At 36.7% G+C, this 72,089-nt stretch overlaps 3 protein-coding genes across 8 annotated transcripts; all 3 read right to left on the reverse strand.

The window, feature by feature from the left end:
• Positions 1 to 1,171: 1,171 nt before the first annotated feature.
• On the reverse strand, positions 1,172 to 42,508 carry LOC130429576 (arf-GAP with coiled-coil, ANK repeat and PH domain-containing protein 2-like). Of its 6 annotated transcripts, none has more exons than XR_008907636.1 (26): positions 42,134 to 42,508; positions 33,196 to 33,253; positions 29,633 to 29,752; positions 29,203 to 29,256; positions 26,948 to 27,006; positions 26,359 to 26,542; positions 24,508 to 24,552; positions 23,898 to 23,993; positions 21,365 to 21,439; positions 18,349 to 18,402; positions 13,057 to 13,169; positions 12,699 to 12,719; positions 12,400 to 12,451; positions 12,178 to 12,278; positions 11,990 to 12,095; positions 11,704 to 11,912; positions 11,527 to 11,596; positions 9,110 to 9,204; positions 8,127 to 8,317; positions 7,529 to 7,609; positions 6,860 to 6,940; positions 6,455 to 6,663; positions 5,803 to 5,912; positions 4,830 to 4,940; positions 2,073 to 4,496; positions 1,172 to 1,922 (listed from the first exon to the last, which is right to left on the reverse strand). XR_008907636.1 is itself a non-coding variant. In XM_056758221.1 (26 exons), exons 1-26 carry the CDS (start codon positions 42,184 to 42,186, stop codon positions 1,840 to 1,842), a joined length of 2,493 nt encoding a protein of 830 aa, XP_056614199.1. In that variant the 5' UTR covers positions 42,187 to 42,502; the 3' UTR covers positions 1,172 to 1,839. The 6 variants fall into 6 exon arrangements, 1 of the variants encoding a protein (XP_056614199.1); XM_056758221.1 differs by having other exon boundaries at positions 4,435 to 4,496; positions 42,134 to 42,502; XR_008907637.1 differs by lacking the exon at positions 18,349 to 18,402 and having other exon boundaries at positions 42,134 to 42,505.
• Positions 42,509 to 45,056: 2,548 nt separating this feature from the next.
• ppp1r2 (protein phosphatase 1, regulatory (inhibitor) subunit 2) lies at positions 45,057 to 55,465 on the reverse strand. The gene is made up of 6 exons (XM_056758228.1): positions 55,111 to 55,465; positions 50,153 to 50,260; positions 49,327 to 49,410; positions 47,595 to 47,695; positions 46,929 to 47,099; positions 45,057 to 46,722 (listed from the first exon to the last, which is right to left on the reverse strand). Exons 1-6 carry the CDS (start codon positions 55,236 to 55,238, stop codon positions 46,703 to 46,705), a joined length of 612 nt encoding a protein of 203 aa, XP_056614206.1. The 5' UTR covers positions 55,239 to 55,465; the 3' UTR covers positions 45,057 to 46,702.
• A 1,837-nt stretch (positions 55,466 to 57,302) lies between these two features.
• Positions 57,303 to 62,549, reverse strand: alpi.2 (alkaline phosphatase, intestinal, tandem duplicate 2). Its single transcript, XM_056758223.1, has 11 exons — positions 62,471 to 62,549; positions 62,263 to 62,379; positions 61,814 to 61,929; positions 61,464 to 61,638; positions 60,777 to 60,949; positions 60,194 to 60,319; positions 59,383 to 59,452; positions 58,976 to 59,114; positions 58,712 to 58,902; positions 58,071 to 58,191; positions 57,303 to 57,564 (listed from the first exon to the last, which is right to left on the reverse strand). Exons 1-11 carry the CDS (start codon positions 62,547 to 62,549, stop codon positions 57,303 to 57,305), a joined length of 1,569 nt encoding a protein of 522 aa, XP_056614201.1.
• Positions 62,550 to 72,089: the final 9,540 nt, after the last annotated feature.

Consider the following 72,089-nt stretch of genomic DNA (forward strand, 5'->3'; position numbering starts at 1 on the left):
GATTTGGACGCGCCGCAATATCCAAGAACCGCGAGAGCGATTCGAAAGTAACTCTCGCGGTACTTTGATGTCATCCGCCTGTCAGATCTTGCGGCGCCGCAGGATGTGTCGATGTGCGAGATGTTCATCAACAGAGCACGTCACGATCACGTGCAGTGATCATCCTTACGTTATTCCTCTCAGTACATTTGCGTTTGCGATAGACATTTGTAACTATATATATATATATATATATATATATATTAAAAAAGGAGATAAATCTGATAAATCAAAAATCATGTTTTAGAATTGTGCATTCCAATTAATTTCAATCAAACTGCCGTTAATTTGTTTTGAGTTAAGCCATATCTCAAAAATACAGTTAGCTAACCCAATAAGTTATGTAACTTTGGGAACAAACTCTTTGAAGAGTTTGATTGGAATTAATTGGAATGCACAATTCAAAAACATGATTTTTGATTTATATATATATATATATCTTTTGTGGCCACTTACACATTGACTATTGATGTAATAATAGTTCTCAGAGTCTGAGTTCTGGGAAGTAATTTCCTATGTGTTCAAAGCAAACTAAGCCATAACCATAATGCATGCACCTAGCATCTGTTATTTGACATGCTTTATAAATGAAGCTCCTGAACTGGTATGATGGTTGAAGCTTGAAGTCTACAAAACATCATGATGTGAAGATTTAGCGTATGGCACAGCTGGCAAGGCCGTGAGATCATCCGTCATGAGCGAATGAACGGCTGCATCGTCTCACAGACTCAACGCCAATGTTTATGTAATACCAACATCTTCATCATAAACAGAAATGCCACTGCATGGAAGATTTCTTTACATAATACAATAAGTCGTTTGATTTGGCATGTTATCCATAGCATGTCTATCAAGTTACAATACTTTATAAAACAAAACAAATGGAACTGATCATATATCTTGCGATCATTTCAATCAGTGGATAAAATTATCTTTAAAAACGCATGGATCATAAAACAGGATGATTACAACATGAAATGTTGAATACTTCAAAAGTACCACAAAATAAACTACACCGCCCAAGATGTACTGTATGTACAGTACAGAATTGACACGTTATACATTGTGCTATGATTATGTTTCACTGTACACTCTTTGTACATTAAAACAAGGTCTGATGCAAATGCAAATGTAAAAACATTAGGCAAGATTTTTATTCTCTTTCAAAAATGTCTTGAAACCTCAAATTAAACAACGATTATTGAAAAATAAAAACATGCACGAAACAACGAAATAAATGCATTGTTTTTTTGAAAATATTTTTATGTACACTGTTATGTCAACTACAGTCAGGCTAACAGCTAATTGTATTCCATATTTGACCCATATTTGCTCAATAAAAATCAGTTTCCGTTCACAATCACACCAGAGATTTGTGCAAGTTAACAGTAAATGATTTTACAAACATAAAAATGTGTCATTGTGTTTCATGAATGGTGCCCATAAACTCCCACAACAAATACTCCCATTATTCACTGTTCACGTATAGAGAAACCCAGTTATAAACTCTACATGGAACATTTGATCAGCATTTACAATCTTAGACAAAAACACAGCCTGCTACAATGAGACTGTGAGTGCAATATAATTTGGGCAAATAAGATTGATTTCATGACAAAAAGACGTCTCATATATTTAATTATACCAGGAAGGGTATTTGACATTAAAAACAACACTTTGCATAATAGAAAGATTACCTTCAGATGAATACATTTTATACTTGATATAATGGCCAATATTCTGTAAGTAATCCAATAAAACAATGGAATTTCGGCATTAATCATGTTACCTAAACTGAATTTATGTGAAGCGGTTGAGTTTATCTGGATCATTTGATGCCATTTGCGAGAAGTCTTGGAAAATGTCCTGATAGGTTTCATCACCTGTATATAAAAAAAAAACAGATATAACAGATCAGTTGGAGATGTCAGGACAGCCCACCACCATGCAAACATGCTAAACACAAAACTGATGCACACTACAAGCCAAACACACACGGACGCGCACTCGCACACACACTCACAATTGTGTACCTGAAGAACTTCATTAGAGAAACTCAGAAGACAGCAGGAAAATGCAGCAGAAAAGAAAGAAATGCAGATGTTTGCAGAGTTGAAAAGAATGTGACATCAAATAAATAAAATATATAATAAAAACAATATATTATATTTGATCTCTCTGGCTACATTTTACATTCAAACACCTTAAAACATTCAAGAGAGTGACAAGTGTTGTGAAGATTTTAGAGAACTTTTCATCAGTTATATGCTACCGACACAGTACAGCTTAACTTCTATCAAGGCTCTTTTAAAACATGATTTTTGCCTGTTTCTTACAGGCTGTGAGATTGGAAATAGAAAAAAAAGGTGCTCAGAAATATACAACATATACTGTACAACAGTGCATTGCAGAATTACATACGGTGAATAACTATTATACGTCCATTTCAATACAATGTGCATCAATACAATGAATAATTCTGCCAGCTTTACAAAGGGCTTTTTAATGTTGATATTCATGAAACCTGAGACTAGCTTTTGTATGTTTATACACATGTCTGGTGAGCGGCTGACATGAGTCCTGCTTTATTGTGCCCCTCTGTGTCTACAACTAGTATTCCAACTCTAAAATAATAATACAAATGTATCTGTAGTATAAAGCAAACATTTTAAACAGACCTCACCCAATATGGCACCTTTATTAAATAACCAAAAATGTATTACATAGATACACATATGTATACTTAATATTCTGACATTTCTTTTTTTATTATTGTTTTGCTTTTGAAATATTTATATCTAAATAAACTCCGATTAACGTAAAAATTCTAACAAGTTCATTGCACATTTCATTAAAAATATATACTACATATAATTCTACAAATATAATTCATGCAGACGTCTTCATCAATGTTTTTTTGTTAAATAAAATTCTTGACTTAAAATCATTAAAATCTCCATATGTCTGCTACATAAAATAGTCTATACAATTATCACCGCTTTAAATTGGTTAACCCTGTTATGCATTCATAATTTTTATTCTCGGGTAAATGCAATGATCTCTGGTCTGATGTTAACAAATCTAATGAAATTATATATCAGGAATGTGCTGGAAAGACTTCTGTGCCACTCAGAATTGAATTGTGATTGCTTTTTAAATTCTAATTCAATTCCTAAATTAGTATTACATTGATATGAGGTAGCAAATCAAGTAGAATTAAAACAAATTTTAAATGGCAATTTTACACAAATTACATATTAACTAGAAATCATCAAAACAGTAACTAAAACAGTTTGTCAAGACAAAACTCGAATAGTGTTGTTTGAAAGTTTACAAAACATGTTGTAACGTATTTAAATGTAAACTTAATGACTTATGACCATAAAAATTCTGTATATAATTTATATATATATGTGGACAACAAAACCTTATCGGTTAATTATTTGAAATTGAGAAAAAGATGAATAAATAAGATTTCTATTGATGTACGAGTTGTTTGAATAGGACAATGTCTGGCTGAGATACAACCGTTTAAAACAGAGAGTGCAAAAAAAATCGAGATATTAAGAAAATTGCCTTCGAAGTTGTTAATCGGGGCACTGTGGCAGGCCACCCACTCACAAAAATAAAGTTTTTATATATTTAAGGTAGGAAATTTACAAAATATCTTCATGGAACTTGATCTTTACTTCATTTCCGAATGATTTTTGGCATAAAATAACTACTTTAATTTACTAAAAATGTTCACGAGCTACGCAAGACTGGTTTTGTGATCCAGCATATTTCACTATATTTCATATTTTTTGGATTTCCAGACTGTTATTATCTGTAAAATTATTTGAATGTTAATTCAATAAATTTCCCTTTTTGTCATTAAATTATGTTTTAACTTATTGTGGCATGTGGCCAGTTCAAATACATTCGTGAAAAAGACACAAATCTTAAACTGAGATTTTTGCCCAATGGCAGAATGATCATAAATATGCTTAAACTGTACACTCATTCAACTTGACTTCCAATACACCACCATTATAAGCAGAAAACATATGATCAATAAGGCATATGTGTTGAACACGATCTCACATCAAATAAAAAAAAACTACTGTATTTATTGCACATGTCCCTGTGCTAACAGATTTTGACCCACTGTTTGTTAATAAGACGTTTTAGATTAAAATAGGAGGTTAGATGAACCCATCCTGGGGTTATATGAAGCTCAGCTCCACTGGCTGTGTATGCACATTCACAGATCTTGTTCATATGCTACAGCCTTTCATGGTGTTGATGTGTGTGTGTGTGTGTGTGTGTGTTAGGAGTCTCCGAGCTGTAAGCTAATAAACTCCTCCATACACTTTCTGTACTGCATTTCAGTAGGGCTGTTAGAGTTGTATTGACCTGTCTGACTGTACGGACCCTCCGACTCACGCATCTCCTCGTTCATCTTGGCCAGTCGAAGCCTACCGGGAGAAACAGAGATGGTTGACATACAACACAACATTTCCTGTCACACCAAAAATGATTTGTGTTTTGTGTAATATTATCTCTATCATCTTCTGATTTTCTTCTTCTGATTTTACTCCCTTTGGAAGTTATGAGGGTAAGCAACTGCTTGCATTTATAAAAAAATGTATTCATTGATCTTTTAGTATTTTAATTAAAATTACACTTATAATACAGACACCTTAAAACAATATCTGCAAGTGAGTACATGACAGAAATGTATTTTTATAACACTATCAAATGGAACAAACCGAAACAAACAGCGTGTGAATATTTGTGAAGAGACTCACAGTGTGACAATATCAGCATTTGCCGCCTCCACTGCGATCGTCAATGGTGTTTTATTCTCTATATCCGCTGCGCTCTGATTGGCTCCCCGTTTCAGGAATAAACACACCTGCCTGTAGCGTGAAAACACATTCAACGAAAGTCAATAATCCCAGATCAACAACATTCACCATATTACCGCACATATAAATCATTATTTCCGATGGGCAGGGGTTTTCCTCTACTAAAATGTATTAAATATTTGCATGCTTATATTCTGTAATTACTACAAAGATTACAGTGAATCGATTATACATAACGGAGTTTTAAAGATATTTCTGAATTTTAATTGGATTTCGTGTATGTAAATGTTATTGAAGGGTGCATGATAAAGGTCATTCTTTCCAAATAATCATTTTCAATTTTGCTAAATTTCAGACGATTTCAAATATTGGACAAACCCTTTTAAACTCATTCTAAATACATCACATAGCAATACATTTAATTATATAATAAAAAGGCAAGAGTTTGTATAAATTCTACATCTCATCTGCCATTAAACAACATATTTTTGAAAGAGAAGTGGACCTAGAGTCGACATTTGGTGCCCTCTTGTGATAATTACAGTGTACTGGAATATAATAAACTTTCAAATGTTATATATTGTTATTTTTCTGTTTGAATAAGCTTTTTATTACAGTACTAGGTGCAGGAGGTAACAACAGTAATGAAAACACACGCATTTATGTAAATACATTTATGCTTTTGCAGACGGTTGTTTCCATTTAGCTACACATTTTATCTGTTTTCCCTGGGAACACACACATAGGATCGAAACCAAAATTTTCATGCATCTTTGAATTCTTTGAAATTCAACAGGAACTGTTCTTGAATGGACAGGATACATGCAGAAATGCTGATTAAAGCCAAAACTGGAGTGATTTCTTAATTTCTTCCACGGTTGTATATGATACAGTGTAGTTGAGGAGAACTTACCCAGTATGTCCCAATATGGTGGCATGATGTAAAGGACCTCTACCGAGACTGTCCTGTAGGTTCACACTGGCTGTATTCTGGAGCAGGAATTCACATGCAACCAGTGATCCCTGAATCAAACACATGTTATAAAGTCACACACTGTAAAGCCAGTCTTTGAAGCTTTTCGATTTTCATTTAAAAGATTCTGAATATAAGATTTTTGATTGTTAAATGGCATTTTAGTATTATTGTATTAAGGGAATAGTTCACACGAAATAGAAAATTCTGTAATAATTTACTCACCCCTTAATTTATTTGTTCTGCTAAACACAACAGAAGATTTTTGGAAGAATGTCAGTATCCAAACAGATCTCGTCCCCCATTGACTCCTATAGTGTTTATTTTCCCTACTATGGCAGTTAATACAGGATGAGATCTGTTTGGTTACTAACATTCTTCTAAATATCTTCCTTTGTGTTCAGCAGAACAAAGAACTTTATACAGGTTTGGAACACCCCAGGTTGGGTAAACGATGACAGAGTTTTCATTTATGGGTGAACTGCAATCAATTTGTTTTAATAAAAAAGCGATTTCTGGCAAAATGTTTTGTTCTTATATGGGGCCAAACTTATAAACCTCAGCAACTAGATGCTGTATCGGGACCACTCACCCCATGAACGGCCATGATGAGCGGCGTCTGGTTCCCATCATCCACGTTGATCCAGTTCACCTCGGCTCCGTGAGCGAGAGCTTCGGCCATATCAGGTAGACTGCGAGACAGAGACGCCCAGTAGAGCTGAAGGCCCGGCGTCAACTGCTTCGGCTCAAAGAACACCAGGACATCTTTACCCGAACATTCGCCCTGAGGCTCACTTTCTTCTATAAACAGATAATGATCAAGTCAATCACAGTACATCACATTAAAGGGATAGTTCACACCCTTGTTATATATTTAATGCTAATAACTGTAATAAAAGTCAAGCGCAAGAGGGTGTTTGTGATGACAGATTAATATTCTGTTGACAATTTTCTCTGAAACACAGCCCATGTGTTCAACAATGGACATCAGACTGACCCCTGTCATGTGCGTTGGTCAAGTTCCGTGTTTGTCTTCCTCCATCGGCGAGATTCTGTGTCTCACTGTCTGAACTTTTCACTGTAAAAAAATCATGTTTATCATAGACTGACTCAAAAGCTATACTTGCGGCATTCAACACCATTACCAAACTTTGTATCAATACAAAGTCGAACATGAACAAAGGGAAAAAGACAAGAACATCTGATGGATAATGGACATGAGAATTGTAAAAGTAACAAAATAAAGCTGACATACAAGCTCTGTCCAAAATCTAGTGCGCAAAACAGCATTCTTAAGCATCGAGTGCTTCACGAGCCTTTAAAGATTTGAAGTACCATTGCATTTATCTTTTACAATGTAGAAGACATAAGACAATTTTGAGAAATGTCTCCATACAATGAGGTTTAGTGTTGTGTGGTTAACTACAGTCTTCAAAATACCTTCTAATGTGTTCTGCAGAAGAAAGAAAGTCGTAGATGTTTGGACTGGCATTTCATGTCTCTTTAGGATTAAATAATAGCAAGACAGCTCAATTGATTTTGGAACAGAGCTCTAACTGACATCTAATAAGTTCACTTCTGAAAAGCCAGCTAGGTGTGGATGGGTAGATGGTGCAAAAGAAACCCAATAAGGATTGTGCAGGGTGACCTAAACTGCTGTACTTACAACTACGCAGCTTGGCGGAGGTGTTAAAGTAGGAGAAGAGAGAATCAAGCTCATCTACACAGAAGAGAGACTCGTAGTGCGCTTCGGCAACACAAAAGCCAAGAGGAAGGTTAGCATCATACACACAGAAAGAGAGAAAGAGCAGAATGTTTTCAGTCTTAGCCTCAATATCTAAAGCTATCATGCTAAATAAACAAACAAAGAAATGAATACAATCCAAAATCCAACAGCATCTGTCTTGAAATTAATGGATGAAAATGGAGGATATGTTAGATGTCTCCAAACAGTTTTTCTAAAATCATCCTCTTTATACAACCAGGTTTAACACAGATACATATGCGGCGATTCACATCTAAAACTGCACGGGAAAAATAGCAAGCTCGCAATCTAAAAAGTTGTACTATTTCCATCTCGATCCGGCGTCTACATACCTAGAAAAAACAAACTTGAGTGACCAAATGACTCAAAATGTGAACCGCCCCTACAGCTACATTACATGCAGAATAATGACTGTAGACGGGTCGCAAACATGACAAAACTTTTTACTGAACCTTCAGCCAACCGAGTGTACATCTATAGGAAAAAATGGACGACTTACCTGAGGAGCCAGAGGCTGGACGGGTTTTCGATGATGCTGGTCCTTTTGAAGGCTGAACATCTGAGCAGCCACTGAGAGGTTTGTCCTGATTACTCAGTGCTAAAACTTTCTGTCTGATCTCATCTTCCGACCGCCTTTGGACGAACCTTCGCTCCACATACTTGGCTTTGATGTAAGCCTCCATTTCATGCCTGGGAGTCAAAACACAAGCAACAAATGTATTTAATGTAAACAAACTACAATTGGTTTGGATGCCAATAACAAATTAAGTTTACCTACAGTCGTGTACTGGCATTGTTCAGAACCACAAAAAATGTATTTGCAGATTGGATTTTAAAGAAACAATAACCGATTAAAGCCGCAAACCGTACGTTTTTAGTTAACAAAAGTCAGTAATCAAGCAAGTGCATATAAGATTAGAAAACGTTGAAAAGCCCAACGATAGGTTTTAAATTAAGACAGGAATTATGAAATAAATCTGTCGGGTATGACTTTGTGGGAAATGTCAGTGATTGGTTGCTTTACATGTCATTCAGATGGCCTCTTGGATTGTCTTTGGCGAATAAAGGCCGTTATGGAAGATCTGGCTATGCTAAACTAGACATCATTTGACTTTGTACACACATGTAAACATAAGCACGCAATAACCTGCAAGTTTATGTTTTTTTTACAGAGATGGTGATAGAGAGGTAAAAGTTACGGATGCAATCTTAAAGAACAAAGATGTAAATTATTTAAAAACATCATGCAAACAGATTATTCATCCCTCACTCTATTTGCAAACGGTTCATCAATGTCAATTACTAAAACAAAATATCTAGACTCTAATATCTTCAAAAGATTTTTTCGGCAAAGGCCTAAATCATTATTTGCAAGAAACTTTTTGTAAAACACGTAATCATGAAAATTAAATAAAAATATGAAAATTATATTGACATCAATTTAATGTACAGAATGTGTGAATCCTGCTCGTGTTGTTTTACCGGGGATCTCCTGGCTGTGGTTTTCTGGCTCCAAGCTCTTCCCAACGTGCCTCGTATATCTGATTAATGACACCATTTCCCAGCTCACACATCAGCTACACAAAAAAACAAAGATATTATTAGTGCTTTAGATATATTTTCCATCCCCACAAAGAAAGACAAAGCTGCAAGGTTGTGTTATTTAAAAGCTGCTGCCATGAGAGTTCTTTTAAAGGTGCAGTACATTATGTTTATTTACATTTTACTGGTGGATATAACTGTTGTTTTTTTGCTAACTTTTCTGTCAAGATCACTATTACTGTCAGAATTGCTATAGTTGAAAATGACTAACAATTAGCATTCACTTTGGATAGGCAGTACGGTTCGGTTCTGGGCAAAACTCCCTGCCCACTTATGCAGCCAGTATAAAGGAAGGCACAGAGAGCAGTGATAACCCCCTTGGGTAAACAGAATAGAACAAACATGTGTTATTTGTTCTTAAGGACACTTAACTCTTTCCCCGCCATTGAGGAGTTATCTCGTTATTTAAAAAAAACGGTTCCCTGCCAAAGACGTGTTATTACGGAAATCAGTGTTTGTACTGTTGTACAGCAGGTGGTGCTATTACACACCTTTGGGAAAAAGTACAAAATCCCAGAACCTAGAACGTATATGTTTTAGTGAGTGTAATCAGGGCGGAATCTTTGACAAAAAACGTTAATTATCTCAGCTGTTTAATCAAAGTGATGCATTTTTGAAGAAACCTACCCACATCTACGGTGTGATAAAAAACGTCTATATATTCTTTACGGAAAAATGTACTGTGAGCCATTAAAGTTGGGTGAAAATGAAAGTTGTTATAACATAATAATTCTATTGTAGATCAGCTGATGCGAGCTTGACTCATGTGACCTGCCAGAATTAACGCTTGATTGTGCCAAGCAATAGACTCTGTGTTCCAAATGAAAATAGTATTTGTAACCCATTTTACTTTTGTAACGGTCACATACAATCAGGTCCATAAATATTGGGACATCGACACAATTCTAACATTTTTGGCTCTATACACCACCACAATAGATTTTTTTGGACTGTCAGCTTTAATTTGAGGGTATTTACATCCAAATCAGGTGAACGGTGTAGGAATTACAACAGTTTGCATATGTTCCTCCCACTTGGTAAGGGACCAAAACTAATGGGACAGAATAATAATCATAACTCAAACTTTCACTTTTTAATACTTGGTTGCAAATCCTTTGCAGTTAATTACAGTCTGAAGTCTGGAACGCATAGACATCACCAGACGCTGGGTTTCATCCCTGGTGATGCTCTACCAGGCCTCTACTGCAACCGTCTTCAGTTCCTGCTTGTTCTTGGGGAATTTTCCCTTCAGTTTTCTTCAGCAAGTGAAATGCATGCTCAATCGGATTCAGGTCAGGTGATTGACTTGGCCATTGCATAACACTCCACTTTCTTTCCCTTCAAAAAAATCTTTGGATGCTTTTGCAGTATGCTTTGGGTCATTGTCCATCTGCACTTTGAAGCGCCATCCAATGAGTTCTGGGGCATTTGGCTGAATATGAGCAGATAATATTGCCCGAAACAATTCAGAATTCATCCTGCTGCTTTTGTCAGCAATCACATCATCAATAAATACAAGATAACCAGTTCCACTGGCAGCCACACATGCCCACGCCATGACTCTACCACCACCATGCTTCACTGATGAGGTGGTATGCTTAGGATCATGAGCAGTTCCTTTCCTTCTCCATACTCTTCTCTTCCCATCACTCTGGTACAAGTTGATCTTGGTCTCATCTGTCCATAGGATGTTGTTCCAGAACTGTGAAGGCTTTTTTAGATGTCGTTTGGCAAACTCTAATCTGGCCTTCCTGTTTTTAAGGCTAACCAATGGTTTACATCTTGTGGTGAACCCTCTGTATTCACTCTGGTGAAGATTTCTCTTGATTGTTTACTTTGACACACATACACCTACCTCCAGGAGAGTGTTCTTGATTTGGCAAACTGTTGTGAAGGGTGTTTTCTTCAGCAGGGAAAGAATTCATCGGTCATCCACCACAGTTGTTTTCCGTGGTCTTCCGGGTCTATTGGTGTTGCTGAGCTCACCGGTGCGTTCCTTCTTTTTAAGAATATTCCAAACAGTTGTTTTGGCCATGCCTAATGTTTTTGCTATCTCTCTGATGGGTTTGATTTGTTTTTTCAGCCTAATGATGGCTTGCGTCACTGATAGTGACAGCTCTTTGGATCTCATCTTGACACTTGACAGCAACAGATTCCAAATGCAACACACTTGAAATGAACTCTGGACCTTTTATCTGCTAATTGTAATTGGGATAGTGAGGGAATAACACACAACTGCTCTAACAACCATCAGTCAATCCTCCCTGTTTATTGCGACATTCGTCTTAAACTCTCACCTTAAGCAGCTCAGGCTCCCATGTGTCCAGCGTGAGTGACCGGACCTTAGAGAAGTGAACTCCAAGACTCCTGAAGAGCCAAACACATGCAAATTAATTTAAATCTGTGACAGGTGCATTTTCATATTTAATATTCATGGATTGCATTGTTGTAAACCCCTTGTTTAGAAAACACACCTGTGTATCCCGGAGCACTGGATGCATAGAGTGATGCCCAGGTTAATGCTGGCCCAGCGCGGGTCGGGCTGCCCACAATCACAGCAGGTGTTATTACCCGCGATGGCCATAACCTTCTGCAGCGCGCTGTCCCCTTTAAGAGTCTTCTCTCGCGTATCACCGCTCGACTCCAGACTGCCTGTAGATGCAGATGACTTTCTGTCCATTTTCTGCCAAACACATCCCACCGCTGGTTATCATCACATCTTTCTTGGCAAGAGTGACACGAACATATTCTCAAAGCTACCTCGTCATCCTCTGCTATGTCCCTAAAAGCTGTTGCAATGCTGTTTTGGACGGCTTTGATCCAGGCCAGCCTGAGCTTCTCGGAGTCTGCCTGCATCATGCAACTCCTGCATTGGACAAAGAACATCACTCATTCAGACATCAACACATTTGGATGAAGGATCGGTGTTGGGATGTGTCAAGACTTACTTTGTCGGGGAAACAACTTCGAAACAGAATCGTCGTTCAATGTCTTCGCAGTGTTTGACGGTGCATAATCGCAAGTCTTCCACCACGACAGTGGGATTATCCTAAAAAAAATATATTACAATTAACGACATTGTGCTACAATTGACAAAACAAGAAACGACTGTAGTTTAGATAATCATTTTGTAAATATTTCTTGTTTATATGAAGAGGCTTAAGCTTTACCTTAAATTTCTTCTGGTACACTAGCTGATTGTTTTGAATCGAAAACCATCGCCTGCAAACAACATTTGAGATTAACTCATGTATATAAATATAACTATATCAACGTCCACACCAATGTAACGTGACTTTTGCGTTGCAGTTTCACAAATTCAATGCACGTGTCCATTAAATCCAAATGGATTGTGATTGGCTGAGAAAAACGCTTGTGTTCTCAACTATTTGATTTATCTGTAATGTTTTCGTTAGAAGTAATATACTTTGTTATTGTCTTAAATTTAGAACAATTGTTTGAACTTTACCTAGTTATCGTCCGTGGTGTCCTTTATGGAAAATAAAATGCATTTACAGCTGAAACTTACAAAGAAATATCTAGGTTGTAAAATAATGCATTGCATTCATTATTTGTTTGCACATCATTTTACAGAATGTGCACTTACAGTTTCCATACAAAGCAAAATACTACATGTACCCTACTTAATTTAGGTTACATTTAGGTTCCTAGCTGGTAATTTTTACAGCTACATAGTAAGAAAATATTAGGTAGATGTAGCAGAGAACTTTAAAATAAAGTATTTTGAGGATGGTTTTCAGATTTGAGCACCAGTATGCACAATACAAACATTTTGGCAATGTACTCCTGGAGCTGGACACACAGACCTGTTCCATGTTTTGAAGGCGTTACTGGCCCTCTTGAAGAGATATCCCTCCATGACAATCCCATTTTCTGCGTCAACATTATACTCCAGTTTGGTATCGTCATTCGAAAAGTCCTGAGAAGAAATATTTGGTTAAACTTTATTACAACAAGATAGAGAAACACAAAATCAACTGAATTGTTGAAATTCCTTAACCAATATCAAAGTTAGTAATACTCCTAATAAACATATACATGTTGGGTGATGAATTACATTTGATATATATCAAGATCTGTTTGTCAATGTAACGTTCAAGTCATATTTGGACTAGGGCTGTCAAACGAATAATTACATTTACATAATCACAGAATATAAATTTGTGTGTAGATAATACATGTCTGTGTACTGTGCATATTAATTTTGTTTTATAAACAAATACACACACACGTTTATTAAGATGAATTACATGTATTTATTAATATTTAACAGTAATTGAAATTATATTGTAACAAGGATAAATTTGTTGACAGCTGTTCTGTCCTTCAGAAACCTTGTATGTCCAAAGTTGCTGTTTTTCAGGAATGGAAAGACACTGTACTTTCTACATGATCATACCGTGTTGTCGAGTTGATAAGCACTTTTTAATACTTTTTATGTGTTATATATTTGCAAAACCCAGTGACAAACAAATTATGACTAATGATAATTATTTACGACGAAAAATGAAAATCATGAAATATGGAGATAAGAGGTTTCAGAAGGACAGCTGAGTTATGACAGATCTCTCTAGACACTGGCTCTTGATCACTTTGAAAGCAATGTTGTAGAATAATCTAGCACTGTTGTTTCCCGTAAATGTCAGTTGATCGTAGCTGAGCTCAGACTAGTTAAACGGACTGATCTAAGACTAGCAGAGTCCCTGTAACACCTGAGCCGTCACTGGATGCTGTGTTTTGGTCTGCTTGTTTCATTCTGGAGTGAAACCTCAGGCATGTGACAGCAGATAAGAGTGAAACACTAGTAGGGGAGGTTAGTTTACATCCTGACCTGTGTGAGACCAGTTTGAACCAGTAGCTTCTCGCATGTGACAAACTCTTATGCTACATGTGTATCTAGCATGAACGTATCTGCAAATCCTTTACGTAAATACATTAATGTATCTAGCATCTCAATACTCAATAGGCTTATGGAGCTAAAAGGATGATGACAACAAAAAAAGTGACCAAAACCAAAGTCTCAATTGAAAGCGCACTCAACAGACATTTGTGCGATGCCGCCAGACAACAATATTTATTAGAATTAGCCAACTGATAATTTAGTTACATATTCTTGTGAGATCAGTCTGGACTGTTTTTCCTCCCTTTACGTTTACAGCAAATTGACTTTAGATGGTTATATGACAGCATCGGCTGTTACTAAAAAGCAGGTTAGGTTTCCATCTCTGTAACCTGATCACCCGCCATGAGCTAATAAGTCAGCTGGACCTCTTTCGCTTGAGTCTTTCCACTGTGACGCACATCTCATATGTGACTGTATTTAGGGTACTGGAACAGAGACTGAAGCCACTGCCAGACTTCACAGAATGAAGCTACAACTGCTAACAACACCAAAAAGCAACCTTCCTCTCTTTGGTTAATAGTGTAATTGTTTAAATCATGTGTTTCTGTAGATCAATCGGTAGAGCAGTAATGGTTTTATTTCGAGGGGACGCCCATACTGGAAAATGTCTGCACTGCATTAACTTTAAGTCGGATAGAAGTGTCTGCCAAATGCATATATGTAAATGAAGTGGCACAAGTTATTGTTTTAGGGTCAACAGCATGCCCTGGATATTGGATCTATTATTGTGATATTACAACAGCCCCAGTTGGAACCAAACAGCTGCAGTTCAAAACAAAGCCAACACACCCCTCCCTACATGTAGACCCTCATAACAAAATGTTTCTTTTATTGTGCATTCCAATAAAAATCAATCAAACTGCGGTTGGTTTGTTTTGATTTAAGCCGTAATTACAAAAATATAGCCAACACAATAAAAATATCAAAGCATAATAAAAAACATGATTTTTGAAAAAGTTTAAAAACTGACCTCTCATTTTGGAAACAAACCCCTTTATATCCATATATATTAGTGGTGGGCCGTTAACGGCGTTAACGTGCTGCGTTAACGTGAGACTCTTATCGCGCGATAAAAAAAAAATGCCGCCGTTAATCTATTCTCAAAGTTGGGTTGGGAGCTGGGTCTATACTACGCAAGCTATGATGAATTTCACCTTGATATTTTAGCGCGGATGTATACCTAGCTGAATTGCACCGTACCAGGCGAGAACGAGATTATTCAACTCGCGTGATTCACGCAATTCGCGTTTTGTCTGAACACTACATAACGTTACTGTGAAATTACCACATCAAACGTGACGTGCTAACATGGATGCAGCTTTGAAGCCGCCGGGTTGCTTCAGGGACAATTTATTTTTAAGAAGTTTCCCAATGGAAACATCGACAAGACTAAGGTTGTTTGCACCTTGTGCAATGTGGAATTGGTTTAAAAAAAAAACTTTCTCTCAACAGGTAGTGGTCTAGCTTTAGTTGAAGCCTGTAAATTTGTATTGGCACCTAATGTATTATGGCTCCTGTATGACATATCGCTTGTTGCTCCCTAACTCTTTGTAAATTGCTTTGGATAAAAGCGTATGCTAAATGACTAAATGTAAATGTACTGTAGGAGCTCTTGCAGTCTCAAGTACCACCTAAATGCAAAGCATCCCTTAGCTAATGCGGAAGTAAACACAAGTACATGTTATTGAACATAATTTATTTTCATCACAATTATCATAGTAGAACAGCTTTCTCAAGCAGTTTGTGATGCATTTTGGAAACAGGAGATGGGCCCCTGGTCTAATGCGCCACCTGGCTTGAGAAACCCGTTCTCAAAGACTTACTTTTTGTCATTATTTGGATTGCACACATATTCTGAATGCCTTCGGCAGAATTCAAATGAGCCATTTTAATCTAGATTAATCTAAATTAATTCCAAGATTAAAAAAAATTAATCTATGCCCACCACTATATATATATATATATATATATTATTTATTAGACCGGTCAATCGATTAAAAACATGTGATTAATCACACATTTTTTCTGTGGTTAATCACGATTAATCGCACATAACATTAATGTTTTAAATATACTTTTACATTCTAATAATTTCACATTTAAACTCCAAATTAATGTAGAAATAACTTTCACAGCATTATTTTAGGAATGAAAGCCCACATTCTGATATTAGTACTGCAACGGATGTCTCCATTAAATTTAATATTTTTTCTTTATTTTAACACTAATTATAACCGTTCAACATTAAAGAACAGTATAATTGAGAGCTATCATGTCTAAGGCCTTAACATGAATGAGAGTGTGATTATATAATATAACGCTATACAAAGGATGTCAAAATAAACAGAAAATGAAACATATGCATTAACATGTTGACAGCCCTAATATATCAATATGTATACATACGAAGAGTTTGTTTTGAAAATGAGATACCTGCTTTTAAAAAAATTCTCAAAAATCATGTTTTTTATTATGTCATCATGTTTTTATTGTGTTTTCTTCTGTTAGTTAGCTGTATTTTTTTAGTTATTATAGTTTAAATTATAGTTAATTTTTAAAAACAGAGTTATCTCGTTTTGCAAACCAACTCATATATGTATATGTTTGTATATATATAGTTTGTCAAGTTAAGTTCTGGTTGTCAAAACGTTCAAATAAGTTTTTTTTACATTTAACATAGTGGTTTTGACATTGAACTTGAAATCTAGTCATTAAATAAAAACTTGAAAATTATATTAACTAGTTTTGTTCTTCACTGACACTTGACCAAAACTGACTGACCATGCCCGATGGTTCCAATTCAAATACAAAGGTCTTAGCCATCAAAATGATCGGTTACAACCCTAAATCCTTTCCTCACACTTACATGAAATGCCAACATAAACAAAATCATAAACCATAATGAAAACACCCTAAATCCATCCGGATCATTCAAACAGAGCCAACCAAACCAAACCAAGTAAAACCAAGCACTCCAAGATCAAACAGTAGGACATACTAGGTCAATGTCTAAACATAAATACATTGTTTACGAAGAATATTTCACACTTACATTCAACAAAACCATATTCATACTTGATTTCAAAGTGGATTATGGAGAAAGTAATATACTTAACATATCGAAGAATGTCACTTTGTTTCACTATTACAGAAATAAAGTAGAGTGAATAAACTCACCAGATACCAAACATAGTGGAAGCGACTGAAGATCTTCATACTGAAGACTGCAGCAATGTGTATCAGTGTGTGTGACGCTTCATCTAACTTTCAGACATTACTGTGACTGTCCTGTATGTGTTATCTGTGACCTCCCTCATTAACAGGAGTCTATACACAGCATACATGGTTTGTGTGCGTGTACGTACATGTGTATAAAGATGGACAGCTTTGGTAACCATTGTAAGGTCCTCCCATTTAGGAAAGCGGCTGTATGTGTGTGTGTGATCAAATTCATTAACTGTGGCACATGGGTCAGAATCACCAATAGGAGAAGAGCGTTAAATATTTACGCCATCAATGATGCACATCAGTAATTCTGCCTTGTGTCTTTTTATCCGGAGCTGTTATCACTATACAATCACAACTATACAATAAACTTTACTTCTATGGTAAGCGCATTACATTCTTATGTATATAGAGTAAATTAGCATGTGATGTGTTAAACGGCATTAGCGATCGCATGTTAGCGAAAATGTTAGCAATATTATATTATTATTATTATACTATGGCATAATATTTATTAGTCCCTCTCCATTAACCGATCAATCTTTTGAAAAAAAATGTAAGAATTTAACGTCTTGAGATTTTTTTTCTAGGTTATTTTGAAGAATCAAAAATGAGAATTCTTTACAAAATGTAATCGTGCGTGTCTCATGATGAAATGTGCATATGATAACTAGTCGAGAGACACAAGAGATCCAATAAGATTTTAGGTATTATAAATTCGATTTAGTGCTCAGAACCGGTTGTTTACATTAGCTTTCCTAAATTAATTCAAAATATTGACCGCTAGAGTATTTGTTATTTGCATTTCTGTGCATCTTGCTGCTTCAACACATTGAGGATCACGTGAGATTTCATAAAAAATGATTTGTTTGTGTTCAGCGGAGAAAGAAAAGTGATACACCAGGGATATATCTGCGTAAATTTTGAACTCCCAGCATTTAAAAGTAAAGGACAGAAGCGACAGACTCACCTGCAGTGCGGCCTCATATGAGTGCAGGGAAAAGAAGACAGACCCTGTTAACAACTGCTGACACAGCCCAGAGAAAAAGACACAGAGAGAGAGAGAGAGTGAGAGGAACAAGTAAAAATAGATCACTGCTGAAGGCGAGCAAAATTTTGGCACAAGCAGGTGAATCATTATGTGCCCAATATGGCATTTTACTGTACATGCTGTAATGCAGTGGTCATTAGACTAAAGTAGTTTTAGTTTACCAAGCAGTGCACTAGGGATGGGGACCGAGAACCGGTACTTTTTTGGCTCGGTACATAATTGGGTCGATACTAGAGTATGTCAAACGATACTGTTATCGATACTTGCGTTGTTTTATCTCTGTGTATTCGGGTGTTAAATGGTGAATTGAAGACTGGTGACTGTTATCTTAAATCCTTGAATGATGTCCGAATGGCCGAAGTTTGCTCGACTTATGTGTGATATCTAGGGCCATATGATTTCCGCAATGTATTTGTAATGTGCTTGTTTTGCGCTTGTGGCGCTTTTAGCGTCTGCATTACATAACGAGGAAGCTTCCGTCAAACACTCCTTTGCGGCAACCCGTCAAAATAAAAGTCCTTTATGTGAGAACAAGTTATAACATTGTTTTAAATCATTCGGCCACAGAGTATGTTTACTTACTAAAGTATAGTATATTGAAGTAAATGTGCTAGTAAAATTATAAAAAATAGTACATATTGGAAAACAAAACCAGTCTTATGGGTCAATGTTATTTACATCATCTAAAAACTGAATAATTAAGCTTTCTATGGATGTATGGATTGTTAGGATAGGACAATATCTGGTGGAGATAAATAAAACTCTGAAATCTGAGGGAGCAAAAAGAACAAAATATTGAGAAAATTGCATTTTAAGTTGTTTATCAGAGGAGCTGTAGCAGGCCATCCAATCAACAATAAAGATATATATATTTAAGGTAGGAAATTTACGAAATATTTTTATGGAACATAATCATTACTTAACATTCTAATGATTTTTGGCGTAAAAGAAAAATCGATCAATTTGACCCATACAATGTATTTTTGTCTTTTACTAACAATGTTTCCATGCTACTTAAGACTGGTTTGATGATCTAGGGTCACATATAATAAATAAATAAATACTTGAAGACCTAAAACCAGAAAGGAAAAAAGAAATACTGTCTACCAGCAAAATAACCATAGTGATGTAAAGTAAATTTGTTGAATTACATCATGATGTACGCCTATGCACATGCTAAGTGGTATACTAAGGAACACACACACGTTTTGTTATGTGGCATTTTCAGTTTGCTCAGAAGCATTTGTAAACTGCAGGTCTAAAACTCAGCTTTAATTAATAATAACCGTGGTTGTTTATATAACGTCACAACATAATATAATATCATAAGAAATTTTGCGCTAATGTTCGGTTGACAGTTCAAAATAGTAGGTGGTATTACTGCATTCATTGGTCACAATGGTTTCAAACCCTCTCTCTGCCTCCCTAGACTTGGCTGTTATCGCAATTTATGATCAACTGCATCTGCATAGAATTTGATAAGAGACGTTGCTGTACATTATGGCTGTAGTCCTATGGTGTCACTGAATAAAGACTTTCAAAAGCAATGCTTACTGGCGAAACAAATGGGACGTTGGCTTGTTTATATCGTGAATATGTACATGTTCAATAGCAGATTGCAATTTGCTGGGATACCGTTTTAAAACTGGTATGAAGTACAAATGTACTAAACTTTTGGTACCCTGACCATTTCTACCAAACCACTGCACCTCATAATACAGGTTTCGATCCAAAGCTCCCATCATGCTCGGAGGTAAAGCTCATGAGTAGCTTTACTGTCATAACAACAACTTTATTACTCTGCATTTATTAGTAAAACCCAGGGCCATTGAGAGTTCTACCAACGGAAGTCCAAAACGCTGTAGCGTCACGTGATTCATGGAGCCTTCAGATAGTTCCAGGAAGTTATGTTTTCTCTTTAAATGCTTTATTTCTTTCATTTTTTTATTCATTAAATGGCTTTTGTCTTTAAATGGGTTAAAAGTTTACCTCAATTGGTCTGTTTAGTCGCAGCTCCATGCGTTAATAATAACTTCCGGGAAACTATTGAAAAAACTGTTCCATTGGAGTTAACGGAGAAGACACAACTCTCTCTATCAATGGCTCTGGTAAAACCATGCATACGATAGCAGTTAAATTCATCCCTAGGGTTTCTAGAAGTCACACAGCATTTCAGGAAACCAAATGAGATAAAGATTTCAAAATGATACAATGACTATCTTCACGCAAACAGTTTTTTCGGCTTAAAGATTCATCAATGTGCACTAGGGGTTTGATATCGTTGGAATTTTAGCGATTAGTATTCCAATTCCGCTAATCGATTCCCAGTTTCGATTCCAAAGTTATATAAACGTGTATGGTCATTTAGCCTGCTTATTGACTTGTTTGCAAATATATATATATATATATATATATATATATATATATATATATATTTATGAGCACCATTTTGTGTATATATACACACACATAGTAACTACATCATGGGTTAACTGTAGTTGCCATAATGAAACTAAGTTTGTGGTTTCTGTGCGTTAATGCAAATACTAGAGCTAAACTATGCTTCTCATAGTAAAAATATGGTTCATTTTCATAAAGGCTGTTATTGATATATCAGCTAAATCACAAGTTAACTTATGAACATTTAAGAAAAAATGCACATAGGAATTGATAAGAGGAATTGAAATGTGAATTTCAAGAATCAGATTCCTATTCTTTTGATTCTGATCTGACTTTTTCTACTCCGAATTGGAATTGATTTTCGATTCCCAGCCATACTGTGCACTGCGTAGCCAAATCTACAGTGAAATCTCATTGGTTGAAAATCCACATAGACAGCATACGATATTTAGAAAGCCGCTCATTCAGCGTGAGATGGTTCAGCAGATTTAAGCCTGGTGATCATGCAGGTGTGTTTTTTTAGGAGCTCTCGTACCTTCTGTTGTATAGTTGAGTGTTTCAATTCCATGTCCTTCTTCTCTTTAGCTGCATCCACCACCAACTGATCCAACTGAAAGAGACATACATGTGTATAAAGACCCATTTCGTTTTTGAAATAATGATTTTTATCCGTATGAAGTTTTATTTACACAAATGATTACAAAGGAAGGCCTTTTATGAAACGGTTTTCTTAAAAAGTGCTTTACGTTTGCTGCAAAGTTTTTATTATATAAAATGTTATACGGTTATACTTTGGAACTGATTTACAAACATCCAAACACCCAATACTTTAGCGGCTTACTATATAACATCACAGTAAACAGATTTTTGAAGGGATAGTTCACCCAAAAATGTTTAATCTTTTATCATTTATTTATTTACATGTCATTCCAAACATGCATTACTTTGTTTCTTCTGCAGAATACATAAGAAGATATTTTGAAGAGTGTTGGTACTGAACCGCATTGCCTTCCATTGTATAAACAGAAAAGTATTTCTTAAAATATCTTCTGTTGTATTTCACAAAAAACAGGGTTTCAACCAAATGACGGTTAATAAATAAAACATAATTTTTATTTTGGGGTGAACCTTTAATATTGTCGAAAACAAAATGTAAGAAAATGTAATAAAACGAAGGAAATTTTTGTCCTTGCAAAATGTTTTCCTTTGAAAGAGGGTGTGACTTTTATATCTAGTGATGTTAAAATTTTTGAGCTATTATTGGCTATATTCTTTGCCGGGTAACAATGGTACGTTATAGAAAAGTACACCCAGCAAAAAACAACACAATCTGAGGTCTCATTCGCAATCAGTGCAAGACACTTAATGTGCCAAAGCGTTAATGCTTGGCGCTTTAAGAAATAACAATGCTTGTAGTTTCTTTTCTCAAGCACACAGATAAAAACATACAGTGTTTTAGTACGTCGTTCTGTTTTGCTGCACCAGGAAAGAGGCGGGCAGATGCACAGCTGATAACATCAGATGGGAAATGTTTTTTATCCGATGCAGTCCCAACAACCATGCTTCCACTGTCTATAGGGTTTAATGACAAAGCTTGAGCACCTGACAAACCCCTGAGCATGAATCAACCCCTAGCGTCAGCTCCTTCAGACCAAACCTTCATGAGATACGTCACCATTACTTTATGGGTAAAAAACTGAAAGACATTACTAAGGAATATCCAGATCTAAATGAATAACTGTTGATCTAAGAATACCCTAAAAACATTCTGCTTTAATATATATCTATACCAATATACTTCCTTTCTGACTATTTCAAATCATGTTATTCTATTAAAAAAAAAATCTAAATCTGATAAGCCGTAATAACAATAACAGAGGAGGTGTTTCAAAACTTTCGTCAGGTAGTGTAATAACAATTCTCTAGACGTACGAATTGTAAGCCCATGACAAACAGACACACAAACCTGCGAGCAGCTTCCCCAAACCTCCCGACACAAGTGTTCCACTCTCTTGAGCTTCATCACGCCTGACAGGCAGCAGAAAATAAGTCCTAATAACCCAGCGCCATACAATCCACTTCCACGCGGATCTCTAAACGGACTAGCACACACTCCCAGACAAGGAATACTCTAAATTCACCCAATTTAACTTCCTGTTTCCAATGTGGCCTAATGGCGCTTGCATCGGCCTATCACACATCTGAAGAATCCTCTTCACATTCCTGCCCACAGGAAACAAAGATTCACGTGCCGAGGGTGAAAACAACAAAGCTGGTACAGATATAAACCACTACTACACTATCTGCTCCTGTATCTATCTCACTACACTACACTGCATTACTACATTATAAACTATGAGTAATAATAAGAGTTTTTTCACAAACGTTTCTGTGATGTCACATTGGAAATATCAAGCAATATTTAAAGTGAAACAGACAACTAAACTCAAAAAAGAATTGGAGTTTTTAGCCTTTTCTCTTTTTTTAATAGTTTGACGTTGACAAGTTTCTCTAATAATGCTAATGTACATTGTAAAACAAAAATTGCAATAATATAGAATATCTGTTTTTGATGAGGTGGCAATTTCATGTGAAATTGAATCATAGTACTAGAAGTAGTAGTAAAAAGGAATAATGAAGTCTAGCTCCTAAACCTTATGTCACTGGCGCAGAAGCAAATTGTACCAGAACATACAAATGAAACATGAATTAGTAAACAAATAAAATAAATAAAATAGTAAAATATTCCAAATTTCCACAAAATTGTTGCCTCCAATAGTAAAACATATTTTCTATAAAGCTGCTTTGCAACAATACAAACCTGTTATATATAATGCAAACTGCTATAGAAATATAATTAAACTAAATACATTAATATGATGTACATAAAAATATGCAAAAATCCCACATCCATATATATCTTTGGCAAATAAAAGAATAATCACACAACATGATGAAAATTAGACAACTCAAGTGACAGATAATGGTTATTTATAGTGCCACACCTGTCTTAAATAAAATTTATAGAGAGTTTATGGATTATCATCAGAAAGAAAAACATGATGTACCTGTCCTGTCAGGTGTTTCATGAGGGGTTGTAGTTCACTGAACAGATCATAACCTTGATGGAAAAAGGTCAGGTGGGCGTACATGAAGGACAGCATCTAGAAAGCAGACAAACATTTTAACAATATAACTCAGAATAAGAAGATATTTCCTGTAAATCTGTTTATTTAACACATGTTAAATTGTATGAAATTAATTGACAAGAATATAATTGTGCAGACCTATTCATTTGATGAAGAATGATGAAAAAGAAACCAATAAGATCTCAGAAAAGATCAAGGTTATGCTTGCTTACTGAAACTAAAACAATTAAAACTAAAACTGAAATAAAAATAAATTAAATGTATGTACAGTAAAATTATAGAAAATATAGACATAAAATATTAAAATAAAAGGTAATTTAAAATGTTAATAATTTAACAAGCTACAATAAAACTATTTTACTACTACACTAAATGAGCCTGAAAATAGGAAAATTATGGAAAAGAATGATTAAGTGACGCAAAGCATGGTTTAAATGGAAGTGTATGTGGTCGCAGGTTACATGTTGGACTGCTCATACAAAATAACATTATTATTAGTAAAACTCTAAATAACATAGCCATAATTTACCGATTTGAGGATTTCTGAGCGCCTTTTGGACTGGAGCACATTAATCTGAAAACACAGAAATAAAACTGATAACTAAATCCTTATTCAAAGGTAACAGGTAGTTTCTATATACATCATTGCTTTTGTTAAGAAAACACACACAAAGCCATCATGCTGATCAAAATGAATAACTGGATTTTCCAGATACAGTAAGGACACGTCATAAAAAATGTTTGAGGCGTCACTTATGCTCAAATAATGATCTGGTTCCTTCTCCCACTATCAAGCGCTACACATCTGCTTCCTGAACTTTTTAACTGGAAACCAATTGGAAACGCTGATCTCACTGTTGGCCACCAGGGGGTGTACTTTACCGCATACAGAGCTCCTGTGAGATTATAAAATGACTCATTGGAGCCTGTGAGATTATAGGGTGCCTAGAGAGAAAGGTCAAGTTAGGGTAATTACGTTGGAGATCTATACTTTACAGCTGGCAGACTGATATTACACTTGTGAACGGGAGTAACTCAACCTGATCTTGTGGGGTCATTACTACAGAGCACAGGAAGTGTGGTGGACACTTTTATTGTGTTATATGAATGGATCACATTTCCTTTCATAATTTAAAGTGCATAACTACACACCACAATCAAATTTTAAGCGTACTCAAGGTTACGACTGATATTGCTGAACTGTAATATAGAAATCCTTACATAGAATGTTTATAATACTATGCATCGCTTGAAACTGCAATGAAAACAAATATAAATATAGATTTTTTATGCAATATTTACAAACTTGCATTTTTTGCGACTCCAATGTAATGACACAAGAATTTGTGCAAAGATTGTGCGAGAACAAAGGTTAACCATCTCTATCAGTCCTTCCTGCAGGATTTCACTATGCTAGTTAAAGAAATAGTTTACCCAAAAACGAATATTCTGTCATTATTTGAATCATTCAAACACTCAGTGGCTTTCTTTAATGTTCAGAACCAAGGCGTAAATTCTTAGGCCATGTTCACACTTGACTTCTCTTTTGAAGCTGCAAGCGTCTATTCTACATTTTAATCATATGGAGCAAACTGTGTTTCAGAAAAAGTCATGAGCGCTTATTTTAAACAACAGCACCTTCACGCCTGACGTCAAGCACCTTTTACACAGCTAACAAATGACAGAGACCTGTCGTTTCCATAACAACATGCGTGGAACGTGGTTGGTCGAGAAGGCTCAAGCTCGAAAAAATTTAATGGCAGCCAAAACGCAGGTTGGAGAACAGTTTTGTATACATGTAAGGTTAATTTTCACTTTCAATAACTTCGGATTGGATTTCTAGCGAGAAATTTGCATTGCAGTTTTTATATGTGTGTTTGGTAATACCAAAGATGCTCTCTGTCTGTTTATTATTCAAATCGACTTCCGTGACGCTGCCTACGAAGCCTGTCTCTCTAAACTGCCTTCGTGCACAAATGCTATCTTTGAACATTAACCGGCCGTTGTTCATAAACACAACATTGCAAGCGTCAAAAAAAGAACTCAAATGTGAACACGGCCGTAGAGTGTTGTTGGGGCTTATCTGGTAATTAGAGGAATTTGCTTGTGAAGGCCTCTTTTAAGTTAAAAAAAGATACAAAAGCCTCATCAAATGACTCCACGTGACCGGTGCCGTACATACTGAAGAGGTTACGCAATAAATCAAAAAGAAAAAAAAAAAAAATGTAATAAAAATATTTAAATAATCCGACTTAATCCGTTCCGCTTCTCTTCATATGACCGTGTGCGCAAATGATGTTGTTTCAACCTTTACTCCCGTGCCTATCGCTGGAAAAAAACTATCCTTTAAAAACATGAGTGCATTTTAAAGAAGTCTCACCTGCATCACGTAGTCCAGGACGATGTGACGGAAACATTTGCGTGTGGCGTTGAGGATGTTGGTGGCCTCTTCCACCTCGTGCTGTTTGTTGCGAGGTGCCTGAGCATTTTTTGCCAGAGCGGCCTCCTTCTCCTCGCTCACTTTGTCGAACTGTTTTTTTGCTTCTTTAAACCTCCGGAGGTCCCTGCACAGCGAGCATTGTTATCCCTTAAACGTGCATTCCTCGACCGCTACAGTGCCCTTTTAACTATTATAACAATTTCAAGCCTCGGCGTAGTGGACAAATAAGCTTTCTTCATCAATCATGGTGGTTTAGTTATAGAATAACATGCCTTGTTTTAAAAGTTGACGTGTAGTTACAGAGAAAAAAAAAAAGATTTAATAAATAATATTAATAAATGCAAAAAAACGTATATATAATTTACATTTATATGCCATTTATGGGCCCTCAAGTGGTTTACTTAATTTGACTTTGCACATTAAACTGCCAAAAAAGAAAGTTTTGTAATATTGAAAAATTACATCACTCTATCAGACTATAATACAACATGACTATAATAAAAATTGTTAACATTGTTAGCGTACTCACTCTCGCACAAATGTCTGAAGTTGTGATTTAATTGATCGTTGTGCTTGTTCGAACAGAATCTGTAAAAACAAAACAAAAGTGATAACTGTTGTGAAACCAAAACAAGTCATAGATTTTATTACATTTGTTGTTGCCATTTGTACACATTTCACACCGGACGCGACAGGTGCAGCACAACATGGCAATGGTGGTTCTTAATGAGATTGTTGTTTCACATCGCACCACATCCAGTGTGGACAACATTTTTAATAATAATGGGTTTTAATGCTTTCTATTATATTTGATTGTTTCTCGTCGCTCCGTGGCCAGTGTAGATAGGGTGTTAAAATGATACTTTACTCAAAAATAAAAAATCTGCCATCATTTATTCACCCTTTTGTCATTTTAAACCTTTCTGACTTTCATTTGCAGAATAAAAAAGAAGATATTTTGAAAAATGTTAACTGGACCCTTTTTACTTGCATTGGTTTTGTGTCCATTCTATAGAAGTGAATGGGGTCCATTGCTTTTCGATTACCAACTTTGTTCAAAATATCTTCTTTTATATTCTGCGAAAGAAAGAAAGTCATAAAAGCTTGAAATGACATGAGGGTGAGTAAATGATAACATAGTTTTTTCTCTCTCTTTCTGGGATTTAAACAGAAGTGTTCCAAGGCCAGATAAACCAAGTCAGATAAACTGAGTTGGATGTGCCAGGCATCAGCGCTAAAGATCACGCGCATAGTTCAAGTTTGTGAGGACTTTAACCACAAGTCAGCTGATCTTATCCCATAAACAGTGACTCGAAGATTTCAACTAAAGTGCTTCAGGCAACAGCAGGGACAAATCCGGAACGCAAAAATTTTCAGCTATGCGAGCTTGATGCCATGCATTGTTTACTGAAATGTGTCCTAATGCTATTCGTACCACAGCCCGTTACATAAGCATGCTACAGTGTGACTCATTTTCCTCCATGGTCAGTGAAAAAAAACCGGCTCGTGTGAGATAGATGAGAAACTTAGTATCAATGAGTCAAAAACTAATTTCTCTATGTTTTCATGCAATTTCCATCATATCTCCACGCTTAATGTAACATCATGTGTGGAGTGAACCTTTTATATGTTCATATCTGTTTTGATGCTAAGCTAAATGGCGCTAACTTAAATATATACATAAACACTGACATTTTCTCTGTTTCTCATTGACTTTAAACACATTTGTGCTATGTCAGTACACAAAAAAGCATTTTGGCAAAGCTTTACATAGAATAAAGTGGAATATCAAAGTACGGATGGTCTCAAATATTAGTATGCTCAGAGTATGCCAAAGCAGTCCAGATGGTCTGAAAGCTCATGTTTTTTTAAACAAAATCGAATGTCTTCACACTTATCATGTGGTAAATGACCAGCTGCTGTGTTTATACAAAGAACAGAAGTGATGCTAAGTGTATGTGACTATTACCCAAAAAAACAATAGGAACCCAAAAGAAACCATCACATTCTACTGGTTTTCATTAAAATACCATTATGAACTATATTATTTGTCCATTAAGACCATTACAAAATTCCCTTTGTGTGTTTTGGGCCTTGTTCCTATAGGATTGATATATAGAATTGTACAGTATGCATGTCTGCCGTCCAATCGCACATGTAGGTCTTTGAGATATCTACTACAGATCTGGAAAACATCTGCTTAAAACATCAGATAAATGTCTTTATAAATGTCTCTTTTACATCCATTTTTAAACATCTTCTAAATGTCATATGACATCCGACGCATTGGAGATAAGCAAACAATAAAAAAGCGTCTTCCAGATGTAAACACAGACATTAAATGTTTTAATTACATTTTAAATCATAAACATCTTACAGACATCTTCTATATAACATCTGTCAGGAGATTTTACAGGGAAGAATTGGAGATGAGCAAACAATAAAAAAGACATTAAATAGATATCTTCCAGATGTTTATTCGGTATGCCCTAAAAACCATGGATTGAATGAAATGTGAAAGTTTTTAATAACAAATCACTGTAGAAATATTGTTAAATGTTATCTCATGTTAACTAATGTAGTTAAATACTGATAACCAATGGAACTTGTTGCTGTAAACCTGTGAAATCGTGATAATTTGTGCTGTAGTCATCGCTTTCATCAGCACATTTGAATCAAATTCCTTTAAAAAAACCTGTGCAAATATGACAGAGGAACAAGAAAAGAAGAAGTAACACACGATAAGCCAATACAGCAAAAGTATTCTTGAGCAGAGGTTCTTACTGTGTGATAGTTGATCATCTCTTGAAGACTCTCAGCAAACTTTGTAAGACTCGACTGTGAAGAAATGAGAGAACCATACAGTCTATAAGGTCAACAAAGATACAAGACGAGAAAAACAAAGTACTGTACACTACACTACACTACACTAAACCTTTTAGAAATATAGAAAGAGAAGGAACGTTGGTTTGTGGCCAGTATTTTTGTGTGAACATAAAGCAAGAATGCTTTTTAAAGATCCCTAAATAAACAGCAGGCTGTAACTTGGCAGCATTTTATCTGAACATACTACAGCAGGAGTACATAAACATCAGGGTCTTTGGTTAAGCTTTCAAAAAACATTCAACGTACACGTAACATGTGTAACAAGGGCACCGTAAAATAAAGTGTTACCCAAATGAATGACGTATTACATGTAATCCTTTAGATTTACCTCTATGACATCATCTTTGGCAGACTGCTGCGCCAGCTCACGAATGCCAGTCACAAACTGTTTGTTGGCCGTGTTGTACGCCCTTCCAGCATCTATCATTCCGATGCACAGTTTCACCAGCTAAACACGGAAAACAACGACAAAGATATAAGCAAAAATGCATGAACGATGGAAGCTTGAAGGTGAAAATTTAGGTTGTTGAGAGTAATTGCCAGAAGATATTCAGAAGAATGTTGGCAACCAAACAACACTGGACTCTATTGACTTTAATTGTATGAACACAAACCCCCTTTTGCGACATTTCTCAAAATATCAGTGATATATGGGTTTTGCAAGACTTGGAGGTGAATAAATGATGACAGATGAAAAAAAACATTGTGGATTGGCTACCATAGTGCTTAATGGTTTATATAATACGGTATAACATTCCAGGGTCCTTTAATGTCCACGTGAACCGGAAGTTGCGATCGTTTCTACTTCCATATTTTGACGCATTTCCGGGAGAAATGGAATTTTGAATGAGAAAAGTCGTGGGCGTGGCTTTCGTCTATCTCTGCGATTTGATTGGATGTATAAAAACAGCCATTGCATTGTGAAAAGGAACTAGCAGCAGACTGACAGTTGAAGGGGAGGAGTTAACGGATGCTCCGCCCAAGCCGTCTAATATCGTCATTAGGGAAGAGCATTTTCAGTGGGCACACGATTTTTAGAAAGAGAATGAGCCACATTGATAAACTATTTACAATAAACGCTGCAATATTTCATGACAAAATAGGCATTGTCATTTTTTATTTCACTGGGACTTTAAGTAATACTATGGAGCATGTCAAAAAAATTATGGTAATGTCATACTTGATATTACTTGACGTTGGTGCCTGGTGTGACTGTAGATGTTTTATTACTACATGTTTAACATTCACAGATTGCTGTGCTGCTAATTCAAGAGCTCCTCCTTAAGACTCAATATCCTTCCTCAAAGAGAGAAGGAAGTGAGAAGGGTGAGTCACTCTGCCAAACGACACTGGGCGGGTCTGCAATCGAACCAAACAATGAGCCGCTCACCCCTTCAATCACTTCTGTTTTCATAGCAGATGAGTGCTGATGAAGCATTCACATGATAAAAATCATATCTTTTAAAAACTTTAAGCGAGAATGTAAACCATCCAATGACATCTCAAATGTGATCAATTCAGTATGGTGAAAAAAACTTAAATCTTAAGCTTGACATTGCATGGAATTGCCAGGGGTTTTTCCTGCATAGAAAAATTGGAGGCGGCCGCTGTCAAATTTAGTGCCGTCTCAGACTCTTGCCAAAACTATGCCTTGTGTCTTCACAAAAACACTGCATATATTCAACATACTCATCACACAGACTGTAATTTGTAACTGCAGTTGTGCCATTACAGCTGTTTCGTTATCCAGACAGTGAGGCGCTGAAGAGTTGCAGCTATATTAGGAGCTGCAGTAAAGGCCCTGATTTTTCCCTGTTTTCGAAGCTTTGATTGTGTTTTTTGGGTGTTTATCAACGGATGTTCATGTTTCTAGGTTAAAAAAAACTTGGTATTTCAAGTCTATCATCCACCGCTGTCTCTCTTCTGAAGCAACGACTGGATTTCCGTAACGCTCTGGTTGGTAAAGATGTCCAGGTCTGTCGTGATTGGTTCCCTACTTAGAGTGTGTGTGTAAAGATTAGTGGTCGACCGATTATCGAATTGGCCGATTATCGGCGTCGATATTAAGGATTTAGCTGATAATCGATATCGATCATTTTCAAAGCCGATTTGCCGATAAAGTCATTTAATTTTGAAATTAAAATGGCCAAGGATTTAGCGAGAGCAGTCGGAACACGTCACTCTAGGGTTTTGCCTAGAGTAATGCCCCCCACTGCCCCTCTGATTTGTTGGGACTAAGTCACGAGTCCGGCCAATCAACACGGGAGGCTGCGGAACAGAAAGTCTTTTTTCACTGTCACACCGAAAGCGCTGCTTCGGGTTCATGCTCTATGAGGTAAAGCAGCATCAGACGTTGAAATAAATCTCAATCCACTGCACTGAAGATGCAAAACACTTCAATATAATAAGTGCCTGAATTTCGGAGCAGCTTTGCGGGTTTCCTGCAGGTTCCGCGGGATTTACACATTATTATCATGTAGATATAATTCACATCCTCAGTATAACAATGATTTGCTCTGCAAGCGAGCAGCACACTGCACACGCGTTTCTTGTAATTGATCGAGCTGGCGTTTTGCACGTCACTTAAAATGACGCCATTTCAAAAATACAAGACATTTTAAAGCATAAAGAACTTGAATCGTCGGTCTTCAGTCAGAGCGCTCTCATGCTCATGTTATAGCTTCATGAAAATATTGCGGTCTTTTCAACAACATACACAATAAAGCTATGAAGGTAATTCAATTATTTACACTTAATATATAAATTAAAATTGTGCTAGTTAATCCAATGATTAGCATAATGATTAATTGAAAAGTATTGTATGCAATGTTAAAGTCATCAGAACCTATTTTTTTCCATTAATAAATATAATTTGTTACATTCAATTCATTTTTTCATTTGTTGCTTGTTGTTTTTTACTGTGTTGCTTGTGGTTTACAAAATGTTCACAGAATTCTGCTGGGTGCTCCCTTCTTTTTTTTATTAGTATTAATATAAGTGTTATGATTAAGATTTCTCAGTCAGAATTAAAAATATTTCAAATGTTTCAGAGCATGTGTTCTTAATTTCTATATAAATTTACGTTTTTACACTATATATATATCGGTTCAAAATATCGGTTATCGGTCTAATTTGCATGGAAATAATCGGTATCGGCCTGAAAAACGCATATCGGTCGACCTCTAGTGAAGATGTCCCACCCATACCATATCAGCTAGTTCCGCTCCTCAAGCTGTTGTGATTGGTCGGTCCCCCTCTCAGTGCACATGAATTTATAAGCTTTGGCATTTAGCAATAAACAGTAACAATGGCGTCAACTTCACTTCATCTGTTAAAAACATGCGGATCGATCGAAGTGTAACAGGTCTGCTAGTTCATACGCAAACGTCAATCTTTGTTAGAGATCGCGTTTGTTTCTACTATGGCGAGGGAAATGACACCGGATCGAATTGTTTCAGACAGGTTATCACTAATAACAGAAGCGTTTCATAGAAGTGTTTTAGACAAAGGTATGCGCACACACAATATCAGTGTGTATTACACCGAAAAATAACGAAGCGAACAGCTGAGTCAAATGTTTACAATTAAAGTTAGTTGAAAAGCATAAAAAGCTTTATTTGATTTGAAACATTTCTGTTTGGTTGAATCAAAGTAATATTTAATATAACTTAATAATGGTTATTTTCATCTCATTTTTAGAACGTTTCATATGTTTTAATATGTTAAGTGTTTGGTTAACCCACTTTAAGGTAAAGTAGGCCTTCACGTGCGTGTTTGTGTACAAGATCAGGTTGGCACCACCTTCGCCTCATATTGTGCCAGGAAAAACCCATATCTGTAATGTCACAAACATTCATACCATTCGACCACACTTGTATAAATGTATTGTACCTTATCAAGTCTAGACTCCAGCTCACAGACGTCACCCTCCACCTCCTCGATCGTCGCCCTGTAGGGTACAAAAAATATTTATTTATTTATTTTAACTACTGAAACAAGAATACAGATTTATTCTTTCTCAGACACTATTATATATTTGTTCACGCTTCTGAGATTTCAAAATGTAGACAAACACAAAGTTTCTTCCCATTATCAAATAAAAACTATTAAAATTGACTACAACTGAAAGCGGATAAAAATGCTAAAAGTGGTTCTTGGCTTGTAATCATAGGTGAACAACTTGTAGTTCTATACCATATTTCGGTGGTTCAGTGATTCTTCAGCGGTTCTTTGGGATGATGATGGTGCTATATAGAACCACAGAAGAACCATACAGGGGCTTAATAGGTTCTTTATACGGAAACGGTACTATATAGCACCTCGGTCACCCCAAAGAACCTCTGAAGAACCACTGAAGCCCTAGGATATGATGCTTAAAGACATGCTTAAAAGTAATATTATACATGTACACCAAGAAAAGGTTCAGTTGATTTGCCAATAATGGCTTATTGCAACACTCTTAATTTCGAAACGCATCAATTTGTCATGAGCACAGTAAAACTGTGAGAAATCGCAATCTGTGTGCAGTTTAACTTCCCTTTCAAGCTGCTTTTCTCTCTTAACATTTCCATGTGGCTTTGTGAAATTGCTGAGATGTTTAGTTAATGTAAACTCCTGAAGACCAAGAAAAAAGCTCTTAAAAATCCTTCAAACTAAAAAATACCAACAGCTTGGGTCAGAACACTTCTAGCATGGCATAAAATAAGTTTGGACTACTAAAATTATGTAATAACGTTTGTCTTCAATATTTTTGTTATTGTTTTATTCAAGTAATAAGCCCATCGTGGCCATGCTGTGTGTCATGTCTAAATAAATATTCACACCAATATACAGTAATCCAAAATTACAGCAATAAAAATAACTATACTTCCAAATCAAGGAACAATACTGTTAATACAATTTTATTTGGGGGCGAACTGTCCCCTTAAGACTTGTTCACACCAAAAACAAACTATAATTTCTTTCCAAGAACAAAGTAGTATCGCGTGGAATTGATATATACTGGAAATGCTGGCGTCTTTGGCATGACATCTGAGGTTGAGACTAATGCCGTGTTCAGACTACACTTTGAGCATGCGAAATTCGTCCGGACAGTGCTGCGAAAATGGGCGGGAGCGATTCCTTCATATTTACCATTTCTTTACCGAGAGATCACGCTGGCGTTTTGATCTTCTATTCGTCTCACGCACTCACGTGACGCGAATTCGCAGGTATAAGAGTTCACCAAACTTGAACTTTGCAATGGACTGAAATATCTTTGGATGGGTTTGCGTTTCAGGTCTGATGCATTCGCATGCGTATGAATGGAAGTCAATGGAGCGAAAAGTCTTGTGTGACGGTGGCTTAAGAAAACCAAGAATATAGGCATCCACAACTATAACAATTATGGCACATCTGACCTCCATGTGGCACCAAAAAACGCAAAAAGTATAATTAAAAGAATAATTTTGGAACATTTTAGAGAATAAAGCTTGTGAGTATGTTCTAAGCATCATGAACTCATAACTTAAGCTTTACCACAGTCTATAAAAACAGTTCCTTTCCTGTAACTGTTGGCTCTCTTGGTGTTATGATAAGAGTGGAGCATGCAAATGGTTCTCTTATTTTCGTCCCGTAGATTCTCACCAAACATCTCAGGCTGGAGTGGACTGTTGGGAAAGTGCTGATATGGGCAAACCAAGCTGCTGTTAATGAAATCTAGGCCATTGCCTTACAGACTCAAAGCTCCAGAGATCTGGGAGTTATGGGGAGGGGCTGCTCTAATGAAACAACTTCACATTCAATAACATCCGGCTTTCTTACTCTTCTCTTCTTTCACCATCCAACCAATGTATTATGAATAAAGACAAGTACTATTCTACATTCATACACAGAAATACATTACATTATGCAAGCACAAATAAACAGTCAACAGTTTTTTCCTCAATAGTTTTACAACCAAACTATTGTGTTTAACCCAAGCTAACTAAACTGGTAGTATCCATATTAATATGCATATTTAGGACTGTAGAAACAAAATCCCTAATCTTCGCACGCGAACATAAGATTGAGACAGCCTGGTAAAATATTTGTGCAAAAACCATCACCATCTGCTGCTCACACTTACTCACAGAACTTGACTTTCATATTTAAACACGTTTGGTTGAATGTCATGTTTGGTATCAATTTGCAGCGAATGAAAATAACAAATTTGAAAGATAATTAAATGAGGATTAAGGATTGACTTTGTTTAAAACATCCTCAAGGTTTGTATATGGGCGACTTTTCATAAACTTTGCAGGGGTTTGTTCTTAACAGGCCATTAAATAGTTCCCTTTCTAAACCTTACACAGAAGTGTTTCACAGTTATTTAAACGTATGTGTTATATCTGATCATTGACATTTATGTGTATTGAAATAAATTAGAAAAACAAAATGTTCTGTGAAATTATGTTTATAATATGTTTGTCCAGTCTAGGGCTGGGCAATATATTGTGCGATTCTTATGCTCAAAAACATGAAATGTATGTAAAAAAGACTAGATTATGCAATATTTCTTTACAGGTTAGCCCAATTACGAGCAACATAGAAACAATGTATGGTTATATGTGTCATTTAACTCTGGTGCAAAGTATTTAAAAAATATATCTGATTGAAATACAAAAATACAGTCTATTTTTAATAAACATTGAAAACAGGACCTCACAGATCATCCAAACAACACAGTTAATAGTATTAAAGCGGCCCTGCAACGATATGTCATGCATTCTGACTTCTTTACAATGTTAAGCGTGCGGTCTTCTCATGCTTAACTTGTCAAAAAACGAGTTATGAATTACATATTATTTCTGTGCTTGATACACGCCCCAGAAATTGCACAGGTTTCGGAAAGTTTTTTTCGAACATATAAAACTGTTTTGTAAAACATTGGACAATTCTCCCACCAGGAGAAGGAGCATGCGCAGACTTCACTTTCACTTGTGTTCAGGATAGAGAGAAAGCATGTGTTTGCGAAGTTCAGGTGTTTGTTTGTTCACTGCATTTGGGTGATGAATGTTATATAAACGGTGGATATGATGCTTGATTTGGAGATCGTTTGAAACTTATATGGAGCTGTCCCAGCCCTAAAAGAACTGATGTCTGTGTTTTGTTGGCAATGGGTGCGCATGTACTTTAGTTTAGCCTACCCCACCCCCCGCGCCGTATGTTTTCGGAAACAATCATAAAACTGTATCTATCTATTATAAATCTGATCAAACTAAATACTCTTCGAAGATAAAAAGTATGCAATACTACTCTACAGGCACTCAAGATTAAGATGAGATTGGCAGAGACCGCGTGTGTTACGCCCGCATTAAAAATATTTTTTCTCCCCCCAAAATGAAACTATATAGAAAGTATGAGCTCATCAGGTTTCATGAGATTCAGCTGCAAATTCAACATGCCAACAGAGCAACATCCACATGAGAACCAGCTTGAAATCAGTTATATCTGGATAACATTATCAATGATGTTTATCATTAATAAAAGAGTGAACATCAAAAAACAAAAGGCAATATATATTGGAGGACTAAACAACCCAGATGCAGGAAACCACATCAGACCTCTACGGTCAAGATTCATCATTAAAAAAAGCACTATTCCAAGCATGAGCAAACCACTGGACAGAGATTTGTTTATCCAGCTGGATTCGATAGAGATGTCACGCCCACCTTCCTCAAAGCCACTCTTTCTGGCAAAAGTAAGAAGACAAAGACTAATCTCAGAACTCTCTTGTGTCTGAGATCCATTGGACATCTCTGCTGTATGTTGTGAAGTAAGACCAGTAAAGATTCCTCACTGGGAATGACCAGTAAATGTTGAGAGGATATGACTATGATGTCTCTAGCACCGTGACGCTCGGGAGGAATGGACGATTGGATCGGCCGCTCTGTTATGGATTTCTTCCTGCAATTGTTGTGAAACAATCCAGAATGAAATGTAGGGGGAGGGGGGTTCCCAGTAAGGTAAACCTAGGATATTTAGAAAACCGAAAACAGTACGTAATGAGATTACACTGAGGGAATTTTGCAGAGGAACTGGAAAGAAGACTTTAGCCCTTTCAGAAGTCCATGAAGCACTGATGATTAGGGTTGGGTGATGTCTACCAAATTGGTATCGGACAAAGCCTACAGTAAACCGTGGCAGTGGCAATGGACAATAACATCAGGGGCGGGGCAAGGTTTATATCAGTTTGCTAGATGGCCATCTGCCAAAACATTAAAAACAATTATATCTGGAATTTATTCCAGTTGTTATTTTCATGTGGAAAGATGAATAGATCTTGTTTGATTAGTCAACTGCTTGGGTCACACATCACTGATGTTGCCCGCTGCCATGACGGGCGCCACAGTTCATGTTGTCAAGTTTAAACACACACAACGTCAGCGCATTACTACGATTCACTGTTTGCTTTCACTTTCTACATTCGTCTAAGTCATTCTGTGAACAACTAGCAACAAATCTCCCAAATTTAAAAAATATTATATAAATATAAATATTATTTATATTTGCAGAAAATTAAAACTAGAGCAAGAGGTGAAAATAACATAAAAGATACTCTGTATTTTTTAGGCCTCAAATACTACCAAGAAAACAAGTTCAGATTCACTTTTAAACAATACAACAGTTATATTTCTCTAAGTATTTAGGAAAAGTTCAAACATGATTTTTTATGTGATAACCTTAATTTTTATCACAGTTTTCATGTGTCTTGTCATGCTGTCGGTCTCTAACGTTGCTGTTGGGTGAGTTTATGTCACTCCTGAGGTTTGATTTTGTTGAAATTCGAAAGACACCGGACTGAGATCATCACAATTGACAATATATATAGAAGTGCAGCTTCATTCCACTTTATTCAACTATGTCTGAATAATAATACGTTGCAGACCAAATAAAGAAAGATAAAGTGCAAGAAACCACAGTTTCTCTCAGTGCCTTTATTAATTGAACTTCCAATGAATTTTATGTGATGTGTGTCACTAAACGTTAATTTCAGGAATACAAAATATTTCTATAATAAATTGTTTATCTGTGTGGGCCATTTAAAATACGATGGTACTGTAAAAACACCATCAAAACTTCTGTTTCACTTTAAAGCCTGTTCACAAAAGAACGATAATGATCAGAAGAACGGAAATGATAATTACAAAGTTTCTATATTTAAAATCATTCTAAGAGCATAGTGAAGTCTAAAAGACAACTATAATAACACTGATACAGCTGATGAACGATAAAATATTGACAGCCACACGTAATATCTAGACACCACAATATCATAAAGTGATAGTTCACCCATAAATGAAAATTCTGTCATCATTTAATAACCCCCTTGTCTTTTTAAACCTTTATGAACACTCAAGAAGATATTTTAAAGAAAGTAGTTAACCGAATCGCATTGGTCCCCATTAACTTCTAATGTATGGACACAAGTAATTGGGGGCCAGTTAACAACATTCTTCAAAATATCTTCTTTTGTGTTCTGCGGAAGAAGGAAAGTCATACAGCTTTGAAAAGACCAGGGGGTGAGTAATTGATGACAGAATGTTTATTTTGGACGAACAATCACTTTAAGTCCCTAGTTAAACTTTCATTCATATCCCTCAAGTTCAGGCAAGTTACTGTATGCTGAAGTTTAATATTTTAACCCTAAATATGAAATTATGAGATAGGAACAGTGATTCTTGCCCAACACACTAGTGTACTGCCAAAACATAGATTACTTATGTTCTGTAAGCCCTTAAAGGTACCAGTAGCTTAAAATAAAAAATAATGTTTGGGGTATTTTGCTTTGTAAAAAGTTGAACAAGGTCTAAAACAATGTAAAATCCCCCACTACATGCTGTATGCAGAGGAAATGCGTAAAATGCTTTATCACAAAACAAAGCAACAACAAACAAACTACTACAAACAAAAACTCCTCTTTAATATGCTTATACATTCACCATCAGCACATTTAAAGCCAGCGCTTGGCACATAAATAGACACCAGCTCCATGAGGCCTGTTTAATCGCTCTTTCTTTTACTTACATAATGCCAAGTTAAACAGTGCGAATGGAAAAATGAGGACGGAAAATCTGCCTGCGGAGGAAACCATTGCAACTCTAATGAAATGACCATTAACTCTACTCTATGATACAGTAACCTTTGGATAAGGGTTAGGTGAAAACACCCACTGAAATATAAACATAAAACAGTGCATTCTTACCCAAGCGAGAAGATACAATGATAAAAAAACATTCCCATGCTGACCTGCATTATCGTGTATGCGGTATATCAAAGAACATTTAAAACGTTTTTTTTTTCAATCAAAACGTTTCAAGAGAAAACAGTTCACTTAAAGGGATACTTCACCCAAATATGAAAATTCTGTCATCATTTTCTCAACTTTGTTGTATACATTAATTTATTCTGATGAACACAGAGAAAGATATTTGGAAGAATGCTTATAACCAGACAGATTTTGCCCCCCATTGACTCCCATAGTAGGTAAAAATGTATTAATGACTTTGTTCTGTTGAACACAGAAGAAGAGATTTTGAAGAATGTACTGTAGGACAGCAATCAGTTCTGGGGCACTTTTGATTACCATTGTCATTTTTCCTACTACAGTAGTCGATGGGGGGCAAAATCTGTCGGTTAAAAGCATTTTTCCAAATATCTTTCTCTGTTTTCATCAGAACAAATACTTTTTCCCAAAGACTTGGAACAACTTGAAGGCGAGTAAATGATGACAGAATTTTCCTTTTTGGGTGAGGTTTCCCTTTAAGTGGAGAACATTTAATTCACACATTTCATTTGAGGTGTTTTAGTTCGATCCCAGGGGATTGCAAATACCTATGTAAAATGTATAGGATAAAGCAATGTTAAGTCGCTTTGGATAAAAGCGTGTGCCAAATGCCTAAATGTAAATGTAAATGTAGTTGTTTAATCTTAAGGATCATTTGTTTTACTTTTTCTGTTGCAGAGGGTAAGGAATTGGATCAAACACCTAATATGAATTGGTAAACGTCAGTGTGTTTATCCTGAACCCATCTAACATTATTGGTGCAATGGACTATTCCCATATTTTTTTTTTTCAAATGTTAACACACTAAACTTGGACCATTCCAATATGGGGAGTGACTTACGAACAGGGCTAGTAAGGCATCTATGTAATATATATGTATGAAAACAAAACTAAAGCACCGTAGTTATGATTCTAAAGTTAGTTTGATCAAAACCTTTCAGTCCAGGTAAGTGTTGCTAAAAGCAGCCGTTTGGTTGTGGTTTCATGTGCTCTGAGCTGAACCCAAATCTTCTATTTGACAAAAAGAAAGAAAAAAAAATGTTTCTGCTCATTACTGACAACATCTGCTCTTTATTTCTGAGAGAGGGTGTTGTTCTTGGCAAGGAAAGGAAAATGGAGACATATTGTAGAAAGTAATTTCAAGAAAGATTCACTTTGAGTTTGCAGGGTTTTAATAGTTCATCCATTAGTTATTTTTAACACTTGTTGTTCCAAACCTAGATGTCTCTCTTTTTACTATAAAACAAAAACGGAAGGAAATATCCACACACTGTTTCTATAACTGGTAAAGCTTGGCACTAGAAACACACACCAAGGTCACGAATTAAATGACCAGCAAACACCGATAGAACCATGTTCTGCTAGAAAAGTTATATGATGCTTTTATGTACTTTTTAAGATCATTAGCTCAGTTTCTATTCACTTCAAATGAATAGAGTAAACTGCTTAAGCTCTTGTCCATCAGAAAATTTTATGATTCTGGAGAAGTGTTCATTTTTACCAAACTTTTGGATTAAGTATTTCTTTAAAGAAATAGTTCACCCAAAATAGGAACCTATTCAAATATGGCGATGTGTTGATAACTTTGAATCTCATTGGTTCTTGTGGTTCTCTTTGGTCACACGCTCACATCTTTCACCATTAACATTAAAGGCATGAAGGATATTGTGTTATACATTTAGTGCAGTGTCTATCTTGCTAGCATGTATTTGCATACGTTTCATCAAAACCACAAATGTTATAAAAATACAGTTTATGCTATTTCTACACAAAGAAAGTGCAACACTCAGTGTGACTGACGTCCTGCATACCATTAAAAAGCCAATTATCCATTGCTTAAGACTGAAACACACATTTGTTCACTAGTCAAGACACATGATAACCCATGACCCATGAGATATTCAAGATGCAACAGTGATCAAGTCTAACATAACATTTGTCAATAAATTAATAAGACAATATTATAGCCACATGTAACATTAGTAAATAAAATGTAAATACCAAAAAACGCCTAAACTAAATCTATCCAAATTCCCAGGAAAGTTTACACAATGTCAACCACTATGTCCAATGTTCTGTTTAATTATTATCTTTAACAAACCTCCTCACAGAAATTTACAGAATTATCGTTAGTGAATACATCTCCAGTACCAGGTCCAGATATTACTCAAGTTATATAATGACAGTCATTATTCACGACCACAGTAAAAGTTATATATCGAAGTTATTCTAATATGATTCTCTGTACACATTATAATTTTGAAAAGGTTGTCAAAATGTTATACTAATAATAATAATGGATAAACACGTTTTACTATTAAAAAACTGTTCAAGTAATGTGTAATGAGTAACGTTATGAATGATTCATATCTACCAACTATTAATGATGTCATATTCAATATGTTTACTCACTTTATGGAAGAGGGCGTTTGTGTTGAACTTCATCCCAAAGTTCACTGATTAGTCATTTTTAACTCCTTCATTCAAACGAACAATATAAACGTGTAATGAGGCCTTACTTACCTGAATCTGGGTGAATCCTTAAGACATTCCTCAAAATCCACAGTGATCTTCATGTTGTTGAGATCGCAGATTTATAAACAGATAAAGAGCTAGCAGGCTAACATTAGCTCCTGCAAGATCCCAAACAGCTAAAACTTCCGCTCAAATCACTCCTGAATCTCAAACAAACTCCACATATGATAAAAGAAAGGCGGCTGTCAGCGTAAAGCTGTGGAAATTATATTTAATGGAGTTGCCTGTGAAGCTAGCAGACTGATCTGTGAAGTGTAAATGGAAAAAGGCTGTGTGTCAAATCTAGTGCTCTGCCTATCATCGTAGCATGTTTCGTCAAAGACTATAAATGCGAACAAGACGCTACACTGCTATTACTATTAATAGGGAAAGTGCAACTGAAAGACTCGACTGACGTTTCTCTCGTGGAGGTGCTCTTTACTTTGAACGGCTGCGCATGTGCAGCAGTTCGAGCAATTAAAACAAAGTATCTTAAGAAGCGAAATGTGGCGTACATTTAATGTTATTTGTTGGTCAGAAATATGTTGATTAAGTGTGACTCAAACCAGCCATTTTACAGATATCTGACTCCCCGATTCAAATAGATAGAGCTTCGTCTTGTGTGAGTGCCATGGCTGCCCAGTGGCGTTCCAAATATCACTGCCGAGTGCGTAGGCTTTCCCTACAAGGGCTCTGGTTTTGTGCAAACTAATAGAGATGGCAAACTGGAGAAGAATGGTAATAGATATGAAACGTAGCCTAAAGTGGGCGTGGTTATTGCAATTAGTAATAAGGATGCAAAGTTCTGTAAGAGATTGTTTAATCCACATAGACACCACATTGGCTCTTTAAATAGCACAGAAAATGTAATGGGAGCGATTCGTGTAACTTTGACTGGTCGACGGAGTGTGGAGCAGGGTGTGGTTTTGAGAGAGGGCGTTCAAAGGAGTGAAGATAATGAAAGTTCTCATGAAATCATTTATTTGTGCACATTAATAGTATTGTGGTAAACAATTTATCCGTTCAAGTCAATTTACCAAAAATCTGTTTACTACGCTGTTTGTAATTCTTTGGGTCATTGTTCTTTACTATTGTTATTTTCACACCTGACCGAAAATGGGTTTGATATACCTACGTAAGCAACAAGAAGTGCAGGTATAAATGTTAGATTGGAGCCGTCGAGCGCCTCCTAGAGGAAAAACAATGCCTCACAGTGTCTCATCGGAAACGGTTCCATTTCAGTCAGACACAACCAGCTAAGCCAATAAATCAATCATTTTCTCTCATTCTAAACCGTGAAATATACACAATTTACATTATATTTTAGTTTAGGGAAACTACAGGGTCTTCAGTGGAAGGATGAGAAAACGTACAGGGAACGTTTTGGATCATTTGTGGGTAAGGAATTAGAACTCTATTTTTATAATCGTATAGTATAGCTTCTCAATCCATCCAATCAAGTTTGCCATGAGGGTGTTTAAACTGTAGATTACTGCCATCTGGTGGCAGACATGCTTTAGTGGACATTCAGATTTTCAAAATGAGTAATACGAACATACAAAAACGTACTATTCTGCAAGGGATTAGTTTTGAAGGATAAGGGAACGTCACTTTTAAAAATTCCCACAGAACATTGCAAAGAGCAGGTTCGTAGCAACATTTTAATAACAGGCAAATCTACACACTTTCATTCAAAGAGCATGCACGTCTAGTGGAATAAAACGAAGCCAAATTACCCATAAAGACATGAAGACAAACAAGTGTAAGGTCAGCATAATCATAAAACTAAAGCACTGGTTTAATGTACAAATGAAGGTTAAAGTATATTCCATTTTACACGCCCAGTGCTGTGTCGGATGAGTCAATGACAGCATTATAAATATTGAAAGTTTTAGAAACCTGACATTTCATCACAATGCTAAATGTAGTTCTTAATTTTTAGATTATGTCCATTGAAAGGAACATTCATGGTTCAATGTAAATTTGGGTTAACATTAAGGAACACCGCCCAAAAAATGCACTGCTAAAAATTCTTTTTTTTCTTTTCGTATAGGCCTACACAGGGTCGACCGAGTTGTGCTTTCCCATTACCAGATGATGATCATCTGTGAATTTTGGGAAAGTTTTGACCTGTTTTCATGGCGATATTGGAAAAAGTATGTCTTCAGCATGGAAGTAATTTTCAGTTTATGTTTTTCTTTAATTTCTAACATGCCTGTGTAAAAAAAAAATCAACCTATTATGTTAATCACAATATTGAAACGTGTCAGATCTTTTAAGCAACACAGTGGGGTTAGTGTTTCAATTAATCCCAATGTGTGAAAATGTATACAAAACAATGAGATGAAAACATCTGTAAATTCCATTAACCAAAATGATAACTGAAATGACAATATTAGCAAGAGTAATTGACGATTATGATTTTTATGTTGTAATTATGCAACACTTTCTCATGAAACTATCCATATGTAATTTTAGAAGTAAATGGTTAGATTAGGGATGGCTGCCTGTGATAGATGTGTGGATATCGGTCTATTATAGACAGTTGTACAAACAATATCAACCTGTTTTTTATAGACAGAATAGCTATTCGTGTTTGAACAGAATTTTCAAGCAAGTATTCAACTAATCCACCCATGGGTAAGTTGTAAGGTTTGCACTACTGTCGGTTACCTTGTAATAGTACAAGAGCAGTATCTGTAAGTGTTCGTTTGAAGCAGAGATGTGTATTTTGCTTGCAAAAATCTGATTATTCAAGCTTAATTTTTTTGAGGCGATTGAGCCGTAACCAAAAAGCGTTACTGTATGTTCAACCCCGCTCTCCCCTATATTTCACAGTTCATGGGCTGAGGCATTTCATATTTATATGAATAACTCTCTGTCACCCTGTTTTTTCAATTCACGAAGGAGCCACAAATGATGGTAAAATAGGTTTAACTTTCGAACCCATAATATTCCTTTAATTCCATTATCCCTTACCCTTATTATATTTAAATATGCAACACTTCAAGAAATATTTGCCTTTACCAAATTTAAAGACATTATACAGAGAACTGAACACACTTGCATCATTCAAGGGTACAACATATGACATTTCCATCCTCATTTAACACATTCATAACAGTGGAAACTTTAGAACTACACACTGTAATATATAAATGATTGATTGTGCCATTTTATGTTAACACACAGAAACTCTCAACCCCCAAAAAAGGTTTGATATTAGGGTAAATTTTACAAAACCTGCCTGGTTCATGCAATCATCGTTCACGATAAGAGCATTGGTTTAAAGTTTACTGCAATGCATCGAGATGTTTCAGTTTTATTTTAAGTTCAACCCAAAGCTTTATTTTTTGTAGTACAGTATAATCAGCATAAAGGCATTACTACACATACTACCATGATATATACTTATTTTTTTTACATAAAGAATTCTCTTTTGTATTACAGTAATAAAGATGAGAGTAGTATTTGCATTGCAGCCATGAGGGGAATCTTCAACTAGCATTCATTTAATAATAACCTTTTCAATTCTAACTTGATTTGCGGGTTAAAATATGCCAAATTAAATACGGTGGACTTTGTAAAATTCACCCGTTTTATTGTGTGCAAGAATTCACATATATAAAGTGATAAAACAGAGGGTGAGAAACACTCAACAATATAAATGACAGTAAATTATGTATTATTTGAGGTTGAATTTAGATATTGATCAAAACATTACAGGAAAATTATTAAATTATGATGAATTATAATCACAGAACAAAATCTTCAGATTGGCATTTAGAAAAAAAGGTAACCGAAAACTTAAATCACACAAACCCAACAATGATGTAAAAATAAAATACTTCAGCACTGTTTAGAATCTATTAAAGCAGTTGTCTTAATCTGGAAAAGACAACCAAAAGGTTCAATCTATTGATCAGTAGTTTAAAGTTAAGTAATACTTACCCATCAATGAATACACAGGATAATTAGTGCCAATATAACTCAACATGGTTTTGTTACAAGCCATGCACAGAGCCAAGCTCATATGAGCAGTTTAAGACTACACACGTGTATCAGCTGATTCAAAGAGCACACAGTCCTCTTGATTTAAGTCTCAAACTTACAACCAATGCATGCTAAACCACCTTTAAGTTGCATTATTGGTTGGTATTCAATGAAAACAAACTGGTGTTTGGAAACAAGAACCTTGTGTTTCATTCGGGAAGTCATGAGATCAGGATAAAGGAGGGCATGTTGAAGCGGATCTGCTACCGTTAGCCACGTTCAGGTAGCGCTGGGAACAAACGCACTTCTTGATAGCCTGGCGGTTGTTAGGCATGGAGCTCCCATGCTCTTCAGCCAGGAAGAGGGTCGACCACTGACCTCAAAATGTCTGATAACAGTCTTGTTTTGTTAGCATGATGACAAGAAACGTTTGGCAAATGAAGAAGCTGGTTGATATGAGTGGCATTGCAGTGTCGGTGAAATACACAAGGTGGAAAGGAACCCTGGCGCTGAACCAGTGACAACACTGTGCCTTTTAAAGGTTCATGTGACAAGGCAGGAGTTGAAGCACAAGTCTTGACATCCTTAGGAATCAAGAGAATCAGCTGCAGCAGAGAAAGAGTTTTTAGGTTTTAGGGTGTTCAAGAACCATGTCATAAATAGCTTGTATCCCTTCTAAATTGCTTAAAATTAAAGCGAGACCCTCTTAAAATAGTTTTTAATAATTTAAAAATGTTACGCACACTGCACAAAACACCAGATTTGTGAAACCATACGAATATATCATTTATTTGAATATAACTGAATTTACCCTCTTGAGGTGGGTCGACGTTGATGTCTTCGGTCTCTGTGTCGTCCTTCATTTCTTCGTCTTCATCTTCCTCCTCTTCCAGCTCATTTGCGATTAGCTGTCGAGCTAGTTTGATGTTCAGGCCTTCATTATAATGCATCTTTCTCATCATTTGGAATTCCTTCTTTCTGACTGAGGAGGGACAAAACACACAAGGCTCTAAACACAAAGATCCACTGAGATAAACGGATAAATATGCTGCCCCACAGTTTCACAGAACAAACAAGACTGAAGGAATGTGCATGAGAGGCAAGAAATCCAAACAGATCTTTACAGCTAAAAACAACCACAAACACACTAATAGGAAACGATTTCCAATTTCAGTGCATTATTTAGCCTTGTTTATATTTACAGATTGATAGTTAGGGCTGGTTGTATTGTAGGCAAACATTAATGATTCCTGTGTAAGAACATTGTACAAACAACATTTTTTTATTCAATGCATCTCTTTTCAGATAAATGTTGGAAGGATAGTGAGGGGAAAAGACATTCCAAATGGACCGATGTGTGTTTGAGCCGGACAGCCCCTGGCTAGCGGTGCAGTGAGCTGTGAAAATCTACTTCAGTCTGTATGAACAAACAGAGGTGAATCTCAGGCCATCCTACAGAGAGAGCGACAGGTCTCACCTTGCTCCTCCGGACTCAATTCCTCCTCTTCTTCCTCACTGGTCTCCTCCTCCTGGTCCCTCATGAAGCGAGATTCGGCTCCCTCCACTGCGGCTTCCAGTCTGAAAGTAAGAATAAAACAGTTATAGGATCTACTGAGCCTGCTCACTACATACTTACACAAAGCATCTTCCCTAATAAAAGTAGAGCTCAAAGAGTTCCCAATTCAAAAACTAAAAATACTACAAAAGTCTAGAAAAAGTGCTTTATTCTGACTGCAAACTGTTAACATGAAAGAGAATCTCTAAAGAAAGCATCTCTCAGGAGTTGTCAGACAAGGACACACAATGGCCCCAATGACTGCTGGGGAAGGGGTGGAAAAAATACACAAGACAGAGAGATGAAACGTAAAAAATGGAAAGGAGGAAAACAGAGGAGAGAGAGAGACATAGATATAGAATAAGATTGCAAAAGAGTGAGAGAGCCGTTTTGTTACTGTATGGACAGGGATGAGAAAAATATAGCACGACAGCAGCCAGACACTCAGTTACATACCCGCGGCACAAAAAACACTTACATCCATCTATGGATTTCAAAAACCCATAAAGAACCTACACTAAAACACGCCTCATCTATTTATTTTAATCATTAAGTGCCTTTTTTCCCCCTGGGAATATCACAAAGAGTTTCCAATTCTGATGTTCAAGTATGTGTGTATAGTCAGGATGTGCAAAATCTTTTCAAAACATCTAGTTGGTTTATTTTAAAAAAATGTACACAGACATAAATGGAATTTACAAATAAATAAAATGAGATTCGCAAATAAACTATGTACTGTACAAACATCCTTTTGTGACATTTCTTTCTTAGATGGTTTTGGGCATCAGTGAAATGGTCTACATATCTTAGGATTTAGAAATATTCCTGGTGTCAAAATGTGCATACAAATCTACAAGCAGATGGAGTCCACCCACCTAATCATTTTACGTCCAAAGCCATTGAGAGAGAGAGAGTTGTGTCAACTCCGTTGACTCCAATGGAACAGTTCTTACACGGAATAAAAAAGTAAAAGAATAAAGCATTTAAGAGCTCCATGAATCATGTGACATGCAAATAATTGTAACCTCTATTGTCACGTCTCTCTGTCTCAATGGCTCTGGTTACATCCTGGCTTCAACCAATCACATTTTGTTTTAAAATCAGGGCTGGCCAAATTGGCGATAAGTGAGTGTTCGACAGACATTATAGAAATAAAGCATAAAGAAGTTTGACATTCAGTCACCCTCTTAAAAAGCGGCGGACACTATGTTTTCCCATCTATGGTAGGGCAAACTCCTAATAGAAACAGGGGATCCCTTCAGCGTCTAAGTTGTTGTGACCATTAAATTTGCCTGAAAGCCACATGAAACACCTGTTCTGTGGGAAGCAAGTTCTGTTTGTTCCTGGATCATCTTTAATTGCTAACTCTACAGACTGTGTGTTTGTTTTCAACTGACCTTGTGCACATAACACAAGTAAACCCACAATAAATCAAATCCTGTGTTGTTCCAGCATGAACTTATCATGAAAGAAGTTACCAATGTGCATCCATATTTGAATTTAGTGTCATTATGCGTTTGTTTAGTCTTTTCTGTCCAACTGAATAAAGGAAATTTATCTGCAAAATGTTCATGTATGGGTCTTACATCCATATATGATGGCTTTTATACAGTGCCCTCACCTACATTCAAACAAAAGCTCATCTTTCACTTACTTTTTGGCGAGGTCATCTCCTGGTAGGACTGTATTTCCTTCAGAGTCACTGAGCGCCCCCTCATCCTCGTCATCACCGACCATCCTAAAGGGACACAAAGTTTTGGCCGATAGGCCAAAGAGAGAGATCATGACCTTTTCTGCAGGTTTGGGCAGTGACGCAGTGTGCGTCTCTTGTATTTGCAGATAGGGCAGTAACATATCCAGAAAGTACAGCAATGGCTCAACATTCAATATCCATAATCCATAAAGAATTAACAAATGGCACAAAATGGATATTTTAGATTCTGCACTAGATCCAGCAACTGATAATTAAGTGAATTTATCACAAATGTTTTGTACAAGAGGTCAGGTTTTCTTGCTTACACTGAAGCACACAGGATGCTCCTTCAAACCTTCTCAAGTCACACTGGAAAAACATGGATCATCAGACACCAGGTCTATGCCATGTAAAGAGTCTAAATGAGGTTCATTTTAATATTGAACTTTAATTATTACTCTGATCAAAAAAAAAATTCATAGATTTATAATTTGATAGTTATAGCATTATTATATACAGGGATGTATATGCTCCTTCACATTCATACAAAACAAGCAGATGACATATTCGAAGAGCCGGATCATGCCTATGGTATTCCATCCCTGTTTCCACAAAACTGTATCGCACCTGTGCTACACTGGTAAAGTTATTCTTCGCATATAAAGATTATTTTGTAGTATGTGCGACATATTTGTCGCACTGTACAGCCCTGATGCACCATTCAAGCATCAGGTGCGACTCTTTCTTCTCAGGAGTATTGATGTCTTGTTTACAGCGTGCTGCTCACCTGTTGTATGGTGTGCTTGGTTCATCTATCTTCATCAACCCATAGTCCTTGTCTGCTGGGTGATATGTGGCCAAAATGTTCATTTCATCCCATTTCTGTGACTTTTTCCTAAAAGAAAAAATCAGACACTAAACTCAGCATACAATTATGGATTATACTAATAGCCCTGATACCAAATTCCACTGAGATCTTCTACATTTAACCAAAGACTCTGGCCCACTTTAAAACTTTGAATACCTTTAAAGCAGTGGCCGAAAATAGCAAGTGGCATACATGCATAACGAAATGTATTTGACACTTTAGTGACTTCGACATAGGACTGACAAACACAAAAATGATTGTTCAGAATCGCTGACACTGGTCATTTAAAACGAATGGATTGAACTCCGTGGAGTAAAGCATCTATAGTTTACCCAGAACAGATTTAAAATGCTCAAAGTTCAAACCCTTTCAATATTTAAACACATTTACCTTTTGAAGTGCAAATAATAATACAATGAACATGCGGTATTAATAGATAGGTTGCACTTTCATTCATAATACATAGCAATTTTATTGAATTATTTATTGAGTGATGATATTATTATGTACATCTTTTCAAGCTTTTTAATTATTTTAGTATACAAACATTGTAAATTCATTGACGTCCTAAACATGTTTTAGTTAGTTTAGACCTCTGTTCATGATTATCGGATAAATAAAACCTTTTTAATGCTTTTGAAGTTTGACTAAAGGCAGGCCTGTAGTCAACAATAAAATATTTTCTTTTATTTCCCTTTGTGCTCATGTTTAAATTCAGAAGGCTTATTGAAGGTACATAAATTAGTCAACTAAGATTGACTGTGCTTATATTTATTCAACTTCAAGATCGTCAAAATATTTTTTTACCAAAAAGTGCATTTGATGAAACTGTGAAATGATTATTTTTGAAATGTGTTAGTTCTAGGGATGCCACAACACTCAATATAATATTGAACCGTTCGGTACGACCTCCACGGTTCAATACATGTAAGTGAATTCTGGTTTTCCAGTTTTGCATTAAATTTTTTAGTACTCTTAATTACACTGTGAACTGGCTCTGTCTTTGTTTGTCTGTATGTTGACATAGATAAACACATCCCCACAAGTAATATCTAAAAGCGAGTGGTGGTCTGGTGAAGCGAGGCTGCCTTTAACACGAGAAGCAATGTGCTTTTGTCGAGTATAATGCTGACGAACAAACTTGGGCTGACTTTATTGTATGCCTTTTGTACTTAAGTTTTTTGTGTCCAAATTTGGCACATCAAAAATATATTTTTACACTGCATACGTAACCAGCACGTTCGCATTTCTCTAAGCACATGCAGAAAGACCATCTGTAGCACCATGCCAAAGTCCATTTAATGAAAGTCATGCCACTCGGTGGCCTTTCGGACAGCTATTTACGTCATAGCAAGTATCCCTTCAAGCAGCTATCTAGCATTACATTTCTTCCAATTTATTGCAATGGCAGTGGTGCATCTTTTTACTTGTGGTTCTTTTCTTTGGCCTTTCCCACTGAGCGCATGTTTACTTCAATTACAGCAATCACAACTTTTACATTACATAATTTTTAATACTGTGAGGGGCAAAACCTCTTCAAGAAGCTTGAAGCTTATATTTCTGGCATGTTGATGAACAGTTAACCAAAAACTACTGTAAGATGCCAGTGTAAATCTTTACATTTATTCAATACACCAGGAATTTGTACGAGTTGATTTTTGCTTAAAGATAATAAAATAAGTCAAGAAAATAAAGAGAATTTCACTAAAAAACTTTTTTTCTTCTTCTTCAGTTTTTACCGGTCTTGTCACATAAGCATAAAACAATGAAATAACACTTTAATGTGCCTAAGCCATCAGAACCGAACCAAAAACCGCGGGCGAAAAACCGAGGTTCGTATTGAACCGTGGGTCAGCTGTATTGTTGCATCCCTACTAAGTTCTTATACCTAATAGTTGCTGAAATCTAAATAAGAAACTTAGTTACAAAACCGTTATTGACACATGATTTAACCCATAACCAGATATACATGCACTTTCTATTCATTTAGCAAAGCAAATTCATTTATCTCTAATTTACAACAAAGAATGCAAAAAAATATTGGCTTTAAATTGTTGGCTGTAGATGGTCAATAAAGAACTTTTAATAAACTGACTGTGACGTTTCTCATTTGTAAATCACAATTCTCATTTGTAAAGCACCTCCTAAATGTTTTGGGGGAAAAATATGAATATATATAAATGTTTTTCCCATTTCATTCATGATGGGGAGAAACAGCATCATTACTGAACATTCATTTATTTTGTGAGTGCAATGCACAAAGCATAACTTTTGCTAATACAAAGGTAAAAACACTGGTTCATCAACTGAGAGTAAAATTATTTTCTTTTTAACTCTCATAACATAAGCAAAACACAGCAGGTGAAACCTGTGCTTCAATCTTTTCCAAACTAGATTTCATTTAGGTGTGTGAAATACCACTATACATTGAACAATTCTACCTTTTTCCAATGGAAAAAGTGACGCTTAATATACTTTTAGCAGAGACTAATTTAGAGCCAGGGCAGCCATATCCGTTCTCAAAGGACAGGAATTCAGTACTAAATGCCATTCTTACAGTGTGTCCTATATTTCTAGGAGTGGTAGAGCAAGAACAATGTTTTTTTGGCGAGAGAGGAAGAGAAAGCAGGGGAAGACAGCAGGCCAGAGAGAACTCCTACATACTAACACACAACCTCCCCCATATTCCAGACGTTTAGTACTTCCTTCATCGATGTTGTTATAATATGCGGTTTGAATTTTGGTCGGCCTAAAGGCGCAAATCAATATGTGAGCTGAATATTGACAAGAGCCAGCTCAGCTAAGAACGAAATGGGATCGCCATTACTTTTGTACCATTTTTGATGCAGGTTGACTTTTTTGACCTCCATGAGAAACAATACGTTAACAGGCACACACACAAACTCCTGATCAAAAAATCAGTCAAAAAATAAATTAGATAAATAGTTACAGCTGCCATCCTTCAAGCAAAAGTTATTTCAATGACAGCTGTGTTTTGATGTGGTTGACTGAAGTGTTCCTGTAGCTCAACTGGTACAGCATTGTGTTGGCAGCACAAAGGTCATGGAGTTGATTCACAGGAAACACACTTTAAGAGTACAGTCTTCCAAATTGTAAATACTAAGGCGAATGAAAAATCAATGTATTGGCTTGGAAAAAAGGGAGTGGACTCTGAATCACCGCAAACGAGTCGATCCTAGTCCGATTCACGAACCGCCACGGATTTACCTCACTACATATAGTCCCGCCTCAGTTTTGTTAGGACTGCCTGCAAAAACTTCACTTTTCTCCCCCAAACACTGTAGCTCGTGAGCCTCATTCATGGTGGACAAATCACAGCAGATTAGGCCATCTCACCAATCACATCAGACTAGGCTAGCGGAAAGGAAGGGATTAGACCGATGAATCACGGAACGAATCATTTGAGAGTCAGTCAAGAAGTATGGTAGGAATAATGACCTATTTTTATGAAATAATCGATTTTTTACACCTTCTGTGTTCCTAAACTTGTTGTTGGAGACTACATAAACCAAAGTAGGACCTAAAAAAATCCTAGTTATATACTTTTAAATGAAAAACATGTCGCTTCCAATTTGCGCGCAGTCTACATTTTAAATAATGAACTTGCCCCACAAAAGATGTGAAATGTGAATTGCCCCTTAGAAGTTGGTCATTTAAAAAATTTCTTCAAGACTGGTCATGATAACTTCTTTAAATCAGTTACATAAAAAGGTAGTTTGGGCTAATTGAAATATGACAAGTAAGACTGATTAGTCCTACTTATTCCTAATCAGTGAGACTAGTTGTTAATGGCTGAAATACCCCAGAAGACTTATAAAATCTGAACAGATTTTTTAAAATCTAGACATCATACACTTGCAGACTTTTGGAAAGTTTCAGATAGAAACAAACTAACTGATCAAATCTGTAGGCTGGCAAAGACTTTCTGCAACAAGTCCAGACCACAGACTGTATGAAATATGGACTTGCCTAATTTGCAGGCTTAATATAAGTTAAACGGGTGAGTTATGATTTTTTTTACCCTCCTTGAGATCAATGAGATTGTGCTCTCTTTTGGACCCAGTCTCTTGCGGCAAGTCGTTAAATGGCAATTAAAGTCACTTCCGTGTTGGTAGATCGGAAGGTTGCCCAAAAATCTGGGCAAAATATGAGCAAAAGTCTTGTAGTGTATTTTAGCTCTAAGAAGGAGTCTTAATTTAACGGCTAAGTTTATGCAACTGGGCCACCCTAAGAGAGCACTTTAAGCAATGAAAGCACAGTAAAAAAATATGTTGACCCAGGTCACGTGATGGCAGGTCAACCAGTAGGATTCAACAAATGTAATAAGTTTAAAACGCAGTTAAAACAGTTAAACCATACGTATTGTAATTGTTTATCGTCGCACCCAAAGTACGTCAACGCGGCTTTTTTTATATATTAACCTGGAAGTTATAACAATTCCACTTATTGTATTTAATGTTATAATGTGAATTTAACTGGTTCTTGCAAAACACTTTAAATTAATAAATGTTAATACTTTTGCTATACATCACTGCCTCAAATTGCAAAAAATGCATTGCATACAATCTAAATAAAAGCATCAATATATAGAAGACAGTCGTGAACTGATCTGCTGGCTAGGCAAGAAAATGAGGGTTCGGATCATATTTCACCAAGATGGTTTTCGAGGTGACAGTCCAGTGGCTAACCAGTTAGCAACCCAAGCTACCAACACACCCAGCTAACATTAACATGAACAAATCAATGAAAAAGAACCTCTAGTGCTGGTTGAGTGCTGTAGTTTAGCTATCATCATCATCATGTGGTAGCCGTACAGTTACCGCTGCGTATGTCTGTTTAGTGGACTGTTTACTCACTGTTGGTCGTCATCAAGGTTTATATAGGCTCCTGGTTCTGGTGTGTCCTCCTGAACTGGTTCTTCAGGTCGGTCATTGATACTGGATTTGTTCTTTAGGATGCCTTTAATAGGTCGCGGTGCTGCCATAACCGTCAAACCCACCCACAACTCCTCTTTTACGCTGTTTACGCGTCCAAAAGACGTTTAAAACACACCGAAGCGGTTTAAAATACCACCTTCACCCAGTTAGAAAAACGCAATAGTATTTTCCTGCTGAAGTTTAAAGCTACACAGTGATAGTCACTAAAGTTTCGAGACAGTTCACGACTTGTATTCTCCAAACGCGCACTTGCCCGTTTAGTGCGAAGAAAGGAAACGGCGCCGCAGTCTGTCTCGCGCTCTATGTTCTCGCGAGAGGTAAAGTGTTGCTATAGCAGCGCAAAGCGTATGTGTCGCGAGAGTTTGGCCATCTTTGTTGTGGCAAATGCCTAAGGACGGAGGCTACTACAGTAAGTGATGACCTAGTAAGGGCACAGGGAAGGGAGATCGATTTTGGCTACTGTGTTGAAATTACGGTCAAAAAAGTTCCTCCCAAACGCCCAAGTTTGTTTAAATCGCTATCTGTGATATCTACACTTTTCAATGCTCTCTTTTACAGCGAAGAGTAAAATATGTCGCAGTGGTGACTTGAATGGAATGCTCGTGTCAAATTTGTAAATGTTACAATTTGTATTAATGAATGCACTACCAGTTACAGAAAAGTAATATTCACTTATTCACACTTAAAATAGTAAATATTGAATAATCATGGTTTTACAGTAACCATATAAGATTTGTTGTTAAACTATAGTAATACAAATCACTAAAAAGTTAATTTACTTATGATGACATCAATTGATGGTGAATTCGATTGCTTTTGTCTGGATCTGGGTCTAATAGTGTAATTAAGTTTAACAAGAGACTCTAAATTGATTGTCATGGACTGATTGTTTTTGAATATACATACGAATTTCCTTTGTGTAGAAGGGAATCCTAGAATGCAAAGAACAGAAAATTCCATTCAAATAGAAATAGTATAGAAGCTTGTGTTCTTCCAAATAAAACATCCCCATACAGTCACTTATTTATTACATGAGGTGCAAATAGCTTATCAGAACCAATAGTTCTTTTAAAAGTAAGATGCCCTTAAACTGCTCTGCAAAAGAAAATTGACATATGACCTTCGCTACCTATCAAAATGCAGGGTTGTTTATAAGTAATGTATTAACTTATAATGTATGTATGACTGTGTTTTAACTATCGTCTGACTTATTTTATTACAATTATATTTATATTTTATTTCATCAATGGAATTATTGTTTTCCTTTTCGATTTTTTTCTTATTATTCTAATTTATATTTTTTCCCTTGATTTCTGGTAATGTATGTTTTTTTGTATTTTAAATGATTTAGCGCTTTGGGTGTAAGAAAAGCGCATTCTAAATAAAAGGTATTATTATTATCTTTTCATATAGTTCCTTAACAGAAACTTCCATTATCGAATTTGCATAATGTTGTGTGGCACAAACCTTATGGTGGATAAAGTTTATAGTCAGAGAATAAAGGTTTTATAGATCCTCTTGGTAAGTCATGACATAAAGAATACTATTTCTGAGTTGCTTTAAGTGCTGTTTATTAGCACTATTTATTAATATCACACATTTTAGCTAAACGTTTTATAATCTCACAGTGTTTGTCTTTTATATTTACACACACTGTAAATACATCTAAATGTAAAACATTAAAACACATCTTTTTCTCCATAAGAAGAAGTAAAATAGATACAACAAATGGCTGGTATATTTTATTGTTTATTTTAACAAATGTAGTCTCTAGATGGAGGACAAGGGGGTTTGGAGAATGTTTTGATAAACTGCATTTCACCAAAGAAATACTCATTAAACTTGCACAAGGACTTGATATAAAAATTAATACACTGTACATAAATTACCTAATAATTATTATTCCATAATTTCAGAGTGTGGGCTGAAACTTTGAATTTACCCGTCCTCACAGAGGATTGTATATGGTATTTCAACATAACAAAAATATTACAGTGTAGACGACGGCATCCAACTTTCTGGACATCTTCTAAATGTTGCAGTTGCTTAGCAACAGACACAATACTAAGTAAGTGTTGCGCCAGCATGCTCTATTAAACACTTTAGTGACATTATATCAGAGATGTGAGTGATGACATCAAGCCCAATACCAGCATCAGGAGGCTGACCCTCGTGCCGGACGCATAATTTTCCAGCTTGCAGTCAGTGTAAGGTTCAATGCAGGCTGCGTAAGCCATAGCATGAGCGATGTAACTTTGCTCCTGTACACCATGAAAGAGGTGGGCCATCGGACCTTTGGCAAAAATTGCAACATCCTCCGATCCATGAGTTTCTGAATCAAGAGGCACTGCGGCCTGCTGACGGTAATTGTCACTACCTGGAAAAAAGCATGAGAAATAAGGTAATATTATTGATAGTAATCTATTAAATACCAGTTAATATAAAGCAACACAGCACAACACTTGACCCAAAATTCTTATCTAAAAACGGAGATATTTTGAATAATCTTTAAACTTCTTTTGAAAATGAATCTAACAGCTTTTGAGTTTCTTAAAAATGAAGCCATATGACAGGTCTGTGTGAGGAACAGCCAAGTTGAATTGTTCAATAGCCTTTTTATTAGACAAAGGCAATTGATTCAGAAGTCCTACTGATTTACCTTTTTGAGATTGTAAATGTGCTTTTTAGTTATTATTTTAAAAATTATACAAATTTGTAACTACTGCACATGAGTTATCATGAAATTATTCAAATTTATATATGAAATATTTTATTTATAAGATTTATTTGTTTGTTTTATTTACATGCAGTTACATATATGTCCACAAGGTGGGGTATCTTCATATCAAAACTCACAACATGTGCCATGCACATAAAACTTACCTGAGATTGTGTCATTCATGTCAGGACGAGTATCATTCACAATCTGGTATCCCGGACCATTGCCGTAATATGTTGTAGTAAACCGTTTACCATCCTCAGCTTTTTTATAGGAAGTGCCTGAAAGACACAGGAAGTAAACAAAACATTCCTAAGCTCTAGTTTACTTAGTGGTTGTTGCCGGAAAATTTCAAGACCACACAAATCAGGGTCTTAAATGGTTTTTAGACATGTCAGAGTTGCAAAAATAGCCAACCTCATTAAAATGTACATATATAGTATTGACTTTTGAGTAAATATTAGAGTATGAATTATGGGGCCATTGAATGTTGCCCTACTGAAGAAAGCAGTAGAAAAAAAAGACAATCTAAGGGATTTAATGGGAATTGTAATAGTTTTAATGGAAACTGTTATGGTCTCTGTGAGTGTCTATTGGTAATATGTTGGGTTATCTGGCAGATGGGATTAGAACACCATTAAATTTGGATATAAGACCGAAAACACTACATAAAGAGATTTATCTATGATAAACAGATGATGGATCATAATGGTATTTGTAATGTACCCTATTTTAGGCTTTAAATGTAAAAAATCATAATGCATTCTTAGTTTCAGGCCTTCATTGATGTTGGGTCCATACCTAGCACTGGGTTCCCCCTGTAAGAGTAGCCACCAAATGAAAACACATGTGAATGATCTGCAGTGACCACGGTCATAGTATCTAGTTCACTGGTCAGTTCAGCTGCCCGCGCAATGGCTCTGTCAAATTCCACAGCCTCGGTCAAAGCATACTTGGCCTGGCCTGCGTGATGGCCATGATCTATTCTACCGCTTACAGGAAAGAAAATTCAAAATAAGTATTCAACACAACCTTAGATTCATGCAATGGAAAAACACTATGCACTTATCTTCTACAAAGAGGTAGAAGCCTTTAGGGTTTTTGCGAAGAATCTTAATTGCCTTTTCTGTCATCTCTGTCAATGATGGATCCATTTTTGGGTCGCGTTCCAACTCGTACCTGGTGTCCTTTGGCTCGAAAAGCCCTGAGCACAACAATAAAAACAACAGCCTTAAAACACATAAGCCACCCAACAGAACAGCTTACCACGCAAATACAACAGGCCAGATGCATTTATTACCAGTGTAAACCAACAATGGTCACAGTATTTATATTAATAGCTAGAGATAGTTGTTTAAAACGTGTTTTTTCTATTACTAAACAAGTGTATTGAATTATATATAGTTGGTTTTAAGATAAATTAGATAAAAACAATGGCAATATCTCCCTCCAAATGGAGAGGGCAGTCTTACCCATCAAGTAATCAGTTTTGGCTTCTTTGACATCATCAAATTCTGCCTTGTTCCAAACATATTTGGCGTTCTGCAAAGATGTAAGAAATCGTTCATATAAAAAGTTTAAATTGTAGGTTCTCTCATTTTTTACGTGCCCTGTTTCAAATCTGTATGACTTTGGTGTGTTGTGATGAAATCAAACTTTTTACAAAAATTAACCAGAAGTATTTTATAATAGTTGTTAATAAAGTACACTGGTGTATCGTGATGAAATAAATTTTTTGCCAACCATTTTATAATCAATATTAAAGACACTGGACTATACAGTATGTCTTGGGGTCACAGTCCAAAAGTGACGGAATAATTATCTGCAGCAATTGCCTTTCACCAGCATTTTATGAAAAAGAGCACTAGTAGCATCACAAGTTTGGAATGATCGAGTTACCAATACAATTATTTTTCACTTTTCATAGTTTGTCCAAAAATGAAAATTCTGTCATCATTTACTGACCCTCGTGTTGTTCCAAACCTGTATTCATTTCTTTGTTCTGATGAACACAAAGGGAGATTTTGGGAAGAATGTCCGAAACCATACAGCTCTCATCCCCCATTTATTGCCATAGTAGGTAAAAAAATACTGAGTCAAGGGGAGATGTGATCTGTGACATTCTTCCAAATATCCTGCTTTGTCTTCAGCAGAACAAATGCATTTATACAGGTTTAGAACAACCTGAGGGTGAACTGTCCCTTTAAGTGTTCACGAATTATATTGCACAAGGACACAAGTATATTGCAGATACCAAAAGCTTTTTGGAAATGTTTGGCTTACTTTTCTGTTTTTGAGCCACTCTTCAACAAGGTTTGTTTTGTCCAGTCGGCTCCCCGTAAATGTTGAGTACTCAGGATCATTCACTTCCTTAGGAAACATGTACTGCCTTCCGCCACCTAAAATCACCTACAACATTCAAATTACAGAAGGATTATACATGGATTTGGTTAGGATATGGACAAGTTAGGATATGCTTTTTAATAATCGATTTATCTTCTTGGTAATGCTCATAGGCCTATCAGACCATGCATCATCTTGCCCATAAGGCTAATTCACACTGATCTAACGAATGCCAACAGGTGTTTCGCACGTTGGAGTTTGTTGGATCAGTGTTAAAGTTTAAATGAACACCACATCAAACTAATAGACAAATGAGGTTGTCACTCCGTGTGTGTGTGTGTGTGTAATGATCTACACATTCCAATTTGTGCAATACACCTTTAAAATTACAACGCAGCTTTAGGCTTGACAGTCACCAGCCCAATTCTGTTCCCATGGTGTCAGGCAGATAACTTTGCTTCAAACTGACATGAAAGGAAACAATAGTTCAATGCTATGTAACATTCAGCAGCTAGGGTCTTACATTTATATCTGTATTATTGATGAGTTGAAATGCGATATCCCTGCATCCTCCCGCGACGGCGTCGGCTGTCAACTCATTATCGCTGTACCAATCTCTGTCCGCGGAGTGGGAGTAACTGCCAGCAGGTGACGCGTGCTGGACACGTGCAGTGCTCACAATGCCCACAGATTTCCCTGGAGATAATTAAAATAAGCTTTTATGTGGACACGGAATAGCTTTTTAGCCAAATTGCACAATTCATATGATCTTTTACAGCCAGTAATTTTGTAACAGATAAGATAATAATTTAACCTCAACTGCTTCTTTGCGAAATAAATGACAAGGCTTCAAAGTTCATCTGCATTTCAATGTAATGTAAACTGATTTGAAATCTCTTGGAACGAATACATTTTCAAAGTATAGTTCAACACCCCAAAAACTAAATTATATTGTTTAATCATGTTTTTAACCTCACTTCATTCAAAAAACAGTATATGACTCTTTTTCTGTGGAACACAAAAGATGATATTTTGAGAACTGTTTCAGTGGTTTTGTATTCATCGAATGGAAGTCAATAGGCTTCAGTGTTGTTTGTTTATTAACATTCCTCAAAATATGCAGACGATCCTGCAGTAGAAAGTACTAGTTTGGAGAAAATGATGAAAGAATTAATTTTTGGGAATTCATTCGGTGTCCTGATCTTGCTACCTGCCATCTTTGCGCGATGAAGAACCGATGTGACCTCGTTGCCTTTAATGGTGCTGCAGTCATTGCGTCGAGAGGCCGCGCTGAGGCCGAGCGTGCCGTAGTTTGCCTTCACACCACAGAGATACGCTGTGGCTGTCGCTGCACTGTCCGGCATCTGCTGGTCAACATTGTAGGTCTAAACAGCCACCAAAAAAAGAGTTTAGTAGTGTATTAAATGAAAATGGATCTAAACTGACCCTGCATGTAGCGCAAATGTTGTTGGTTTGAATATTTTGGAACTTATTTGAATGGAAAAAAGCATGCCTTTAATGCACTTTAAATCGCTTTGGATATAAATGAGTTTTCTGCACCTTTGACAGAGCAAGATGAGGAAACATGTCCATAGCCAGAGAAGTCTCCTCTCCGGTCTCTCCTTTCATTTGACCCTTCATGATCCTCGCTGCCGTCACAGTGCTTATTCCCATGCCTTAAGAACAACATTTCAAAAATACTGACCTTATTTTTATCATTTTGTACTTGAATTATAAGGCATAGCAGTCTAGTTTAATAACTTTCTGCGTAAGAATAGTTGCCTCAGCAATTTTTCAATGATTTATTATCTATTTCAATGTACTGTAATATTATCAATTGATGTCTGTAATATATGATGGTAGGCCAATAATAATAAAACGCAAAATAGAAATTAAGTAATGATCTGGAATGATTTTTTTTACAATATTTGGTATATCTTTGCTTGAATTGAGACATCTGTAATACAATGTACAGTATGCATTGTTAAATATGATTTTATTTAACTTACCATCTCCAAGAAACAAAATGAGATTTTTAGCACGATGCATGTTGGGCTTCATGTTCAAAGCCAAATGAAGAGCTTCTTTGCCCTTTACATTCCAGAAGCTTGGGTCCTCTTCCTTCACTTCAAATTCAATAAAAGCACAATTTCTTCTTTCGGTTACACTTTATTTTAGAAAAAATATAAGCACATTGTTTTTTAGAAATGCACCCACCTGGAATAATGGAAAAACATACATTAAAGCAACATAAAGCAAATATTCCAATAGTCAGAAAGGTCTGTTTTGTGGCCATGGTGTGTGAGGAACAACACTGACAGATCTGTGAAATGGAAAGATTTAACTTCAGTTTATAGTCTTCACTCAGGCCATAGGTCATTTCTTAGGCGATAACGTTTGTTCTCTTTGTAATCATACGTAACATTTAAAGTCCTAGCCTTGCATTTTTATGATATAACACTTCTTTTTGACAAATTTACTATGACCTTACCAGGATAACCGTCTGATATAAGAAAGCAATCAAAGAATTGAATTGAGGTCTCCAGAAACCAGAATATTATATAGAGGATGGGCTTTTTCGACCTATATACGTACATACGACCTACATATGTCTGCATTAGCGACTGTAGATAAGGGGGTGCCGAACCAGTGGTGGTCTTGTAGGCCAAGAGCAGAGCTGAAATACATGCAGAAACAGTCGGATCGTATGCAGAAAATAGCAACGGACTAAGCACTGAGCCCTGATGCACCCCTGTGTCGAGAAGTTGGGACTCAGAGACCTCACCTCTCCAGGATACTCTAAATGACCCACCCGAGAAGTAAGACCTGAACCATTGTAGCAACATTCTCATAGCCTTGAGGGTCGACAGGAGGATGTGATGGTTAACGGTGTCAAAGGTAGCAGATAGATCTAGTAGGATAAGAACGGATGAGTTAGATGAGTTGGGATGGGATCTAGCGGACTGGTAGTCGGGTGGTTAGAAGAAATTACCTTCGAAATGTCGTCTTCAGATAGGAGAGAGAAAGACAGGAGCGAGCATGTGTCTGGGGATTGGCCATGGTCAAGAGGCACCGGTGCAGATAATTGACTGCTGATAGTGGTCATTTTCTTTACAAAGAAAGACACAAAATCATCATGTGTTAAGTCTGATGGAGGTGAGGGGGCAGCCGGCAAAGAAGAGCAGAGAAGGTTTTAAAGAGAGTAAGAGAGTCAGCCGATTTTTTTTATTTTGGCATGGTAGCACTGGGTTCTTGCGGAGGAGACATCAGCAGAGTAAGAAGAAACGAGAGACTTTAGATGTGCGCCAATTTCTCTCAGCAGACCTGAGCGTGGCACGATGCTAGAGAACATGAGATAATAGGAATTTCACAAAAAACATCACTTCCTGTTTGCTGAGAGCGCGTGGTTTGAGACGGAGCTCCGTCAAACTTTTTCTAAATATATCGTGTAATGCTGTTATATTTTAAGATTTATGTTCTAAATTGATAATTCCCAGAGGGTTAAACTTATCTTTAAGGGTATCCAGTGCTGAAATTGTCATATAACGCACTGATAAATTTGTTTTATACCATCATTCGCTATTAGCCCTGAGGCTGTTAGCATTCCCAGCCCTAAGTCTCTGAATATTGCCCTTACTGCTTAACTCACTGTTCTCATGATTACAGCACTAATGGCTAATGATTCAGATATGTGTTTAACGTTGTTAATGTAGATGATGAATCTTTCTTTGCACTTCAGTCAGAACTGGAAGCATTGGAAAAGGAAATCCACGATCTAATCGAGAGGCAAACACATCTGTGAGAACGTAAAACGGCGCTGGAAACATCGCGGGCTGAAGCTCGCAAAGCTGCGGTACGTTTTCGACGTGATTGTAATACTCCTACCACTTCTACTCCGCATCTTTCTGTGCACAGAGCCCAGGCTTTGAGAATATGACTAGCCCAAATGAACTTCACTCCTGCACCGGCACCCACTGCGAAAGGCGCAATCCAGGACCGGAGCGATGACCACTCCCCCACCGCCGCCACCGGTTTTCGAGATCCCTACCAGAAACCGCTTTGCCACCCTCTGTGAGACGAAATGCAACGCTGTCGTCATCGGAGACTCAATCGTCCGGAACGTACGCGCCTCCTTCAATCAAGGTAAGGTGCGAACTCACTGTTTTCCTGTCGCCAGTGTTCTCGATGTCTCTGCACAGGTAACTGTGATCCTGAAGGACGATGCAATAGTGGGAGCCGTAGTCCTGAACGCGGGGGTGAGTGATGTGAGAATGCGGCAGTCGGAGATCCTGAAGAGGGACTTCAGGAGTCTGGTCAATACTGTACGCATCGCATCGCCAACGTCGAGGATCATCGTATCAGGGCCGCTTCCTACTTGCCGACGAGGGGAACGAAAAGTTAAGTAGACTATTTATGCTTAATAATTGGTTATTGTCATGGTGTATTGAACAGAAGCTGCTCTTTGTAAATATTTTTGATCGATTTTGGGAGCGACTAAGACGCTACCCACCATTTGACTAGTAAGTACAAACTTTAACAACTTTAACATAGTCTGTGTTCCTCTCACCCGACTGTTAAGAAGGTTACTGCTTCCAAATGTATAGAGACTGTGTCCCTCCCCCGAATAATACAACCAAATAATAATTTATGTAAAAGTCAGATAAAAAACTTTATCGTGATTAAACCAGACCCTCGGACCTATTGGTTAACCTCAATAAAGTACTGATTGTCGGAGATTTTAATATCCACGTAGATAATGTATGCTAATGATACATTAGGAGTGTCGTTAAAGAGCTTCTACACTTGGTGTAACACAATACATCAATAGACCTACTCATCGACATAATCATACACTAGACTTGATTATAACTCACGGAGCCGATCTAACCAATATCGATATTATACCTCAAAGCAACAATGTTTCGATCACCATCTTATAACATGTACACTGCGCACTGCAGAAATCAGTTGTATATCTCGTTAACGACAGGGTAGAACAATCACCTCAACTACTAAAGATAGTTTCGTAAAGAACTTGCCAGATCTTACTCCTTAAATAACCTTGCCAACAAATACAGAATCGCTCGATGACATGACCATCAACATGGGCACTATTTTCTCTAATACATTAAAAGCGGTTGCACCTATGAAGTCAAAAAAGATTAATGAAAAGATCATAGCACCATGGTACAAGAGCACAACTTGCGCCCCTAAAAGAAAAACCCGTAAACTGGAACCCAAATGGAAACAAACCCAATAAAAGGTCTTTAAAATTGCATGGAGAGAGAGCGCTAACTTAACAAACAAACAGACTTCCCCTGACCTGGCTATTCCACCGCACCTTGGTAGCAATGAATTCATGAAATATTTAACAGAGAAAATCGAAAAAATACGAACTACATAGCTAAAACAAAATCTCCAAGTGTGTCCGAAGAATTAGTATAGGCCATCGCCCAAAATGAAATCTACAGTGTTTATCTCATATAAAACAGGAAGATTTTATTAAACTTATTGCATCATCCACACCGACAACATGCTTATTAGACACTATTCCGTCTACTTTATTAAAAGAGTTACTACCTGTTGCAATTGAGCCCATTTATAACATTATCAACTTGTCAATTAATCTAGGCCATGTCCCAGGACCCTTTAAACTGGCTGTAATTAAGCCTCGAAGCATCGAAAAAACTAATTTAGACCCCAAATGAATTTGGAAGCTTTAAACCGATTTCAAATCTCCCTTACTTGTCTAAAATACTAGAAAAACAAGTGTCCACTCAGTTGTGTACTTTCCTACAAAATAATGACATACACGAAAAGTTTCAGTCTGGCTTAAGACCCCATCATAGCACTGAAACTGCGCTCGTTAGAATTACATATTGTATCAGATAATGGCAACATCTCACTCTTAATCCTGCTTGACCTTAGTGCTGCTTTCGATACTGTAGACCATAAAATACTATTAGATCATTTACACAAGTATACCGGTATTGAGGGACAGGCACTACAATGGTTCAGATCTTACTTATCAGACAGATATCAATATGTCCATTTAAATGGGAAATCGTCAAATCGCACGCAAAGTAAATTATGGATTACCTCAGGGATCGGTTTTAGGACCCTTGCTTTTCTCCATATACATGCTGCCCCTTGGCAACATTATTAGAAAACATGGATTAGCTTCCGCTGCTATGCAGATGATCCTCGGCTATATATCTCAAGACCAGATGATTCCCTCAAGCTATCCAAACTGGCAGAGTGCATCGAAGACAAAAAACATTGGATGACTAGTCATTTCCTTCTTTTAAACTCTAGCAAAACAGAAAAATTACTTATAGCACCAAAAACACGTAAACAGAACATCTCAGATTACAACCTGCAAATTGAAGGCTGCACTGTTGTTATGTATCCAGTGTTTTTTTTTTGGTTCTCTCGCCAAGTCTACCTCCCTCTAGGTGGCGGTGTGACCCAAATTGAATGGAGTTCCTGATTGGACTGTTCCGTTCCGGGTTTTGTATTTAAGGGCTGCTTTGACACTCCTAATGGTCCATTTTGGGCCATTTGGGTTCTTGTTGGGTTTACCCCGAGTTTGTTTATGTTGGACCTTTGAATTCTGTTATGTTCTTAGTTATTATTTAAGATGTTAGTTTGAGAATCTGCTAAAGTCCGTTACATTCTGTTTTCGTTAGTTTTGATGATTTGTCATTGTTCTTACTTTAAGGGAAGTAGGGAGTGTGTCGCCATCTTAATTTGCCTGTATTCATTTTTCCCTCTGTTTTGAGTTTAGGAAGTTAGGTTAATTGATTGTCTTTTGTTTCTTTTATTTGTCAAGACGTTTAGGTTATTTAGTTGGGTATTTATTAAAGTAGTGGTTTTGTTTATTGTTTTGGCATTGACCACTCCTGGGGCCCGTTCTTCGTACGTCGCTAACTCGGTTAGCTGGATTTGATTGTTGACGATTTGGCATGATCTTGGATTGTTTGGTTCTTCGAAGCTCGTCCTAGACTTGCTGTCATAGCAACAGGTCCGTAAGCTTGAACCTGCTCGCGAGCAGGCTTACTTCATGTAAACAGGATTAGATTGCGGCTTTATAAGAGGAGGAGCTGGGTAAGTCTGTCGCAGAGCTTTTCGAATTAATCGCGTTTTGCGAGATCGACAGGATCCTTTAGCGCAGCGCGATAATCTACTGATTGAGAGATATCGTTTTTCTCGGGAGGGTGTAATCTACATTATCAACTTGTTGGACCCACACGTTAAATGTTCGACTCGTCGAAGTTGGGCTTTAACAACTGCACAAACAGTTTGTATAGCTTTGTGACTCTTTGCGAGTGGCATTTTCCTTTACACTATTGGAGATGCAGAAAACTTGGGTAAACGTGCTGTTTGTCGTGCCACTCGCAAAGTTTATCTGTCACTCAAACAGTTTTTAGGGGGCTTTGTGGTATTTCCAAGCCACTTAAGACCACAGGCTGTGAAGCAGATTTGTTTTGCCATTGCAGGTACATTATAATTGTTAATGAAGATCATGGAATCATGATCATGCCAAAAAGTAGCCTAGGACTTACAGTATTTGTTCCTCAGGCTTCCCTAACCTTATTGGTGCCATAGACTGCACACACGTCCCCATCAAGGCCCCACCTGGCCCAAATGAAGAGGATTTTTTGAACCGAAAGGGATTTCACAGTGTAAATGTGCAAGTAAATTACTATTACAATTATTCATATTCCAGATTAGCAATAAATAAAAGTAACGTAATCAAAAAGTATGCAGTTGACTGATTACAAATATTTTAGATGGTGTGTGACTCCATGTTCGACATCACAAATGTGGAAGCCATGGCCTGGTTCTGTGCATGACTCCAGGATTTTCAGAGTCACATTTATGCACATTATTTGAACGTGGTAAGGAAAAATTATTTAAAACTCACTGTATTACATAATTTTATTCTGAGCCTAACAAAACTGCATTTTTCCAGGTGCTTACGATGGGATCCTGTTTGGCGACAGGGGCTATGACTGCAGGCAGTACTTCATGACACCATTCCCTGACCCAAACCCTGGACCACAAACCCGTTACAATACAGCTCTAGCCAGGACAAGGGCACGCATTGAAATGACCTTTGGCCAACTAAAGGAAGATTTCAGTGTGTTAAGGGTCTGAGGGTTGCACCTGGAGAGGACCCCTGTGGTGGAGGTGCAGCCTGATGATGACCTCCAGACAGTGCACTTGGACCAACCTAGTGGCAGAGCTGCACGGGACAGAATTGTGGAACACGATTTCATGAATTCTTTTTTTTACACATAAACTTTCATTAAATGAATAATAGAAGACAACATGCATAGTTCATGGAGTTTTATTTCAATGATTGTTTCTCAAGAAAAGCCAGTGATGTTCATCTTTTGCCTGCAATAAGATATATATATATAGTTATCCAAGGGCAGCAATAGTGCTCTTTGTGAAAAATAGTGTTTAAGCACTTACTCTGAAGTTTCTTTTAAAGCAACTCAATCTCTGGTGCCAGTTTTTTTTTCTTTAAGATGTCAATTTCAATTTCTCCCCTTAATTTTTGTTTTTTTAAGAGCAAAATACTCAATTTTATGTTGAAGATTCCGTTTATATAGGGTACGGATATCCCCCTGTGCCATTAAAGAAAAAAAACTCAAGCCTGATGCAACAGAAAAAGGAAAAGTAGACTGTCGACCTCTGTATATCTTTGTGCTGTAGGCCTGTCTGTAAGCGTTTCCTCCTGCAACTCATATTGCAGTCAGAAATAATGTGTCCACACCTATAAATTACATAAAGTTATTTGTGCACTTACAAGTGATTCCTCCAAAGGACAGTCATCTGAGAGGGTTTCTTCACTGTCCTCTGCAAAAGAAAAATGGGTATTGCAAAGTGTTGCACTTTCTTTCCTTTTGATGTAAAGTTAGAAATGTCCACTCACTGCACATATTTCAGACACCACTTTCCTAGGAACAGATAAAAGTGTTGCTGTATTATGTAAAACTACACAAAAGAGGAGAACTCAATGGCATAACAATACACTAGGAGAAAATATGATCAATATCAAATTGCAAAAAAATTACATTAGTTATACAGCTTTCAGCTTCACAAGTCAAAGCATTGACTCAATATTTATTTGTTGAAATGACTGTACAAGCCATTTGGATTATAGACATAATTTAACGCAGCAACAAATTATTTACGAAAATTGAAATATATATGAAATATGAAATTATTAAAATAAGACTATATACTGTAATAATAAGTGATATAACCATAACATGGAGCATTTAATTTGTCTGCTACTTTTTGCCAGTCCTCTCCCCTGGCGTTTAAATTATTTTTTCAAATTATTACTGGAAGCATAACCATCCAGTAATAATTCTTGCTCTGCTGCGTAGAAAAACTGAGCGCGCTCTTTTGCCATGATGAGCAGCCAATAGCAGCGTTGCTGATCATTGTTTCTACTATCGATGCATATCCCCTTTTAAACAAGCGCACGAACGCGCAATTATCTCAGATAACTCAATCCAGCGATACTAATCATAAGCGGCCGGTGTGTTCGAAGAACCCAATTAGCCGGATCATGATTAGCACGATGATATCATCTTGGATGTGTCATTTGATCTCGGATGTAATAAGCGACGTACGAAGAACGGGCCCCTGAATAGAAACCCTTATTTATTTTGTGTTTCCTTTATGTAATAAAAATATTTCTTTACAAAGGTTACTTTTTGTGTGGATTCGTTTATGTTGCGATCGACCCTAGACGGGTCGTAACATAAATTGGGGGCTCGTCCAAGGATCCATGTGCAGATTAAGTGGTCGTTTAGTGAGTTTTGCTTTGGTATGGCTTGTTTGTCTTGGGGTTTTTACCTTTAGGAAGAGGGAAATTGGTGGCGCATTTTAGATGGCTTCAAAATTTAGTTTAGAGCAGTTTGCAATTCAACCTTTAGTGCAAGACTTGGATAAATGTCGCAAAGATGATTTGATGGCAATTGCGAATTTGTATCGGATTTCTGTGTCTCGAGGTATGCGGAAGCCAGAGCTTAAGGAGGTTATTGTGAAACATTTGGTGGAAAAGGGAACCTTGCCAGAAGGAAGTGAGTTAGCGGGTGTTGCAGATCAGACACTGGATTCCGAGGATGAGGGGGCGGAGCAAACCAAACCCGAGGAACAGTGCAGCATAGATCCCGCTGAGCTAACTTCATTGGGAAATCCTGGTCTGGCTGTTAGGTTGAAAGAGCTTGAGTTGGAATTAACTAAGCAGCAGTATCAGAGTCAATTGTTGCAATTGAGAGGGGTTGAGATTGAGACTCAATGGGCGATTCGCCTCAAGGAATTGGAAATTGAACTGAAAACTAAAATTCCTTCCACCCCTCCTGTCACCGGTCCACCTGGCGCGAGTACACCTGTTTCCTCTCAAACATCTCCTGACTCTGGTCCGGCACCTCGACGCACTGTACAAGTAAGTCAAAATTTCGATGTAAGTAAGCAGATTGCATTAGTTCCGCTGTTTCGTGAAAGTGAAGTGGATACTTACTTCACAGTGTTTGAACGTATTGCTGCCACATTACAATGGCCGCGAAATGTTTGGCCACTGCTGTTGCAGTGTAAACTCGTAGGGAAAGCTCAGGAAGTTTGTTCCACGTTGACACTTGAACAAAGTTTGGATTACGATGTAATTAAAACCGCGGTGTTACGCGCTTATGAGTTAGTTCCCGAAGCGTACCGTCAAAGGTTTAGGAACCATGTAAAATCCCCTGGACAAACGTTTGTTGAGCTTGCTCGTGATAAGACAAATTTGTTTGATAAGTGGTGTTCGGCAAATAAGGTTACGACGTTAGAGCAACTTAAGGAGTTAATTTTATTGGAGGAGTTTAAAAACTGTCTACCAGAGAAAATTGTTGTATATTTGAATGAACGGAAAGTGTCAACTTTATGTGAGGCTGCGGTGTTTTCTGATGAATTTGTACTCACTCATAAAGTATCTTTTTCTCTTCCTGCTAGACGTACTGTTTTTCCTTGTGTGCGAAATTATAAAGATGTGTCGAAAAAGAACTCTGCAAATGATAATTCTGACAAGGATGGTGACATGAGAAATCGTGAATGTTTTTATTGCCATGAAACTGGACACCTTATTGCCACCTGTCCTGCTTTAAAGCGTAAAACAGGCAAGAACAACTCAAAGAGTGTATCTTTAGTCGATAGCTGTGTTTCATCTTTAGAACTTGCATCTCAAAGTGATGTTGAACCTGTTTTTGAACCATTTATTGTTGATGGAACTATGTCACTTACTGGTTTTGCATCTGATGCTAAACCTGTCCGTATATTACGTGACACTGGCGCATCTCAGTCGTTTATCTTACAAGACGTGTTACCGTTTTCAGCTCAGTCCAGTTATGACGCTAATGTGTTAGTGAGGGGAATCGAGCTTGTGGTGGTTAAATTACCCTTACATAAGCTGTTTTTGCAGTCTGGAATAAGTTCAGGAAGTGTTAAGTTGGCTGTTTGTGCTGAATTACCTGTGAAGGGGGTATCACTCATACTAGGTAATGATGTAGCAGGCAACAAAGTTTTTTGTTTGCCGGAAGTGATTGATGATCCAGTGAATGTGAATGAAGAATGTGATGTGTTGGGCAAAGCTTTTCCTGATGTGTTTAGTGCTTGTGTGATGACTCGTGCTCAGTCGGATAAATTTGAAGATACTGTGAATCTTTCAGAATCATTTTTGTCTTCAGAAAACCCTTGTACATCTGTGGAAGACCCATGCTCATCTGTTAAGGATGACCTTTGTGAGTTTGATGTGTGGGCTATTCCTAATGTGAATCTT

Source organism: Triplophysa dalaica, chromosome 10 (genome assembly GCF_015846415.1).
Source record: "Triplophysa dalaica isolate WHDGS20190420 chromosome 10, ASM1584641v1, whole genome shotgun sequence".
Classification (NCBI taxonomy): domain Eukaryota; kingdom Metazoa; phylum Chordata; class Actinopteri; order Cypriniformes; family Nemacheilidae; genus Triplophysa; species Triplophysa dalaica.

What these genes read in the sequence shown, in the direction of transcription:
- LOC130429576 (XM_056758221.1), bottom strand. Translation starts at nt 42,186, where the DNA reads ATGAAGATCACTGTGGATTTTGAGGAATGTCTTAAGGATTCACCCAGA. An exon ending in ACTCAACTATACAACAGAAG is followed by an intron (nt 18,403 to 21,364) that starts GTACGAGAGCTC and finishes CTGTGTCAGCAG; the next exon opens with TTGTTAACAGGGTCTGTCTT. An exon ending in CCACAGCCAGGAGATCCCCG is followed by an intron (nt 8,318 to 9,109) that starts GTAAAACAACAC and finishes TTTGACTCCCAG; the next exon opens with GCATGAAATGGAGGCTTACA.
- ppp1r2 (XM_056758228.1), bottom strand. Translation starts at nt 55,238, where the DNA reads ATGGCAGCACCGCGACCTATTAAAGGCATCCTAAAGAACAAATCCAGT. An exon ending in CCAAGCACACCATACAACAG is followed by an intron (nt 49,411 to 50,152) that starts GTGAGCAGCACG and finishes GTGTCCCTTTAG; the next exon opens with GATGGTCGGTGATGACGAGG. An exon ending in ATTGAGTCCGGAGGAGCAAG is followed by an intron (nt 47,100 to 47,594) that starts GTGAGACCTGTC and finishes GTCCCTCCTCAG; the next exon opens with TCAGAAAGAAGGAATTCCAA.
- alpi.2 (XM_056758223.1), bottom strand. Translation starts at nt 62,549, where the DNA reads ATGGCCACAAAACAGACCTTTCTGACTATTGGAATATTTGCTTTATGT. An exon ending in ATGTTTTTCCATTATTCCAG is followed by an intron (nt 62,380 to 62,470) that starts GTGGGTGCATTT and finishes TTGAATTTGAAG; the next exon opens with TGAAGGAAGAGGACCCAAGC. An exon ending in AGTGGCTCAAAAACAGAAAA is followed by an intron (nt 59,453 to 60,193) that starts GTAAGCCAAACA and finishes ACATCTTTGCAG; the next exon opens with AACGCCAAATATGTTTGGAA.